The following is a 64,139-nucleotide window of genomic DNA, read 5'->3' as shown; positions in this document are numbered from 1 at the left end:
GTTCCTTCCACGGTATCTTTTTCCTCCCCATGCTTGGCATCCAGGGAACACATTTTACTCGTCTGAAAGTGATGTATAGCACTTTCTTCGTAACCTGGCTCTGGTCTGTGCCAGAGCGCATCCCCCTGCGGGACCAGCAGAGCAATCCCATGGCCAGGGCAGACCATGACCTGCCTGCAGCATTAAATAATTGCTGTCCATTAGCCCAGTGGTACCAGCGGCACCAGGCCCAGGCATACCTAGCCTCTCAAAATAAACAGTTATCACACAATCAAGGGTCAGCATCAGTTAAACAGGCTTCTACTAACAGATTCTGCCTTTCCTATGGCAATCCTTTCGCAGTTCTGCTTTCAGCTCTGTTTCGCCTCATTCGCTTTTGCTCTTAGTGAAGTCTTATGACCCCAGACTGTAACCAGGTAGGGCCATTCCCCATACCTAATGGCACCCACTGCTCAGTCTCATTTAAAAGATGCTTTGACAGACTCCAGTTTGTCAGCTAGCTTCCTTCCCCCTTCCATTCTCTCCGGTTTTGCTCATTCCTCCAGTGAGACTTAGTGAAAAGTTGTAGATCATCCTCTCCTGACACAGTCACCTTGAGCAGCAGTACAGTTAACAACATACACTCTTAAATATTGACATTTCTCAGTGAAACGCACAGTACTCATCCTCACAGTATCATAGCAGGGTCTGTACAAATGCAATCTGCCGTATTTGCATCAGCAAGATATTGTGAAGGATTCTTCCTTTACAGTGAGCAACATTGGTTTATGTTTCTGATATCTTTAAAACTCTGGACAATTTGACACTGTCCTTGAAATACTGCTCATTACAGTGTCATGCTTTGGGAGACAAACCATCTCTGGAGGCTTCAAGCAGTCAGCTACTTTTACAGTTTCTATATAGGAAGGAAGCAGAAGAACAATATGAGAAAGAAAATTTTTTACACCCATTTGTTCATCTTGTATCAAAGAGAAGGATGGAAGGATTTCTCTCTGAAGGATCAAACGACAAAGGAATAGAAGGTGGAGGTTGGTTTGTGCCCTGCACCTCAGAGCACTATCAACTGGCCTGGTTGGAGCATTAAGTAAAAGAGCAGTGGAACTGGTAGGACATTGTCTGCTGAGGCCTGGAGCGTGGGATGCTGGATACAGTGGAAGGCAAAGGCAAGCTATGAATATGGACTGGCTTCTTTTCCTTCATGACACACACGTGCTGCTGGGTAGCCCGAGAAGCCATCTCAAACTGATGCTTCCCCCCTGCACAATACCTTCTCTCTTCAAGAAATGTTAAGCTTCACCCCTTTCTGTTCACCTTACGCACCCTTTTGGAAGCGTACTGAGCTCTTAGGACTTGCAGATGAACTGGAAAAAAGCATGACAGTCACACTGCAGGGTCTCAGCATTACAGAGCTGGGATAATGAAGGGGAAGCCACTAAGTAGCACATCTGCTTCTACTGTTCTTCACATTCAAGAATGCATGCTACAAGGTTGCGAGGTGTCAAACATGGCAAACTAAGTAGGTTCTTCTCTTCAAGTCCATCATAATAGATCAAAGCATCCAACTTTTTGAATAATTTCAGTTCAGTATCTTCCCGATCACCAGGGGGAAAGGAGGAAACTGTTGCTGTTGAGTTACCTCCCAGTTCCCTTGCATCTTTGCAGTCCTCCACCAGAGCAAATAAAATTCATATTGACTAATTTTATAATCCCACTGCAACCCATTGCAACACACTTGTCTGATGATAATAGCTGGAGTTTGTCACAGCAGGGCTGGGTCAAGCCGGGCCTCCCTCAGAAAGTCTGCTAGTTTGCAGTCTCTGAACCATGGCTGCTAACAACTGTATTGCTTATCAAAAAATCTTACTTGTTTTTTATGTGGGTGGATGTCTATTCAAAGCAAATAGCTTGATTTGTTGACTCATTTTCTCCAGATAATCATGTATTTTCATATTTATCACACAATCACCAACTTCCTTACTGTACATGAACATAAACTTATTTGAATTTCAAGCATTGGGGAACTGTCAAATTACAAAACTAATAATTTATTTTTTTGTCCAACATTACCAAACAAATAATGGCAACATTCATATTGTCTTTACTTCCTTAAACGTCTACCTGTAGCTGCCAGCACAAGGTAAATGAACTAGGATAAATCTTGTTTCCCCGTTCTAGAGAGCCCTGCCTTCTTTTGCCCTCCTTTCATAGGCTTTAAAGACCGTCCAACCAGCACCAGTGAAAATAATTCTAAGGTTTCAGGAATCAATACCTCCATTCCAAACCATACTGGTGTTTTAGAAGAACAACGTTAAATTAAGGTTATTACATGTTCACTTACACAAGCAGTACCCATCGCACACACAGTTTTAAGGCACATTCAAGGTACATAAGGACGATACTTTGAAGTGAGGTATACCCTAGAACAGCAAGTAACAGCATATTTGCCCCATGTGAAGTAGGAGGCAATTGGTCCCTTGAGATACAAGCTATCTCATGGTGTAGTGCAAGATCTCACAACCAGGCAGCTACCCTAGAACTCACACACTGAAATTTCCTCTCGCTGCTTATCCCACAGCACTAAGTGCGTGTGCCATCATCACCTTGTTCTCAGGGCTTTTTCCTTGCAACCCCAAAGACATACGTTTAATTGGGGGGTGTTAACTACAGGTGTTTAATAAGCAGTGATTACTTGAGCTTTAATCTGTTCTGCAGGTTCTTCTAAAAGGAACTCACACCTTCAGGGAGAAAATCAACCCTCATGACACTTTTCTAAGTTATAACCAGAAGAATTTTTTTCCCTCCTAAAGAGCAACAAGCCCTGTCACAGTGTGACATAGGTAACAAACTATGAATCTAATTAAGTGTGTAATTATACAGCAGATTGCAGCACCGTATGCTATTACTTAAATCAGCTGACTTGCATGCCAGAAGCATGGCAGTCCCAGAAACATGGCACTCGATGCAGACTGAGCTGAACACATAAGAGACCATTTCCAGTGGGGGTGAAGAATAAGCCAGGCTCAGTTCATCCAGGCTGATGGCACCTGCACGCATCCAACAACAAAGACGGCAGACGCACAGAAATTCAAAGTCTAAAGGAGATACAGAAGCGAAGTTGGGCAACCCTGCAGTGTGACAGCTATCGTGCGGAGTTTTCTTGCATCATAGGCTTGTACATATTTGTCTCAGTCTTTTTTGGATGTGGCTGTCAGTGTAGAGCTCTAACGTTACATCTCTTTTTCTTGAAATATGGTGAATTGACAATACCTTTTCAAAGTTGTCTGTGTAAGACAAGTATTTCCCCTTTACCAAACTCCTCTTCCCCAAAAAAGTAGTAGTTTTGGGATGTGTGCCTTTACACCATGCAGTTCCTAGATTTGAATACTGACACTCACATAAATAACATTTACAGTAAGAATCTCTGTTAAACAATCCACACAAAACTGAGGTACATTTACAAATCTCCCTTGAACCACTGTAACAGAAATACACATGGCGTTAAAAGCAAACAGCTATCATGATACTGAACTCGGAGCTCTGTGCAGCCACCACAGTAGGGCTCAAATAAGTGTGGGTTTGCTTCAAAGCTGCTGCCATCATCATTGTTGCTTTGGGCACTCAGCAACAGACAGAACATTTCTGGGGAATTTTGCAGGCAAACACACACACACTGTAGGGTACCTTTTTGCCTTGCCTGGGAGGGGAGTTTGGGAGGACTAGGGACTGCAAGTAAATTCACGGTGAAAAGCTGGAAAAACATGCTCTGAAGTAACAGCGAGTCTCGCGAAAATCAGAAAAAAACCCAGCTTGAAATCTAATCTGAGAATACAAACACGACTGATAACTACCACATCTCTGTAGACAGAATTTACCAATGTTGGGGAAGTACAAAACCATTGCTGAGATCTCATTTGCTACAAGGAGTTGAGCTGAATGCTGAAGTGCCGTGCATGGTTTCAAACACAAAGCTTTATGCAAAGCCCCAGTGCCATACTTTCGAGGCAAAAGGGACAGGACATGACCCTGATCTACCCTGTGTGATTGATGGACCCTCTATCTCATCGGCAGTCTTCAGGCTCGCATGGTTTACTGAGGGTTTCTGGGTGGCTGGCTCTGAGCAGCTCTACCCTTTAGTCCTCTCGGTGCTGGTAATTAATTGTCGAACTGGCGCATGTCCTCACCTCACCTGGATCTCTCAGCAGAAGGGAAAAAGACTCCCAAGCCTGCAGAAGGTTTCAAAAAACCATGTATTCATAGGTTCTGTAGCAGAAAAAAAAATTAAAACCACACTGTGCTGGAAGATGTGTGCTGGAAAACAGGTATATAGCAGCTTAAATAGGGTAAATAAAGCCCAGGAATATCAAATCAAACCAGAGAATAAAGTGAACTACTTGTGTCTTGTAGGGAAATGGAAAATTGTGCTGTGACAGGAACAGGCATAGTGCCAAACAGATGAAACCACTAGTAAATGATCTAACTTTCTGAAAATTGTAATTTTTCTGCCAAACTTTCCTCTGCTTAATAAGCTACTCTTGCTTTTGACACAAGACAGATAAAATTTAAATAATCATTTGGTTAAAGGTTGCCCACTGATCCTGATGGGATTGCTCTCAATGCAAGCAGAGTACTATACCCCACTGTTAACCCATATGCTTAACGCTTCAAAAGGGCTAGTTTCACAGAGAGGGAGGAAAAGGAGTTAAGTCTAAATTTACCTCCTGACTTTGGAAAAGTCAGGCAAAAAAATGTGAATGAAAGCAGTGGGGGTTTTTATTATCTTATTATTGATTATCACAGTTCCACCACACATGGTTTGGTCAGAACTAAACAAATCTCCCTGTGACAGATTAAATGATTCTGTCCTCTGATTTAGTTTCCCCTTAAAGAGACTGACAATTAATAGTCCCTTAAATAGCTCCTGTCTCTAGACTGACTCTTCTCCCCATTCTACTAGACACTAAAGAAAATAAAAAACCTTTTTTCCCTCTTCTAATTCTTCCTCCCAAGGTGGATTCCTGTTGCACAGGCAGTAAAGCCAAGCTTGCTTGAGCACAAAACCAAGAAGGAAAGCTTTACTGTTCTGCAGAGGCCACAAGATCTTACCTGCACAGTAGTATGTACCTCGGTCCTTTTGTTTATATTTGCTCTGAATTAAGCTGTCCCATTCCTTTGCAGGCACACACCCATTAAAACTCCTGCCTATTATCTTATTATTTACTATCCGTCTTCAGCGTATGGTACTGCAGTATGCTCACATTACTTTGCAGGAGCTGAGCTGATTTTCTGCATTTCTGAAAGTTTGGCTAATGACTGGTTTTCAGAAGAGATCCAACTTTATGCTGTGCCACAATCATAGCTGCCTTCTTGTGATACACCACGCAAGTAGAGTCCTACCTCTGCTGCTGGCTTGCTGAGGAATCACACATCAGTTGCTTCATCAGGCAGTGAATTTCCAAGTTCAAGAGTATTACTAGTGAGAGCAATGTATTACTACTGTAGCACCATAAACATTGAGTTGTTATTTATGTCTCATCAAGCATCACCAGAAAGCGCTAGTCTGAAAACTGAGTTCTTCTCTTATGGCTACTCTCTTTCCTTATTACAAAATTAACCAAAAAGTCACTTTTGAGGGGTTTCAGGAAATTAAAAAAACTCATACTTGAAATAAATCAAAATATTTGAAACATTTTGTTTCAGTGTTGACCCCTGTGTATAACTAGAGGTCATACGTTTAGAACCAGAAAATCTAGACGTTCTGGAACATTTTGATGTTTTCCAACACCTAAGTTCAAAATAAAATTGTTCAAATGTCCATTACATTCTATTGAAGTGGCATATGAAGATGGAAAAATGATTACGTAAATACTTTTTATTCTTTGTCACCAGTAGGCCAGATTTTCATTTCAGTTGTACTGGCAAAATTCCCAATGTCTTCATTGTGCTTGCCAAAATGCCAGTCCTTTGACTTTGGTAAGACACACTGCTGAAGATGCAGAAAACAACCAGAGCATGTATTCCTCTTTCTTCGGTGTTTTTGGCTTTGATCCAGGACATGGGAATAAAAGCTGATTTTAGAAATTTAAATCCAATCTGGTTAAAACATGACATTTTTAAGAATTGTTTTCAAGAACAGAAAAATACAGACACTAAGGACGAAAGACCATCTTTTAAGAAGAGCTTGTCCAATTCCAATCCTAAATATCAGGGCTGGGTTGTTCACATCAAGTTTACAGAGAATAGAAACGAAAAAACAAATCATATTGGATTATATTCAAACAAAGATTCAAACGTACCCTGAATACACTTTCTATTCAGATAAAATGCTTAGCACCCTTTTGATAACAAAATAACTTCTGGCTGAAACTCCATATAGTTTCAATGAATTTATTTTACAGCAGTTCCCTTTAACAAATAAGCATAGGTCCTAGAAGCAGTTACTCCAAGAAGTAGGACAGCCAGTTCCACCTAAACCTATTTCTACAAGAACTTGTATCCTGTCTACCTGGAAGTTGCCTCCCAGTAGCAACTCATGCTGTATTTTACTTAGTTTCTTTGACAGACATACACTACTGCATTGGCCTTATATTGGTTTGTGGAAACTATTGAGTTGAATCCCCTTGTTTCCAAAGGCTTGAGTGGATTTTATCCATGCTGCCAGCTGGTTGGCACAAACCAACTTCACATAGGTAAACATAATACAGCCTTAGTGCGGCATACTGCTGAATCTAATAAACTTTACTGAGAAACTGAATCATGTCCAGGCAAATTATAGGGACAGAAGAACAATGATGTACTTCATTTCACCCACCAGCACAAACACATCTTGACAAGAAGTTTTGCATTATCTACATGACACAAGACAAGAAAAATGGTCCAATTCAGCCTGAGAGAAACTCCATGTACAAGAGGAAGTCAGACTCACTTCCATCTCTTCTGAATTTTCATATCTAACTGAAATGCCAAAGTTAGAAAGTTAGAGACCTTGAACCAGTCTTTCATTAATGAGCAGAGACAGGCACTTCCAAAGGACAACATAAGGAACTCAGGTGGGTTGAAACACTCGTAGACATAACTGCTTCTCTCCGGTGATAATAGAAGAGAGCAAAGACAATCCCTCTCCTAATTGAGGAAACTCAGGGGGGTGATGCCCCAAGAATGCGAGGAGATGAACTTGCACCTTTGCACAAGTAGCTCATAGCTCCTGCAATAGCTACTACACTGTAAAATCCTGTGTAAACAAACTCTTTAAATCATTGCTTTCAGAGCAATTTTCAAGGAAAAAGCTCCTCTAGTCAATGCTTTGAGTGCTGTGTCTTCTGTTCAAGGTCTTTTGTCTTTCCCCAGTCCTTAACTGTGTGTTGGATATTCCACTTTCGTCCTGTGCAGGTCTGCATTACAAGTCTCTATGAAACCGAATTGTTTGCTGTGATTTCGAGGCATCTTTTAGTTCTGTTGATTATGGCTGATGCCTACAAAAGGAAAGAAAATATGAAAGAAGCTGAGGGTTCATAAATTTAGTGCTCAGTCAGGAAGCAATTCTCTTGGCCTTTACAAATGTGTCTGAGAAACACTGGTAGGCCACAGACCTGAAAGAAAAATGTTGCATTTTCCTCAGCCTAATGACACATGACAGCTTATGGAACTCTACGAGGCATATTAAAATATATTTAGCGGTTTATTTTGTGTCTGCTTTTTGGAGTTTGGGGTGGGGTGGGGGGTTTGCAGATTTGGGGTTTTTACAGTTTAAAAATTCATTTTAGTAAATTTTAATACTATATCCTGTTTTGAAAGAAGAGAGCTAATAACAGGTAAGAATATTCATTTCTTATCTCTAAGTCAATATTTCAGTACCAACTATTGTGAATGGTGTGGGGTGTGATTAAGTCAACTCATCATGCCAGAAATGAGGATTTTCCTAAGGGGTTGGGCTCCAGAGCAAACAGGATCTTACCTGGCTCCTTCAGGCAGCCAGTTGTTTCACTATGATAATGCTTGATGCACACAAGAAACCAAAGGTTTACTTTTAAGGTGGGTCTAAACCTTCCAGAAACATACCTGCACCTTTTTCTAAGTTTTGTGGTTACAGACCAGACTTAAGATGAAAGAAAGCCCATGTCAGCGGAATGTCTGGAGACCACGTAGGTCTATATTATTTGGTGCACATCACTGAAACCTTAGTCTTTCATCAATTCAACTCCTCTGTTCTCTACCACTCTCTCACAAGATTTGTCTCCTGCTTAGTTTTGCACTGAGGGATACAGTAAACAGGTCCATATGTTACATGTAAAAATAATTAATTATTAATTACATAAAGCTAATAAGGTTTGAACTGCCTGAGAGGGGAGAAGGTGCATGGCTTCCTTTCCCACCTCTCCCTCCATCATTATCGCTGCTGCCCGTTTATCCTGCCGCAGCAGCATGGCAGTACCTGTCTTAGACTACCTGACTAAGCTAGTATTATCATGTTCTGTGTTCAGAGGCACTGAATACAGAATACGAAGGTATCACTTGGGATCTTAAGCATGTCGGCATCGGCTGGCCTAAATCCTGCCGAGATGGAGATAAGTGAAGATGGCGTGAAGGCTCTGACCACCAGCCGTAACCTGAGCTCTGAAAGGATGAGCCTAGCCTGATCTCCAACAAGGATTTCCAGGCTCAGACGCTGTTAAAGAAGATGGTACCAGAGAGCGAGCAGGACGAGGCGTCAGCCTGCTTTTTCCCTAAGACCAACAGGTCCCATGGGAAGGCTGGGAAGACAAACAGTGGACAGTGGAGAGAGTTCACAATGCATAGTCAGACCATCAAAAGCGACAGAGGCACCTGGGCTTGCACATTCCCTGCCCCTTAGCTGAACTGTGGTAACTGAGCAAGTGTTTTTAGTCAGCCCAGCTAAAAATTAAAAGACTTACAGTAAAAGGCTTAAACCACCTGATTCCACCTAGACAGACAGACAGAAAGTTGGACAAATAAGTGGCTATGGTTCAGATAACAAGTAAGAACTGGTTAAATTCTGGTAACACAGCTTCAGTTGTGTGACCATCCCCTTGTTTTTAACATCACACACCCCTGACGACTCAGTCACCTTCACCATAGCTCTCGCAGTGGCACCTGCAAGTCTTGAAATTGAGGCAACGTTATTCAGAAGCAAACTGCTTTGCAAGGGAAGCCTCTAAGGGTTCATTACAACGGGGAAGCTTATTGAAATGTGGGGATATAGAAATCCACTTACCTGCTTAAAATCCCAGTGCAAGTTCAGGCCTTTATTCGCAGCTGTCTCACATTGCTCTAAAACTGGCAGGTCCCCACTCCCAGGGTCTGTTAGGTATCTATCAGCTGTATTCCAACGGGCACATAAACCTCCTACATACATTTCTCCAGCGCTGTGATAAAAGACGTGCTGAAAGGGAAGGTGACACTACTGTCAGTGAATTAAGATACCAGGGAAATCTCATCAGCAGATGATAGCAGACAGTTCCAAACCTGATACTGAGAGGTATCAGCTGTACAGCACCAGCATTCACCGATCTCTAGTAATTAAAGCAGGATGAATTTGACCCTCTATACAATGTTTTTCTGCTTTCCAATGAAAAAAAAAGCAAGATACTTACAACTGAATGGTAACCCTTAGCTTCCCTCCTACTGAGAGGACAGGCAGTGAGGTGTGAGGAAGAGCTCCACCTCTCTCCCATTCATCCCACTCAACTTCTGTTAATCAACAAGATCAATCAGTATCAACATGAGGTCTCACAATTTTTTCACAAGGCTAAACCAAAAGCCTTCTTTTAATGCACTTAGATCTCCACGGCAACCTGCTCTGCTGCCAGTTGCACTGGGGAGCAGAATTTAATGAAATAAAGGTTAATATTCCCCTTCAGTATGTTGCGGTTTAACCCCAGCCGGCAATTAAGCACCAACCAGCTGCTCACTCATTCCCACCCCTCCACTCAGTGGGATGGGGGAGAGAATCGGCGGAAAAAAACCAACAGCCCCCTGCCCAAAACCTCGTGGATTGAGATAAAGACAGTTTAATAGGAAAGAAAAGGAAGGGAAATAATAACAATAATAATAAAGGAATATACAAAACAAGTGACGCACAATACAATTGCTCACCACCTGCTGACCGATGCCCAGCAAATCCCTGAGCCATGGTGCCCCCCAGCCAACTCCCCCCCAGTTTATATACTGGGCATGATGTAATATGGTATGGAATACCACTTTGGCTCTTTCGGCTCAGCTTTCCTGGCTGTGTCCGCTCCCAGTTCTTGTGCACCCCCAGCTTTCGCTGGCAGGGCAGTATGAGAAGCTGAAAAGTCCTTGACTTAGTATAAACGCTGCTTACCAACAACTGAAACATCAGCACGTTATCAACATGATTCTCATCCTAAATCCAAAACACAGCACTATACCAGCTACTAAGAAGAAAATTAATTTCATTCCAGCTGAAACCAGGACACAATAGCATAGAGATAATAGCTTTGAAGTGCCTATTTCATGGCCCTGTGGAGGCTTGAAAGGAACAGTTAGCAACAGCTCATATGAGAAGATCTGACCAGTTGCTTGCCTTACCTGTGGCGAGCGTGCATGATTGGGATAAATAATTGGCGTGTTTCCAGGGAGAGGGCCTTGATCAATACAGATGTCTTCTTTCAATGTGTTTTTCATCTGCAGAATAAAACAGGAAATTTACCGTGAGGAACGGCAATCTTGTTTTCAACTCCTCAGAGCTAATTTTAGAAACTGTCCTGAGAGCAAGGCTACTATATTCAGAGCTCTGCATTGAATCCCAAAGTGGAAGATCCAGTGTGGGTTTAGAAAATAAATCTCAGATTACCTTTGTAGAAATAATTCATCACAGCCAAAATCAAAAGCAAGTCTAAGGTCCTCCAAAGACTCATTGACATCGTGCCACGTAGCACCATGTCAGAAGTCACCAGGCAGCTCCAAACAGGTGAGTACCGCTGCCCAGCTCAGCAAGGTATGCAAGCTTGGGTCTACAAAATGCCTACCAATATAAAGAACCCACTGCAGCCTGGATGATTCATTCTCTTTTGCAAATAAGGGCCTGACTTTCAATGCACTACATGCTATCTTGAGTCATGTCTGCATGCTTTCCAAATTATTCTGCTAATCTCTGCAGAAAAAAAATCCATACTAGTCCACTGAAGAATTCAGGCCCTTACAAGAAGATATTGATCCATTCTTGTTGGTCAGTAGATGAGTTTTGCATGCAGTAACAAAATGCATGTTAAGCACTTTCCCAAACTACTCCTGTGCTCCCATCAGTACATACACAATAAATGCAGCTTAGAAATTCTAGACTGACAACTGATATGAAAAAGACTTCAGAAAACTTTAGTGTCTAGAAAGACCTGTAAAAGTCTTTTTAAAGTTTCTAGGAAAATATATTGTAATCAGAAAAACAGTGTTCACAACAATTCTTCATAACAGTAGAGCTAATGAGTTGTTCCATATTTTCAGATAAATAGACTCGATACTTACTGCTCCATAGCCAACAATGTTGGGAAGAAATATTAAATTAGGGTAAATATTTTTTATGTACCAGCCAAAGCCTTTACAGTTCAGTTTTTTCTTTAGCTCTTTTCTGGAAGAAACATTTCCAAAGTCTATTCCAGGATTCTGCAAGAACACCATATTTAATTTCAGAACATTAAGGCAGCCTGAGAAACTAGGGAAAATACAGATTTATTTCTCCATATTGTCTATTCATAACATAAAAAATATATTTAAAAGTCATTTTAAAAAAAACCCTGTACATTTTTTAAGCTTCAGAATTTCAGAATATGTTTTGCCTAGAAGTGCCAATAAATAACTGAAAAACTGACATGTTATGACTTCATAAATATAAAGAAAATCAAAGTTAGATATGGCTAGGAAGTAGTTTTCCTATTTCATACTGAAAAAAAAAAATCTAGCTCGAAGTGAAAAATAAGACAGAGCTTGTTAACAACCTTTGTTTGGTCAATAAAATCTGACTGTGACGCTCATCTCATATGGGAACAATCAAGATCCAAACTATTGTTTTCAAGACTATGTAACTTCTTATACAAAGTGGAACAGTTCCAGCAGGAAAGTTTGACAGAGATCAGTCCAACAGGAGCTTACACCCTGTCTTTAAGCAGTTCTCTAAAATGCAGTCTGTGGCCTGAATAAGTTGGTTAGGAATTTCAAGTAGACTTAAACCAGTTTTTGACGACCAGTATTTTCAGATGAAAAATTCCAAATATTTACAGTAAAAGTTAATTAATGGGGAAGTGGATTGCTCTGAATTTTTAATTTATGCTATATCACTATATATTTTAATTTTTTTCTTTAATATCTGTTCAAGAAAACACAAGGAGGTGGGAGGCTATTCTTCCTTTATTAAAGATTCATAAATCCACTGAAGTGCAGACTGGGAAAATTCATACAGTTTTTTTTTTTAATCAACTAAAGTTATCAATACTCAGAAGACCTGGTCTTGACACTTCCAGTATCTTCAACAGTTTGTTCAGGAGAAAAGTTAAAACCCTATTCAGAAGTACTGAAGTTAATTAAAAGGAGAAAAAACCTTGTAATTTAAGAGACTTAGATTATTATTATTAAAGGAAAGTTCTTCATTTCCTGGTATTACCATTTTTCAACCTTCCAAGGATGCTATAAGTCTTTCCCCTTTTTCTTCCAAGAAAACAAAAGCAGAACTTTGGGCTGAAGAGAGGAGAGCTCACTTAATAAAAGTCATTGTGTATGCGAAGAGTAATTGAATGCTCTATTTAAAGTTCAATTTTGCTTATTTAAAAGATATTCAGGGACACCCAGATCACTAAAGACATGCTCTTTCATGCAAAATGATGAATATTCCAGGTAAAATATTCCCCACTTTCCCTAAAAAGGTTAAAATACATGTTAAACAATTTAATTTTATATTCTTTAAGCTAGGCATCAGCTCTTGGTCTGAGCCTAAGAGGAACATGTCTACGATCATGGCTCTCGGATGCCATCCATATCAATAATTATTAACATATCAATATTAATTTTTTTTTTTTTTTTCACAGCGACTCTTACAACCACACTATGCCTCTTTTTGTGCGACCACATACTCTTATTTGACCACTTTTAGACTTTGGATTCCGATTTCAAACACAGAGAGAGACTGCCACCTCAATTGGAAGATTCCATGCAAAGTAGAGGATGTACTTGTAGTCATCCATCCGCACTTCGGCTACCCGCAAGGGGTTGCGTTTCGCCGCAATGCTCGAGTCCAGCAAGTAAGGCTTGTGAGCTCTTTCTAAAATAAGAGATTCTTGAACAGGGCAGAGTTTCCACTTTACCTTCACACTGCCAGGCCTAGGTCAAGAAGAGAGAATTTAAGGTAAAGTTGCCTATTTATTCAAATTCTTGCACTTTTTGTTAAGCACTCCCATTCCTGCTCCCCCCACTCCTTTACTGGATGAACTGGCATGCCCTCAACATTCGAAGCTGTATTTCCTGGCTTGAGTGACTGAAAGGAATTTTTCAATACCTTTCATTTCTACTGTGTGTAGCCCTGTCGTGGTTGAAGAACACATTATTTCTAGGGTATGCAGACCTCTTTCTCTCTCAATTCAGTGTTTCCTCACTGAACTAGGTTTTTGTGTCAGGAGTCAAAATCCTTAAGAAGTAACAACAAAAGCCTGCTGATGAGCCTTAAACACTTTTGGAAATCTATCACTTCCCTTTGGTACCCAAAATAAAACAGAATTGTTCTGAAATATTAACCCTGCTTTGGACAATAACCAGCAGCAGGAGTGCTTTCAAAAAAATCACATACTAATTTTTGCTGTCTTTCAGAAAAAGACGAAAAAAAATAGACTTACCCTTAGGCCAAGTTCCACATTTTCTCCTCCATATATGAGCATTCCACCGTCCAGTACACCAATCTCACCAGAAATTTCCTATCTGCAGCAAGAATCCCCATTATAGACAGCTTCCTCAAGAAGCAAACAAGTAAAATTAGAAAGAAGCAACAAAGATGGAAATAAAGTCAATTAGCCATCAATCACAACTTGAACTTCCAGAAGGATTCCAGTTGTGTCCAAGAGACGGTAACAGATTTGATTCAGAACAACATGTGGATCAACATTAAAGAATCCAGAAGACAGCAAATAAACTTGATCAACAGTCTAAAATCCATGATCTAGTATTTTTTAAAGAATTAGATCTATTTTGAGAGGAGATGTAACAACAATTTTCACATATTTAAAAAAAGGAGAAAGAAATCAGATCAAACTGTAGCAAGGAAGAATTAGATTGGATATAACGAAATTTTACCTAACATTAAGGAAACTTAAACACTAAAGCCCATTGCCAAGGGGGATTGTGGAATCACCGTCAATTGAGGTTTTGAAAGAGAGATGAGACAATTGTCTGGCAGGACCAATTCCACCATAGATGAATCCATCCTAGAGGTGGAGGAAAGGGGACTGAAAGGGGATTTGGTACGCTTTTGATATCCCCACTGTCTATGACCAAACCCACTTCTATTTTCTCTGGTCTAAGAACTGCAGACACCCCTCCATGAAACACTTTTTAACCTACATTTGTCTTGCTTTCATTCCATTCTCTTGCCCGAAAAATTAATGCTCACTACATAATGTTTTTAACACATACAGCTGCCAATTTCAGCCATAGTTCTTTATCTAGGTATCTGTGCAGCCTTATCTCCAATGCTTGGCTACCAGGTGTAGTAGTATACAAATGAAGAAATCTGCCATCTTAGCTGACACACACACAGTACATTATTTTCAAATATTTTCATGGTGCCTTTCCTCCTCAGGATCTACACAGTAAATTTTAAAGCCCTTTATATAAATAAGTATGGTGGGTTAACCTTGGCTGGCTGCCACCAGGTGCCCACAAAGCCACTCTCTCATTCCGCCTTCTCAGCAAGATTGGGGAAGACAAGAAGATGAAAAACCTCATTGGTTGAGATAAGGATAGGGGCATCGTTTACCAGTTACCATCAACAGCAAAATAAACTCAACTTGGGGAATACTAATTTAATTCATTGTCAATTAAAAATAAAGAAGGATAGTGAGAGAGACAAAACCAAAACTAAACCACCTTCCCTCCATCCCCCCTTCTTTCCAAGTTCAACTTCACTCCTGACTCTTCTACCCCCTCCCCCTGCCCTGAGCAAGGCATATCCCCCTGCGCTGGTGTGGGGTTCTCCATGGGCTGCAGTGTGGATATCTGCTCCACCGTGGGGTCCTCCATGGGTTGCCGTGTGGGTATCTGCTCTGGCATGGTATCATAGTACCAGCAACCATCTTCTGTTGAATACATATACTAATTTGAGCAGTTGTCCTAGTTTCAGCTGGGATAGAGTTAACTGTCTTCCTAGTAGCTGGTAGGGTGCTATGTTTTGAGTTCAGTATGTGAAGAATGTTGATAACACTGAAGTTTTCAGTTGTTGCTCAGTAGTGTTTAGACTAATGTCAAGGATTTTTCAGCTTCTCATGCCCAGCCAGCGAGAAAGCTGGAGGGGCACAAGAAGTTGGCACAGGACACAGCCAGGGCACCTGACCCAAACTGGACAACAGGGTATTCCATACCATGGGACGTCCCATCAAGTATAGGAACTGGGAAGGGGGGGCAGGGAATCACCGCTCAGGGACTAGCTGGGTGCTGGTCGGCGGGTGGTGAGCAATTGCATTGCGCATCATTTGTACATTCCAATCCTTTCATTATTGCTGTTGTCATTTTATTAGTGTTATCATTATCATTATTAGTTTCTTCTTTTCTGTTCTATTAAACTGTTCTTATCTCAACCCGTGGGTTTTGCTTCTTTTTTCCCCAATTTTCTCCCCCATCCCACTGGGTGGGGGGGGAGTGAGTGAGCGGCTGCGTGGTGCTTAGTTGCTGGCTGGGGTTAAACCACGACAGCAGTTAAGGAAGGTATTGGGAACAGAAGCAAACATATTGGATCCTAAGCCTAGCAGTAAGGGGTCACTTCAGGTATAACAGCTGCATGTGTTGTGTTCATGTCTTTTTCTTGCTTTTGTGTGATACGCAAGTGATAAGGGTTGAAAAAGGCTGCCCAAGATCACTGTAATCACATGTCACTCTAACATCTCCAAAGAAAGAACTGCACAACTTGAATCTGTGTGAGTCCTCACAGCTCAGACACGCAATTGTCCAGCAAAGTTGTGAGATTCGCTCCATACTGTTGGGCAAGCATGGAGAAGGGCCACAGTTCAGTGGCCCTTGTACAATCAATAAATATTGCTAACACACTCCTAACTAAGGAACATAAGACAGAAAAATCAATAACTCGAGAATTGCCTGAGAATTTGACAGCAGGATCAGCACAGGGCAGATTCTGTAATACAGCCCTGCAACCGGTGTACTGACATTTTCAGGGCTGCTAAAGAACCCACACTTCCAAACCAACTATCTAGACATAATGTGCTTCGTAGCACGTCTATCCCACCACCTATAAAACATCTTCTCCCTGCTGCTAGCTCTGCACTGGACATCATATACCTCATCTCACTCTCAAATGCTATTCATACTTACCAGACTGGAGCTGTTTCATCTTTCAGAGCATACCACTCAGCTGGTAAACGTTCATAAAGGCACCAGAGTGCCCAGTCAAATCCATCTGCAGCCACTGAATACTGAAGAAGCTCAGTGTCATGAAAATTAATATTGTCAAATACCGGATCTTCTTTTAGTCGAGACAGAATAGGTGCAGCTCTACCAAAATTAACAGTCTATTCAGCTTGAAAAAGTTGAAATCTAGTGAACAGTACTAAACTTCACCACCTGTTTCTAAAACTGGGTTAACTAAGTCATTGACTTCAGCCTCTAGAAAAAGTTATATGCCAGTCTTGGAGTGCTAGTAACCCAAATTGCTCATGCCATGGCTCAATTGTCCCTTCCATTAGGCTGCTTCTGTATTTTGACTGTCATTAGTCAAACTAACTGTAAGTTCCATGCTTAACTTGCTGGGTTTATTGCTACCTGGGTCTTCTTCCTACAGGCTCCAGAGTCTTCACTATCTGCAAGAAGGGAAAAGGAAAGGAAGGAGAGACCCTGAGGGGTTCTGTAAGCCCTGAGGTTGATCATTCACCGTCTTTCCCCTGTGCGTTGATGGCACAGCTGCTGTATGAGGGAAAGGGTGTGACTGATCAATGAACCCTTATGACAGAAGGCTCAGAGAAGACAGGCAAGGATGATGTGCTCATAAAGCTCAGAGAAGAATGTAGGGAGTGACCACAGCTATTGTAAAGGAAGCTGAACTTATCCCAACACCAAGGGGACCAGAGAGAGGCCTTTGTTGCAGATAAATGTCATTATCAGTTGAGTGGGTCAACTGGTCATGTACATATCTTTCTGAAAATAATCAATAGAAAGTATTATCTTCCTGAACCAGCCAGACCAACATGGGGGAAGTGTATATGTGGCTCAGCTCAACATAGAGTATAAAAACTGAACACCCAGAAAAATGAACTTTGAAGAGAGCAATGCGCTTGAGTTGGCTTCAACCCATGCGTTCCTTCCCAGCAACTAGCGATGTCCAGCATCTTGACAGTGAGCATATAGAGAGCAGTAATGCGAGTCCCATTTGTGTTGTGATTCAACTGTATATTGCAATTTCTATATTGTGCTTGTGTTGTGATTTCCGTATATTGCTGTGTCACTTTTCTAAATCAAAATCCCATGTATCTTCAAATAAGTAAAATTAATATTAAAACACTAAACCCTCCTCATGTGGAATATCTAAAAGAACTTGGTCAGACAGTACTGGACTCTGACAGAAGGAGTTTTTTTGCTGGACCCCAATTGTTGCTAGGCCTAAAAGAACTGACTTTATCTCTCCCTACATACTCTTGGCAGCCCAACCTATCCAAGGAATTCCTGAAAGCCATGACTGAAGGACTTCAGCATTACCTTTAAGACTGTAACAGCTAGGGAGTGTCAGCTGGTATGTTATTGAGAGAGAAAAAGAGATCTGGACCACACAGAGCCATTTTGGCCCAACAAGGGCTGAGAGAAGAGCCTTTCTCCCAGAAAGTGAGACAACATGGACAATAGTCAGCCAGTGAATTCAACAACCCAGAGGCGAGAGATGTAAAGAGATTTCACATAAAACAGTACCATAGACATCACTAGCTAACAGAATGTAAATATCTATTATCACCCACTTGTTTTGTCTCTCTTTGCAAAAAGAGTGCTATAGAACTACGATGCACTATTAAACTAGTGGGCAACAGCAAATAAACCTCAGCCAAAGCTGGAATAAGTATCAAACCAATTCACAGTCATTGGGTATTAAGGCTCTCTAATAATTTGGCCTTATAAAGGGCCAAAACTGCTGGCAGTGGAACTAAATAACCTGCCTCATTCTTATGTTATTTCACTGCATGAAGTCTTTTTTTCCTAGAAATGTAGTAAATACACAGAGAAGGTAAGCATTTCTCTCTTCCTCTTCACTAAACAGCTTACTCCATTACTTGTCTGCTTTGTTATTTATTTCAAACAATTGTATCCCTTTTCTTCTCAGAAATAAATGACTTGGTGGCTGTTAATTAACATGTGGCAGGCCAGAAAAGAGAACCATATATGGGATGACTGTGCCAGCTACACAGTTATAGTCCTTGTCCATCTCCCTCTCCCCACTTCAGAAATCCCCCAGTCTTCATAGTCTTACCATGCCATGTTCACTTCAATATGGGCATCCAAAATTGCCATAACATCTGCAGTTGATGCCTCCCAGCCAGAAATCCGGGCTTGTGTTAGGTCTTGTCTTTTCTAATGTCTGATGATCTTCAGCAGTCCAGGATGCTTTCATTGTAATTTGTGATATGTGTTTCCAAAGGTCCTTTCAGATAATCTAAAACCAGCCCCCATGTTTTAATGTTTGGGTTTTTTTAAAAAAAAAAAAAAAAAGTTAATCAATATTAAGAAATGGAAAAGATTATGTAGGTAATGGCTTTCTAGCTTCTCCCAGTTCCAGACCAAAACCTGATTTGTTCTTTGCAATAGATCAGGTAGAATTATTCAGGTACTCATGAATTCAAGAGGCTTATTTTTAAAACCAGCTTCCATTCCGGGACTTCAGTTAAGTACCTAAATTTCATTTACATATAGTGCTATTGTCTGGCTTCTAAATTGTACACAAACATCAGTATGTAGAAACTTTAGACATGTGCCATAAGAGCAACCAATTAGCTGTTTTAGTGCAGTAATTTCTGTGTGTATCTCCCACGATATGGAAAGGAAAAGAGAAAATAAACAAGCCCTGAAAACATGAAATGCTCCTATAAGAGCTGTAGGCATGCCAACACCAAAGAAAAAAATAGCCTCAGGAAAGGAATAGAAAGTTGGGACCCCTTAGCATCGTTTTGGAAATTCACTTAAACTCTTGCTCCACCCAAACTGACATGTTATTCTAGCAGCTACAATGCCTTAGAAAAATGAGAAATCAAACACATCTCATCAGGCAAGGAAAAAAAAAAAAAAAAGAAAAGAACACCCTGAAGATTAGGGGCATGACTGTTTCTTACAGATGATTTTACAATGCTTTGTTCAGCTCAATTTTAAGAGCAACAATGCACCCACTGCTTCCCCTAGCAGCATTTTCAACAACCCAAGACAGCACTCTTCAAGGAGTTATTTCAGATACCTACAGAGATAGTTTTCTTAGCATACTCTTACTTTGGTACTGTGCCTGATGAGCCAGTGTTGATAAATACTCTCCCACTTCAACGTTTAACCTTTCCAAATACTTGCAGAGCATCATCCTGTTCCTTATTAGCTGCCTGTTTTCAGGCTATTAAGGTTTTGGGGGTTTTTTCCTGTACTCAATTTACTTTTTAATTTAACGAGCGGTCTACTCTGTGTGTACCCAAAAGGCCACCAACATTCATTTAACACAATAGTGGCATAAATTAGCAAGACTCCTGCCTTCACTGGGTCACTTACCATTTGAACTGCAATCATCTAACAGGATGATTTCTTTCAATAAATGAGAAGGTGTTCAGTTAATTATACTAGTAATTGCACATAAGATGATTGACAATGCTTCATTCATAAATAGAAGTACAATACTGAATGTTGGAAGGTCTTTCGGATATGTTTTCGTTTTACAGCTGTAATAAAGACCAACAACTTTAGCACAGTTTCTAAAGAAAGTCAGAGAGCAAGGCAGCCGCAAGAAGGCAGAATTAAGATGACAGGCTTAAAACATATAGTGAAAAATCAGCATAAGAGTGGGAAAAAAAGGAATTCCCAAATCCAAGTTTCATTATTCATTTGAGTTGTGTTAGATATGTATATAAATCATTGGGGTAAAGTTAAAATTTCTGTTAAAATAATAAAAGCAAATACTGTTTCTTAATCCAAAATGGTTATAAAATATTGAAGCTAAAGAATACAGTTAACTCAGCCACTGATGATTAGCTTACGAGACAGTGGACATGTGAGTGAAATTTGGCTTTTTGCATTTACAGAAGGAGATGACAATGGCCAAACTTGACAGCAGACAAAAGCAAATTAGATAATAATCCCTTTGTATGCGCACTGAAGAACAAGGTAGGCCTAGCCATACTTATAAACTGACATGAGAGAAGGATTCCCTTGAACAAGGGATCTCTTTAGAAATTCTTGAAAGGCCTTCAAAAATCCTTCTTGCAGAGTAAACCAGGCCTTGTGCAACCCCATGCTACCCCAGAATAAATTGTTCCCAGTACTGAAACAAACTTGTTTTGTGCTATTTGAACACCTCTGGACTTCCTGCTTACTGTCAAAAGATTTTATTTATTTTTATTTTTTTTTAAGTATATATTTGGGATATTTGTCAGCTCTGCTAATTAACATCCTGGCCACCAGGCAGACAGTGAGGACTGGAACTTCTTCAGAGTGCTAATCACTAACTCTCTCTAGAGCAGACAACAGGGCGTAGTTGGATTCTCAGGCTGATCACTCCCTCGCCTTAGAAGCACGCTCATGAAAGCGATACTCAGACTGCATGAGTTGTATAGCTACACAATGCAGCTCTCTGAGACAAGCTCATGCTCCAGGTAGACCTCTACAGTGGCAACTGTGCACAAATGGAATGCATTTTTGTTGGAATTTCTCCATTAGCTTTATTACCCATTAGCACAAGAGCCTGAGCGAGTATCTGCAAAAGGCGGTCTTGGCAAATACATCGTTATGATGTATTTGTATTTCTTCATGATGCCAAGCCGAAGAGCGCCAGGCACCACCGCACCCATTCTTTGGGACCACGCAGACTCATCCCACGGTTCCTCCAAAACGACCCGCCAGCAGAGTGGGGATCGTTCAGCCCAGGGCTGCCTCAGGAGGATCTGTGGCCAGCTCACCGCTGCACAAGACCCGTCTCCCTTGACCTTCTCCTCCTCTGCAACACTGCCCCACGGACACCCACAGTCAAGGGCAACTTATTACTGTCTGTCCTGGATGGAACCAGCTCCATCCAAGCGGTACAATGAAGATCCAGTTGCATAACCTGCTTTTTACATCTTCCAGAGGGCTGCCAGTAAGACAACTCCCCTTTTCCCAAGTGCGACATTGTTAAATCACGCGCAGTTTGCAACCCTCTCTGCCCCCCATATCCTTTTCTGAAACGTTCCATCAGATTTAGTACAAGCAAACCATAGGTGTAGGCTTGCAGTGTATGCGTGACATTCTTCCACATTTACACCAGACAGTTCCTGTAAAGCTTACCATTATTTTTTGCAATAAATTGTATACCTTATCATACTGTACAGAAAAAAATGTGCTTGCTTTTTTAACAGATACTTGTTCCCAATAAGGTTTTTAATGTTTACTTATGCCAGCTCCCATAGTATCACTGGTCTGCTTAAAAAATATTATCTATTGGCTTCAAGAACCAATGAATCCCTGGAAAAATCCCTAAGCTTCCTCTTACGAAGTGGACTGCTTACCTACATCTTAATGCTTTAGATGTTTAGCCCACTATATTTTCCATGTAATTAATCTTCAGACTCTTTGATAACTTGAGAGGGAAACAGAGAGAGAAAACAAGGCTATAAGGAAACTCCCAGTCACCGGTCCAGTATGGCTGTACTTGCAGTACTAAAGGTAAGAGTGCCAGGGATTCAGCTCAAGTGCTGAATCTTCCCTCACCCTTCATGGCACTCACTGGCCAATAACTATTTCCAGCTACCTCTCCTGTTTAATTTCTAATAATCTTTTAGTACACAGTATAGGTATTCCCCACTTACGCTCTACAACATAGCTAAGAAAAACAAGCATTGTGTTAAAAAGGACAGAATTTTATAATGTAGGGTTTTGCTTCTTGGGGGGTGGTGTGGTGTTAAAAAACACCACTTTGGATATCTCAGCTTGTAAGAGGCTTACATAAGACAACGTAAGAGACAAGAGAAACCATGCTTCAGATGTCCTGCATTTGGGGCTTAAATAGAATTTAAAGAGACCAGAAGGTCTCATATCTTCTGAATACTATGGTCTGTTTTTCCCCTTTTTACTGACAGTTAGAAGTCCTATATCAATTATAATGTTAACATTATATTCTTTTTCCTAGTGTCTTCTCTACACTGTGACTTCTTTTCACAGTCTTTGGAGTACTACAAGTCTAAGCAAGATTTGGAAGAAAATGATAGAAAAACAAACCCTAAACAAACAGAGGACAAATTGAGATCTGTTAGTGGATTATTTTAACTTAGTCCAAAGCAATGTGGATCCCTTTCCCTTTAATTTCATGGCTCCTTGTAATTGTAGAGAGGGCTTATACTGTACCTGGGAGATCTGGTGTCTTTGATAGGTCGATCCAGAGGTAGATGATCCCCGAGATGAACATTATACCCATAACTTAAGAACAGATTCTGTGCAACAGTTTGCTCCTCTTCCCTTAAATCTGCACCCCAGCGTTTGAACAAAACTGAGTCTGGGTACAGCAAATGGTGTACAATCTTTTCCTCCTTTGCATTATCAGCTTTGCGTACTTCAGTCTTGGAGTTATCTTGAAGCTTCAGATCATGTGCTATTTGTTTTATATTTTCACGGAATGCTTCCACTGATTTTGCTGATTGAAAATATGAGGAATGATTATAACAGCAATTGAGAACACTCTCCATCATCGTAACTGAGCCAAATTCTCCTTATAACACTGCAGGTCAAGAGATCTGTGAAATTACAGCTAAATTGATATTCATATGACAGTAGCATCAGACCCTCCCTCCCACACGAGAACAGTTTTTAAACATCACATTTCACAACGTCCTTCATCAGATTCTGCTCTCAATTGCACAAGCGCAGAGCAAGGGACACTGCACCGGCATCAGTGGAGAAATCTGGGAGTAGAGGCAACACACAAATTGTTAAATTGGGCCCAAATCATTTCCATAATGTTACGCTTGAGTTACATTAATGTATTAATGATCTGTAATGGGATTCCCACGTAAGTCAGGTTGCTGATACCATATTTATCTTGAAAGTAAATACAGTAAACGTGCCCTTTGCCATCTCCTTTAATAAGCTTACTGGAATCTTCTGACATCTGCTCAGAAACATTTGAACAGGGTGAACCCCCAATCTCTCAAGGTTTTGTTAGGTTCACAATATTGTGCCATAAAGAAAAGTCCCAGCTAGCCTGTGTGAGGTTGTTTAGGACATATTGTTCTTGAAGGTAAATACAATAAACAAGTCCTTTGCAGTGTCTTTTGAAAAGCTTATTGTCAGTTTTGACTTCTGTTCTATCAGAAATCTTTGAACAGGGTGAATCCTAATCTTTCAAGGTCTTGTTACATTTACAATACTGGACTGTGCCATATAAAAAAGGCACAGAAAACCTGTGCGAGTTAAAGCTTTCTACAATTAAATTAGTGTCTTGGTGAATGAGGGGAGAAGAGTGGATGTTGTTTAAACTCAAGTAAGGCTTCTGACACTGCCTCTCACAACATCCTCATGCACAAGACGAGGACGTATGCACTAGATAAGTGGATATCATGGGTGACTGAACTGCCACGATCAGAAGGTTGCGATCAGTGGCACAAAATCCAGATGGAGCCCAGTCACTACTGGTGTACCCCAGGGGTCAATACTGGTTCCAATACTGTTTTAATATGGTCATTAATGAGCTTGAAAATGGGGCAGAGTACACCCTCATTGTGTCTGTGTATGATACCAAACTGTGAGCAGTGGCTGATACACCAGAGAGTCCTGCTGCCGTTCAGAGGGACCTGAAGAGGCTGGAGAAATAGGCCAACAGGAACCTCATGAAGTTCAGCATGGGTGGGTGCAAAGTCCTGCACCTGAGGAGGAACAACCCCATGGACCAGCACCAGCTGAAAAGCAGAAAAGAACCTGGGAGTCCTGGCGGACACCAAGTTGAACACGAGCCAACAGTGTGTCCTTGTGGCAAAGGTGACCAAGAGTATGCCGGGCTGCATTACACAAAGTATTGCCAGCAGGTCGAGGGAGGTGATCCTTCCCCTCTACTCAGCACTGGGGAGGCCACACCTGGAGTGCTGGGTCCAGTTCTGGGCTCCTCAGTACGAGAGAGACATGGACATGCTGGAGCAAATCCTACAAAGAGCCACTAAGGTGATTATGGGACTGTTACACAAGGAGAAGCTGAGAGCCCGAGAAGGCTTGGGGATGAGGGGGACTTACTGATGCATATAAATATCTTATGAGACGGACTAACAAAGACGGAGAAAGAGTTTCGTCCTGGTGTCCACTGAAAGGGCAAGTGGCAGTGGGCACAAACTGAAATACAGAGAATTCCATCTAAACATAAGATTTTATTTTTTATTATTATTATTATTTTTATACTGCTGGAGTGACGAAAAACTGAAACAGGTAAACCAGGTAGGTTGTTAAGTCTCCATCCCTGGAGATATTCAAACTCCAACTGGACAATGCCCTGGACAACCTGCTCTAGCTGATCATGCTTCATGCAGGGGAATTAGCAGAAAAGACCATCTCCAGAGGTGCTTCCAACCTCAACTATTAGGTGATTCTGTAAGCAAGTATTGAAGTGAAGACTTCAGCTTTCTTTCAAATGGCTCTAAAATAACCTACAAAAATATGCCCCACTATTGATGTCCATGCGAACAGGTGCCAGTGAAGACACTGTCAGCAATAACAGTGACATTATGGGATATTGGTGCCTGGGACAGGGGATATTAAACCTGACCAACTGTACAGCAAAGATTTCTCACCAAGTTCAAGGGTGTCCCAAGTGGCATTTCAAACAGCTAGTTTCAGGCTTGGATGATCGACACATCCTAAATTTCTTCTTCTGTTCTACATAGGATGCATCTAGCTCTATATGAGGAGATGTGGACACCATTGACAGTCAAACCAATGCCAGCCAGCAGGGTTCTGGCTGCTTTAGCCCTCCTACCACTGCCATGAGGTAATAAGATTCAAACGACCTGAAAAAAGTGGGAAATCAAGGGGTCCAAAAGAAATAGAGAGGTGGATTCTTCAGCCCTTATTCAGATGGCTCTATTGTGCCTACTTCCCAACAGTCCAACCTACAACAGATACCTGAAAACAAGGTCAAAATTCAGTAACCCCACTGTGAAAAAGAAAAGGCCCTTTCTAAATTAATATTGCTCATATACAAGCACATCTGCTGGGATGCTGTTGGTCTTCCACTGTCATGGGATGAGGGAGAAACAGTCCTGCCAGCAGACTTGAGCTAATGCTACTTGGGAACACAGTCTAATTGAGCAAGTAATGCAGAGTTCATCAACGTCTTTTCCCCACAGCAACTCCGTTGTGTCTGTGCTCAAGGTACACAAAGGAAAAGGGCAGAGCGAGTCACAGTTCCACTTGTTGCTCACCCACATGGTAGAGGTTGAGGAAATGGGGCATTTCCAGATTCTCTCAAAAATAGTTTTTTATGGCACACAAAATAATGACAGCAAAAATAGCTGCCTGAGATTAGCATGCTGGTACAAATCACCTTAAAATTGCTTAACACTTCTAAAAGAGTTCAGGGTCAGGAGCTGTCTAATATGCAAAAAACCCACCATGATGACTGTGAAAGACTTCGTTGTTTTGTGTGTAAGTAGAGAAGCTATCAAATGCTTTTCAAGATTACAAGAAAAAAAAAATAAAGAAAATCAAACAAAAGTTTCCAGGGAAACCCAAACAAACATTATCACTCTTATCTATTATTCTATCCTTCAGGAAATCTAAATACCTAATCCTCAAAAAGTTAAGCAGTATGGCATTTTACTTACAGAGGTTATGAGTGTTCCAGTCCAAATGGCCCAGTCTCTGAAGGATGTTATCTTCTTGGTTCAGAAATCGACAATTAACTTCCAAGGAAGCAAGTCTTCCCTTTCTTTGCTCTTGCAGTAAGTGTGCAAGACAACACACAAAACCTGCGTTCATGATTAACATTGCAACTTTACGTGGTCTCTTCCAGGGAGCCATTGTAAGCTTAAAGAAACTCAGTGTTCTGCTGCTGGTTGGAGTTTGCCTGTGGTTCTGGGTCTGCACCGAGTCGCAAGACCTGGGTATTGTAAATGCTCCTAGGCAGTGCGACTATTCATCTGGCAAGCCCACCTGCACAGAACCACAGACAGGCTGAGGTTGGCAGGCACCTCTGGAGGTCATCTTGTCCAGCCCCCCCATGTCCAAGCAGGGCCACCTACAGCTGGTTGCCCAGGCCCATGTCCAGGTGGCGTTTGAATATCTCCAAGGATGGAGACGTCACAACCTCCCTGGGCAACCTGTGCCAGTGCTCGGTCACCCTGACAGTAGGTGTTCCCTGAAGTCCAGATGCTGCCCAATTAGCGGTGGGTTACTACCTAGGGGTACGGGACATATAATATTATGTGATACTAGGAGAGCATTTGGGGATTGTACAAGACTTATTATGGGATGCTTAGGAAAGGAACTAAAGGCAGGAAAAAGAAGGGAACAAGGTGGTTTGGGGAAGAACAAACATGGAAGAATGAGTGGCTGGCCAGTATGCTTGTCTGGCCATGCCCTGCTCCTGATCTGTCCTGTCTTCTTATTAAACTCCATTTCTAAGCATATTCCTGGGTGAGGGACTCTCTTTTCCATGTGCATTTGCGTGCTTGAAGGTCTAAGTGCCAGCAGCTGGAGATCATAGGTCCGAGGGACCACTTGCCTGTGGTGCCAGCAACTGGAGCGACCAGAGTCAAATCAAGTCTTGGCAACAGAACTGGTGACCTGGAGTTTATCACAAACTGACAGTTAAATCTCTCTTTCCTATCCAAAACCAATTGAAGGCTATAAAGCATAGCAGCGTACATATGAGAAACAGGTAAGGATCATGCCAACAAAGTTGGAAACAGGCAAACACCTTTTGTTTTCATTTTCACTCAGTTCTGTCACTATGCCAAGTTACTGCTTTGTTGAACACTCTTCTGGAACACAACCCTGTACTTTGCCCAGGATGGCCTCAGCCTTCAGAACCTCACCAAATGCAGTGGCAGCCTCAGCTTTATTTTAAGTGACAGCAATATCTGTTTGAGGTGGAGTTCCTAAGAAAATTCTATCTCTGGAATGTGTATGTGTTCCTGTTTATCCACCCTTTCTCCACTAAGTCCCAATCCTGTTGGCTAAAGACAGTAGGCAACTTCACAGAGAAGAGACTCCGCCATTTACCCACTTGCAGAAAGACTATAGAATAAGTTTAAGCCTTACACTCCAGCTAATTTAATGGCAGAGAGACATCGCAAACACCGTAACAGGGACAAAACGAAGTGTTGATGCCCTGTTAGGCACCTGAGAAATCAAACACAAGACACAAATCCAGAAGAAACTAGATTTCTTTAGGTGAGAATCTTTCAGCTGCTCACTGAAGCTCCTGTTTACAAAACACTCCAGGCCAAGGAAGCTTGGACAACCTTCCTGATTCTGTAACACCCATGGCAAATTTTTTACATAGCAAAGAGTCAGAAGACTGACTTACCATGCGCATAGCTTGCTGAAGGGGTGCAGGAACTCCGGGAAGAGCTTGCAAACACAAGGTGACAGTAGCTTCACAGAGCTCCCAACACTGTATTGCCAGAGAGCCAAGCTGACCCCTGTCCGCACACCTGACTCCCTCACCACCAGGTAGGGCTTCTCCAAGTAGCTTGTAGTCACTTTTGCTCTCCACCTTCCTGGCAGCCACACCTGAAAGGCTCCTGAGCTGCAGGCACTTGGACAAATCGAGGCAATTACTGGGTTTCTGTTCTGACAGGTCTGCGTTCTCTATTTGACAGGACAGACTGCTTTGATCAGGGACCAGAAGCTGAGTGGCATTTCCTCCAAGCAGAGTCAGTTTGCAATAGCCAGGCTCAGGGATAATCTTGAGACAAGCAAACTCCATAGTTTTAAAGCAAGGAACGTGCACCCTCTATTGCCAAAATTGACAAGTTGCTGTTGTCAAAGTTTGCTGTTGGCCAAGACCAGTAAGTCCGTGGTAGAGAAAAATCATGGTGTACAACCACACCAGTAAATAAAACTTCATCAAGGCACAGGGTCATTCATTTCCCAATCACTGCCAATGCTGTAATTGTTCACATGCTCCTGCCTGCACCATCTAGGACTTTCTCAAGGAATACCTGCCACAATTCGCAGAGTAAGACTTACCAGAGACGTCTCCCCACAGGAATAACTCGAGGTCAGTGAGTGCGTTCTGGTCAGCATGCAGGAGAGGAGCTAGGTGTGGTGGGTTGACCCTGGCTGGACTCCAGGTGCCCACCAAAGCCCCTCTATCACTCCCCTCCTCAGCTGGACAGGGGAGAGAAAATACAACGAAAGGCTCATGGGTCGAGTTAAGGAGAGGGAGAGATCACTCACCAACTACCATCATGGGCAAAACAGACTCGACTTAGGGAAATTAGTTTAATTCATTACCAATCAAAATCAAGAGTAGGATAATGAGAAATAAAACCAAATCTTACAACACCTTCCCCTCACCCCTCCCTTCCTCCCAGGTTTAACTTTACCACCCATTTTCTCCACCTCCTCCCCCCAGCAGTGCAGGGGATGGGGAATGGGAGTTGGGGTCAGTTCATCACACGTTGTCTCTGCCGCTCCTTCCTCCTCAGGGGGAGGACTCCTCACTCTTCCCCTGCTCCAGCATGGGGTCCCTTCACCAGGCTGCAGTCCTTCACGCACAGACTGCTCCAGCGTGGGTCCCCCACGGGGTCACAAGTCCTGCCAGAAAACCTGCTCCATGGGCTCCTCTCTGCACAGATCCGCAGGTCCTGCCAGGAGCCTGCTCCAGCGCGGGCTTCCCACAGGGTCACAGCCTCCTTCAGGCATCCCCCTGCTCCGGCGCGGGGTCCTCCACGGGCTGCAGGTGGAGATCTGCTCCACCGTGGACCTCCCTGGGCTGCAGGGGGACAGCCTGCCTCACCATGGTCTTCATCACCACGGGCTGCAGGGGAATCTCTGCTCCGGCGCCTGGAGCACCTCCTCCCCTCCTTCTGCACTGACTTGGGGGTCTGCAGGGCTGTTTCTTTTACATGTTCTCACTCCTCTCTCCTGGCTGCAGAATGGGTAGTGGTTTTTTTCCCCCCTTCTTAAATAAGTTATCCCAGAGGTGCTACCACCATCGCTGATGGGCTCAGCCTTGGAGCCAGCTGGTATTGGCTCTGTCAGACATGGGGGAAGCTTCTAGCAGCTTTTCACAGGAGCCACCCCTGTAGCACCCTCCTGCGACCAAAACCTCACCATGCAAACCCAACACAGTGTGCCACCAACAGCTTTGTCCTCTCACTTACTTCCAAGGCCCAAGAACAATCCCTCAGCTGGTCTTTCACGATAACATAGAGGTAACTCCGTATGCAAAACACTGCACCTCCTTCTCAATGATGCTGGCCAAGCCAGAAAATTAGATACCCTATATTTCATTAACGATACAAAAGAATCATGAAAAAAATAAGCAATGGAATAGTTTGTTTTGGTTAGGTTTTTGACAGCTCCAAGAATATCCAACTTAGACATGCCAATAGGCTGTTTGATTCATACAAGCTAAAAAGCTGACCTTCCGATGCAAAGGAATAATGGTAATTTGCCAGATATTTTTTTTCCTGATGCATAAAAGAAAGTGTGCTTACCTGTGCTAAGATACTCCTGCTTCTTTTAGAATTTCAGAACCTTTTTTGGGTTTTTTTTTTTTTGGGGGGGGGGGGGGGAGGCGCAGAGCTGGGAAGCAGAAATAAAAAGATGAATCCCAGCACCATATTAGGCTGGTTGTTTTGGAAAAAAAAAAAAAAAAAAAATTCAATTTTACTTTTTCCACGAAGACTTACAAAGAGAAGAGAAACGCGTTTTCATGAAACATACAGATTATGCTTTTGTTGAAATTTTATGGAAATCCAGGAAAGGGAAAAATAAAGGACCTCTGGACAGAAATAGGGCTAGAAAAAGTGACAGAATGAGATTCATCTTGGGAAAAAAAACCTAAGCTAGCAAGAACATAGCAGATTGTATTGTGAAATTCAGTACACTGTGACAGTAAATGAACAACTGCCATCAGATTAACTACAGTGTGAAAAGCTACAAAGAAAAGTTAGGGCAGTTCAGGGTTCGCATGCCACCACACACAGCAAGGTAAGTCTCTTGGCTGTAAACTCTGCTCAGACCACAGCTGAAATGTTATGCTGATATTACTGCACAGCCCATTTTAGAGCCATTAAAAAAGAGAGAGAGAATCAGAGGGAGCAAAGAGCACCTTGTACTGTACATGTCACGGTTAAACCACAAGTACTGTACTATCCACTGTAAATACATAGGAATACCTTAATAGTACAAGTGTAGTACAAAAGTATTTAAATACAGTGTATTTTAAAATATTTATTTTTAAAACACTCAATGTTTGGTTAAAAGTACCAACAAAATACCTCTTTGGTAATAGGAACATTTTCTGCATGGCTTGGGTATACTGGGGTGAACAGGAGAGGAGATAAGCACACCTACAACAGCTGTACCATTCCACTCACTTTCAGGATCAAAGAATGATCCTTCACTGGTCCTGTCTCACAGCACAGATACCACTGTGATACACTGAAGAAAGGACAGAGGGGAAACAGTTTCTAAGACGCAGAAATTCTGGGGTTGCTGGTAAGTGCACTCAGCATCCTTCACAGCTAACACTGAGCAGAAGTCCCATACTAGCTGAAGTCGGTGGCATTTTTGCCAAACTCGAGAATTCTTACCCTTCATGGTAGAAACTAAGCACTGCCCAGAGCAGGCTCCTAGGGACACTGGTCGCCTTCCAGTACAAGGAAGGACAACGCATTGGAACTGGAGTAGAAAGAGATGCTCCAAGGAAAAATCCTGCACTAGCCAAGAAGGGATGTTGTGAATCAGTCTTTACATTCCTATGGGTTCTGAAATGGTTTGAACCCACAGGTTTCAGGAGCAGTTACTCTAGAGGAAAGATCATGAACTGACATAAACGGTCATTGCCATGAACAGAGGTACGCCCTTCATCACTATCCCAAGACATGCTTCCAACTTTTCCTCTGTGAAGCAGTCCTGTGTGCACCACACACTACAACCTTCAGAGCTGTTCAGCATATTTCTTTCCAAGAAGCTCTCTCTCACTTGATGTCTGATGATTTTCCTCTCAAAAATGCACTGGGCTGTATTTTTTCCTGACTGACATATTTTTATTCTTTCCTGCCCACATTTATAACATCTTCAGTGCCCATTCACTTGCCTTTATCCTCACAGGTCTTTGCCAAACTTTCCAACTTAGAAACAACTACAAGTGTCCTTAATGCACTTCCCGACTCCTCTTGCAAATCTTAGGGAAAAACTGCATTAAGACAAAACTCTGCCAGGGATTTCTTCTTTTTAAATCACCACACTATGGATGTGCACACTGTTGCCATTGCTGCGTTTGGTTTGTAGTCCTTAAGGTTCTGCAGCTGCATTTAAACCCACATTAGCATTTAACCCCCATCAATCTGAATCACTTTTTCCTGTTGGAAGGAATACATATGGATGTTCTGGAGACAAAGAGCTGGAACACTGCCAGGATCCATTCACTTTGTAATTAAATTTGAGGATATTGACATATGTATTCCCCAAATGTTCTGCATTCATTGAGGTTCCTTCATCTTGCTTTTCATAATTATCTGTATTTATCCACCCAGGTTTTAAAGTAACACAAGCTGAAAATTGCTCAAAATTAATGGGCATGGTCTCCATAGCTAAAGATTGAACAATGTGGTTTCCAGCTTATTCCCAACCATACAGGTTTCACCAGAACTGATTCAAAAATTTTATTTAACTGTTTTTATGAAAGAAAACTTTTAAACTGGAAAAGAAATAGTTGGGTGCCCATGATTTTGTTAACCTCCCTATTTTGTATCCTGTGCTGCATAAAAAGCCCTATCGTATAAAGAGTCCTACCATATCCTGGGCTGCATAAAAAGTGCGCCCCTTTACTCTCATGAGACCCCATCTGCACTACTGGATCCAGCTTTAGGGGGGCTCCAGTACAAAAATGACATGGACCTGTTACAGCACATCCAGAGGAGGGCCGTGAAAATGATCAGAGGGCTAGAACAGCTCTCCTGTGAAGAACACTGAGAGCTGTTCAGTGTGGAGAAGGCTCCAGGGAGACCTTATTGCAGCCTTTCAATACTTAAAGGGGGCTTATAAGAAAGACAGAAACTTTTTACCAGGGCCTGTAATGATAGGACAAGGGGTAATGGTTTTAAACGGAAAGAGGGTAGATTTAGATTAGATATTAGGAAAAAATTCTTTACTGTGAGGGTGGTGAGAGACTGAAACAGGTTGCCCAGAGAAGCTGTGGATGCCCAATCCCTGGCAGTGTTCAAGGCCAGGTTGGATGGGGCTTTGAGCAACCTGGTCTAGTGGAAGGTGTCCCTGCCCATGGCAGGGGGGTTGGAACTAGATGATCTTTAAGGTCCCTTCCAACCCAAACCATTCTGTGATTCCTCATGTTTTTGGTTTGGTTTTTTTTTCCCCTCTCCACATAGAGGAAAAAGTAGTGGCACAGGAAGATGAACAACAGAGTAGAAATACTGCCATGATAAACCTTATCCCAAAAAATTACTTTCTTATCTTTCTAACTGTTCTGCAGAAGCCATCTCCTTCCTTCTTCTTTGTTGAGTTATACTTTCTTGTACTGCACCAGGAAAGCTTTTAAGTATTAAAAAATCCTATCATATATACATAGAAAGCAGAAAGCTTTGAAGGAAAGTATTTAATGACTTTTTAATGAGTTTTATCAGCCCAGAAGATAAATGTTGGCCAAGAAAGTTACAGAAGAGGTAGAAAACCTAGAAAAGCATTTGCTAAGCAGAAGCTCTGACTACTGGCCCATTTAATTCTAATCAAGACTGTGGCAATACAGAGGTTAAACTAATGGACATACATTGCTATACATGTTTCTCAAACTGGACACTCTATGCCCTGCTCCAAATCAGAATCCCAACAACAAAATCCCTGAGATCTGGACGAGATTCCCTAGTGACAATGAGAAAGGTGATTTCCATTTTCTAGATGTTACACCCCCCCCCCCCCCAAAAAAAAAAACCCACAAACAAGCTTTGCCCATTAACATTAAACCGCTCTCCAAAATCTTGGAAGTAGATCAGCTGTGATTAATTGTTGCTGATTTATATACACAAGCCAAAATGGAAATGTGTGTCAAAACAGGCCTGAGAAAGCACAAAGGAAAGCAAAAGTAGAGATTCACAGGAATCCAGAAATAGCTTCATTCAGAATTTTCTCCAAAAGGTCTCATTTGTTTATTACTAAAGTTTTGATCCTACCACCTTTGTAAGCTTTCTCAAGAAAGAATGGTGTTTTAGAGTGAGTGAGTCCCAGGCTGTAACTAGTCATTAAAAGGATAGAAAGAAACCATAGGAGCACACTGTCACTATTCTCAGCTCTACCACCAGCTTTCCTCTGCTTTTTCGTCAGTGTCCTTCACCTTCTGCCTCCATATCTCAGAGGCTGCAGTAATACTATCATGAATTACTCACGAGTTCTTACAAGACTTTGAATTACTTTAAATATAGCAGTCCTCTGATCTCCTCATTTCATATAACGTGTATCCAGGCGTATCACTTAGGGCAGGGTGAAAGGAAGAAGAGAACAGCAGGGAGAGGGAGGTAACTACAGAATAATTACTGCCAGTGTGAATGCTCTTCTCAGTCATTACCCACCTGCCCTTTAAGCAACTGAAGAACGTTTTAAGGCTTTCCAAGTAAGTCAAGAAAGAAAAATTGAGAAGTAAGAATAAAGCAGCAGACAGACAGGAGGGCTTAATTCTATGCAAGTCACCTGTTCCTGTTGGAGTGATACACTATGAACAGCATAATTTAAGTGTTACATTTTCAGCTTAAATATGCACATAATTAGCAGTAAGTCCAAACCAGAGTCCTAACTGCTTAGGATACATAGAGTCTTTGAAGAAACATAAGGTCCAAATCCTTCTCACCACTCTTAGATGCAGATACTATTCCCACCCACACAAGCTGTTCCTAAAATGCAAGTATACTCCAGTCCTACTTGCAGGGGGATCTCAAAAAGCAAAGTGGGTTAAGTTTTCTGCTTTTGCCATCTCATTCTCCTTCCTCCATAATGACCTCCTTTCATACTAAAAAATTACACTAGCTACCTTCCCAATAAAAGATAAAGGCTATCAATACTTCCCACACAACTCGAACTATAGAGATGCTCTAATGTATATGAAGACCATTACCATTAGAACAATCTCTCATGATATTCTCCTACGCCTTACAATTTCTCTTCACATCAGCCAAGATATACTGGTGCCCCAAGGCGGCATACAAACCAAGTTAACTACATTGAACAGAAGTGTCACTTTTTCCCTTGAGGGTAGCTGAGTCCCAAAAGTGAGAAGTGATGTTTTAGTGACACCTATGCACTGTTTCCTTCTCAGTCCCAGAGAAACGCACATACTTTCCATCACTGTCCAAGGTTGGGTGGGGCTTGTATACATACATATCTATGTACATGCACACACCCATGGATATATACACATATATCTAACATGACTGCTGGTACGATTGCCTTCACCAACTCTTCAGCCCTTACAGGTCCTTAACCATCCATCTCCTAAGCACACACGCACACTTACACAGCCATACAAATAATTCATCTGGTCTGTAAAAAGATGTTGCTAAGAGTATACTTTCTCACAACACCCTCTAGAGCAGGCTGAAGGTGGGCTATAGATTAGATTATTAGACTATGTGCTGGGAAAGCACCAAAGCAGGTTCCCTTTCAGCCACAGATGGTACTAGTGCCATGTATTATTATACCACTCTACCTAAATTTGTCGATGCACAGTCTTGGGTCTGACCTGAAAACCTGGCTGCGTGCAGGCAAGGAACAGAGACGCTAAATGGCAAAGCCTGAGCAGGAGCCAGGCTGCAAAAAGTAGAGGCACCCAGCGCACTTAAAGACCGTTGCCACTTTCTGCTCTACCAGTGACCTCTTGTGGGGAGGGTGGAAAACAACAGCCCCCTCTTTCCCTCTCCACACCGCATTGAGCAACACCCGGGACAAAGGTGTTAAGCAGGAGCCTCGAGTTTACCCGTTTAAGGGACCTTCAGTACTTTTGCAAATTGCAGACTGGCTGAAAAAATACTGCAAGCTAAGAAACTAGGGATAGGATGAGAAGGAAGATCCTGTCATTGATAAACGGGTAGGCATAAAAATCACTGATGAAACCGAATTACAGTAATTTTGTACTCTGGACTGTATTGCAAAACAAGTGACTTTTTGTTTGTTTGTTTGTTTGTTACATTCAAGACCCCTAAGGAAATTGCTTTGGAAGGATAAATAGTGAGAAATCACACTGTAGTTTCTACAAGTTAGGAAGAACAAGTGCTATGTAAGGCAAAGTATTGTGGAAAACAAAACTTGCAGCAGCAGCAGCTGAGCACTAATGTGATACTCCACTTTACCAGTATTCCCATCTGATGTGGTGCAGGCTGCTTAAAGCTACCTTTTCATGGGTATTCATCACCTGCACATTCTCTGTCTAATGATTGTTTGAATTAAGATCCTGTAGGAGTGATCTGTGGTGCAACTGAAGCCCCTGGAAAAGCTGTGCTTTGAATGGGGCTGGGGGGGGGGGGGGGGGGAAAATCACTGCATTATGGTAAGCTATCCCAGAATTGGCACCTAACGTTACAGCATTACCTTTAACAGTTTTTTCTGCCTCAGTTTGCCATTTGAGAATGGAAACTGCTTGTTAGCCATGCAGGAATATCATGATAATTGCATATCTCTGTACTCTATGTGCACTTGTGAAACAGTTCAGAAATACTACTGTTTTTGCAGCAGGATGTAAACAACATGCAATAAATCAAGATTAGGGCCACACATATTAAATAAGCACTAATAAGGCTACTTAATTACAGTTAGGGTCTTATGGATAAAAGCTTGTAGTCAGAAAAATAATAAAAGTTAAGGATCAAATTATTAACAATATCCACTTCACTTCCAGTTTGTCCTAGCTTTTGAATGTTCGAATTGGCAGATTTATTTTAAAACAACTGAACTTATGTTATCAAAAGAAAAATAAGCAACCCATGAGAGCCAAATTGAATACACAGTAGGCAGGATCAAAAAAAACATATTATCACAAGAGCCTACCTCTTCCCAACACAGTAAACATTAGCAGCAGTAGGTTTTATATTGAAGCGCAAAATGTGGAAGCTGTTGAAATTTAAGAAACACTTTGCCCAGGAGTTTGGCAACGATACAGAAATAGTGAGATTCTGATCTTTGGCTCCAACAATCAGTGTGATTTCATCAAGAAACTTCTGTGCTTTCCCTAACCTTGACCTTTGTTATTTTCAATCTATTCTCTCTTTCCTACTCTCCTTTTTCATCCCATTTCATCCCATTCCCCACTTCAGATTTGCCCTCCACTAGGCTTCTACCTTTGATACCCTTCGTCCAACTTGTCCCAGTTCCTTCCATCCGATTTCACATTCAAAGACAAGTAGTAGGAAGCTTGGAGATGAAAACACAAAATGTTCCGTCACTCATTTTATCCCCTCTCAGGCCCAATTTAAAACCAGTTTGCCCACCAATCTCAACTCACCCTAGCTAATGTGATTTGTCCTACTCCCAGAACCAGCAGCTCACTCCTCAATTCAAGAAATGTCTTCTTTCACATTTTGAAGCCATCAGAACACTGTACCACATATAGAAGATCTAGATCTCTGCTCTCAGTTCTGTGCAGAGACTTTGCTGCACCCTAGCAAACAATGTCCCTGCCAAAATTTAACCAAAATCTTCCAGCAACTCTTTGGATATGGAAACAGAAAGCACAGTTCTTGATCAAATTCAGGCAGGGATCTTTCTTTGATCTTAAAATGACTGAAAATATTTAATCCTGAAGCAAAGCTTATCCTTCTTACCAAAAGAACGACAAGGTCCCAGCACATGAAAGCTTTGAGCATCTAAAAATAATTAGACTTTCTCATTTAAAAATGGAAGAAATGACACATTTCCTCACGTCTATGAGCCACAGCACACACAATTACCACAAGAGATCAGATGACACGTAATAACTTGTTTACATGTCTGATTGATGCTCCTTGACCTTAGAAACAGCTTGTGCCGTTTTAGTTGGCATTTTCTGTCATAGGTCTGCTCAGGGCAAAAAACAAAGCTCAGAACAGTCAAGAACTTAAAAATGGGGTTTTATCTGAGACCTCATAATCTGAATAGGTGGCAGTACCAGCTCTCCCTATTGGAAAGGACATGTTCTAGGCCACGTAGTCCTGAACTACAATGTACTTCAAATCGCTTGAGCACTTACTAATGCTCACGAGCTCAGCAACAATATGTGAATTTGCTTTCACGACCTTTTAAAGAGTAAAATTGTATTTCAATGACAGTCTTCCATAATTAAAAAAGACAACACTGGTGAAATACAGTTTACACGATTAATATATTTTACTCAGTATGTACACAGTTCTCCAAACAAATTGGGTCATACAAAGGCAGTTTAAGAAGCGTAAAGTAACCACCTTATCAACTGTTACATGGGATACGTCTTAGCTGGTTTTGCTTCCTCCAGCTCAGCATCCAACCAGCGGTATCTGCGGTGACGGCGCAGAGCTTCAATTGCTTTTTGTTCTAGAGGTGTTGGTTGAATACCCAGGTCTTCCAAACCAGGAAGGTCAGGAAATGTCATGTCTGTTGTGTGAAACTTTAAAAAGACGGGGGAGGGGGGAGAAGAGGGAATTCACTTGATAGAATGAACAGCATTACACCCAATGCAATTATTCACATACTAAAAAAAAGTATTGTGTACTTGTACCTGCAGTCACCTTTTTTCTTTTACAGAAACAAAGCAGCATAAATCCATAGTACTAGAAACATTTAACACGTCTCAAAACAATTTTCTACAAATGGCTGCTCGTGGGAGATTCTACTATAATTTCAAGGCTGCTGACATAAAACTGTTTCCCCCAAGAAAGAACCCCGCAATACAACACACTGCTGCATCCTGTAGTAGATCTGAAGACCTATTCAAACAGAAATGTGGACTCAGACAACTGTGTGTCAGTCCTAGTTCCTTGACTGATTTTGGCTCAGTGTTTTTCCTTGGGAGAAAGAAAAAGATTCAATGTGGCCCTACAGAACTATGGCATAATTATACAAGGTATTGAGTACCCAGTGTACTTCAACAGGAGATACAGACGTTCTGCATCTGGCAGAAAGTCCTTCAGGCTTCAGATTTAGATTCAGGAATAAATAGCAGTGAGACATGCAGAAAGTGTCTTCATTTTTCTCTCCATCAAGTCTGTATTATCAGGAAGATTACTGCACTGCAACCACAAATTCAGGCCAAACTTGTAAGGACATATTTGAACTGCAATTATATACATTCTGCTTTGTCAAGAAAACGTATGTTAAATTATCACCTTTGGTAGGTTGTTTTTCTCTGTTCATGGTTTACAGTAGGGTCCTGTATAGGACAAATATTTAATTTTATTACCATATTTGCCACACATATGACATATCTTAGAAAATGGAGATTTCTCTTATGCTATTATTCCTTGAAAGGTCTTAACTCAACGACATCTAATTTCATGTAGATTACTTAAGGATGAAAAGCTGGGAAAGGGGAACAATCAGACACAGAAATGACATGGAGAAACTCCCGTCTTACACTACCCATGCTACAGCTGAATTGCAGTAGTTTTAGTGATTGGGTGAAGGCATATTTTATGAAATGTAACTCTATAAACTACAAAGGCAGCTAGAAGTAAGGTTTTCAGGAGATGTTACATCTACATCCTGGGTCAACACAGCCAATAGAATTACAATGCCAACTCTCTCTAGCATGGGAGATGAGTCAGTGGTTTGGGGGAAAAAAAGTTTTGCACTAGACCATGAATAAGCTTACCTCCTTTATTACACATACTGTCCACAGTTTTTCACAATTATTTCTGAACAGGATAGGTAACCAGTTTATTTCACAGATGGAGAAATGCAAACATAGAAATTAATTGCTTACAGCTATTCAGTAAGCAGCTCTAAGTATAGGACCCAGTTCTCCCAGATTCATGGTAGTACCCTATCTCAAATTAATTTGGAACCATCAGGTCAAAATAGGCTATTGATACTGCACCATAACAAAAGGCATTAAAACTCCAACTCTGAAAAATAGTTGGGAGAGTACCTGAAACCTTCAGAGAGCAGCAAGCTTAGAGACTGTCAGAGTACACGACTATCTTTGCTAACCTACACATATGCCAACAGTTTTGACATTAATATTTGCTAAATCCTACTTTCTCCTCACTTGCAGTTGGTTTTTTGCAAGTTATTTCTCCACCCCCACTTAGGCACTCTGAGAAGTTAGGAATAAACATGAAGTTGCAATGTGTTCGGGAGAAATGCACTCTAACGTTAAGCGAGAATTTGGGCTGTATCCAGCCCTGTCAGTTCAACTTGAGTTGTTAAAAACACCATTATCTGGATGCTATAAGTGATTTTAGTGCATCTAGAGGTACATAAACTCACTACTTACCTAGAAGTAGGGAGCACCCACCACCCCCCCCATCACTTAGCTGCACATTGCACATCCAATCTCTACTTTGTGCTATTTTCAATAGCATGTATTTTGGGGTAGGGGGGCAGAGGCACAGCAGAGCATGTAGCCTTGACCACTTTTAACACTTAAGAAGGTTGGGCCCTTTCCGCACCCCCATCATGTTACTTCTTGCTACATAACCCTCTCACCAATTGTTTCAACAAATTTCTTGGAATGTATTTAGAGAAATATGTTAACTATTCTTCCTTCACCAATGCTACTGGAAAGACTACACCATAATGATACCTTCTAAAAAAACAATTCTGTTAGTCCATCTCTCTTACTAAGTCTTTGTAAGACTACACCAGAGGAATCGCCAGACTGCTTTGACAGTGTATCCCCTTGGCACTGTAACAGGTCTGGACAAATAAGTTAAGAGCAAGATTGCAGAACAGTTGCTGCAGGAATTGGATGGCAGGAACCATAATCATTTGTGAAGAAGGTTATATATACACACACCCCTTTAAAAATTTAAATTTTTGTAGTATCCAAACAGTCTGAAAGCAATTTTTTCTAATCAAATTCTAGCCATTGAACTGACTGAAATACTACACCACATGATGTACACAAATTTCAGCACTCCTTGAATGCAAAACTACAAGTGCAAGTTACAAATACAGAGTGAAACATCTCCCAAGAAGAATTTGTGGATCATCCCACACTTACCCGGTCCACTTTGTCTCGTGTTAACCATGGTTCAAATGGATTAATCTCAAAGAATCTTGCAACTAAACTGCAATCGGAAAGAGTATTGCAAAAGTATAGTCGTTATCCAGATGCACAGAAGAAAACGAGAACTGGTAAAAATATTTCACACTTAATAGACAGTGAGCAAGAGCTTGTTCTGTAGCTGTTCTTGCAAGCTATGAATTCATTAAAGCAGTGAATGTGCCAGCCAGCAAGTTCTTAGTTGTGTTTCTGGTAACTTTAACTGTTTGCTACTGAATTATTCAATCTCCTGTTCTTTTACTTTGGAAGGGAATGGAGGAGCAGATATCTAGAAGTAAAAATGAGCGTTAGTGGGTGGGGAAAATAAACCTCCACATCCAATTCCCCCCACACCAGAGACTTCAGTTTTGCCCCATTTTTCCTCCAAACTCTGTTCCCTAGCAGTGTAGGCAGTAATCCAATTAGTCACGAAGTTTGATTCAATGCCTCCATGAGAAAACATGCTTGCTGACAACTAAATGAGTTAACAGCCATACAAACAATATGATGGAAACTGGAGCAATCTGCATCTATAAAAAGGATGAGGATTAGTATATTTGCAGTTTCCAGAAATGAAGTTTCCCTTGAGAGAAAGAAAATCTGGCAGAGGAAGGAAAATAACACTACAGCTCTTGCTCAGTGTCCTGGGACCAACAGTATTCAAGGTAGAACCTCTTACTGAAGTGCTCACCTGGGAGACTAGGGTGTTACTAAGTTACTGCACATAAACAGAACTAAGCTTATCCGCCTTTTATATGCACTCTTTTCTCAAAAATATGGAATACCACTTAGTTTAGCCCATAAAGAGAAGAGCGTACCATGCACTGCAGCAAATGTGAGTAAGACTAATAAGCACCCACATAGTTACTTTTTAACAAGCTGCTCTGTGTCAGCTGAGCCATCTTAACCTGATGCCTGTACAGCCCATTCAGAAACAGCCACAACAGTTTAAAAGGTTGTTTTAGCATTATTCATCATCAGTTACATGAATCCAATGTTGAGCCCTATTAGCAGATTGGTAGGAGGGTTCTAACACTGGTGACTGTTTTAGCTTATTAGTTTGCATTGTACTAACACTGAGGAGGACCAGCACCCCAAACATTAACACATCTCAAGTGTGCTGAGGGCAACTTCTGAAATGGCATTTACTGTTTGAGGCAGCTCTTTAAAAGGATGTGATTATGCCTTAAGGACTAGGCCCAGGCTCATATTTGTATTGCACTTTTCCATACACTATTACTCTGTAGCTGCATTTCAGCAAGTCAGCTTCTATCCTCAGTGCCCCGAGGCCAACATGTACAGCTGCAGAAGCTCAGTGCGCACAGAGCCTTTGCAGTCCATCCACTGTAGTCAACTGAAATGATGGTACAACTTTCCCTTCTTATCTCCCAATTCATTACCATCTTCTAAAGATGTTACTGCCCCCATATCACAGACAAAGAAATGCTTGCTCAGAACTGCACTGCTCAAATCCCCACGCCAAGATCTCAGTACAAACTTACCTGCAACACTGGCTCAAATCAATACAAAGGACTGAATTAGAAAGTTAATCAATACCGTCAATCAATACCCATACCCACCCTTACCCCAACTCTGCTTCCAGGGTAGCAGTGCTCACCAGACTGGAAGGACAGCTGAGAGTAGCAATACCTTAAGCTGCTGCAGAAGAATCTGTCAGAGCCTATGGTCAGCAACGTGTACACAGATTTTCCCTGTGGTACTATCCGAAGTTCATTTAGTTTGCTACTGATTTGTCTCTACTTAGGACCTTTTGCTGCTTCTTGAGTCTGCAAAGCCATTCAATGACTCTGGAATAAGCAGTTATGCTAAGTTGATTACAAGTACACCTTCTATTCACTAGCTCATCAAATGCAGGCCTCTGCCTGAGCAGAAGACTCAAAGCTAGCTAACGAGTACCTAAGGTAAGCCAGTTTCTGCAATCCTACCATGTTAAATAACAACTGGCAATATTAAATAACCAATGCAACAGTTATTTATGCTTCTGTGCCACCTGGTAGATCCCAAGTTCTTAGTGAAGGAAGGGTCCCGCTTACCGGTAGAGAGGACGTGGAAGCGGATAGGGAAGAAAGGTTCGAAAGCAAACCGCGTAGATGTATTCTACCATGTCATACAGGAGGTATCGGTTAGGTCTGAAAGAAAAAGTAACAAACATTATAGGTAATTAGATATACTTAAATATTTGCAGCAAGAGACAAAAACTTTAAAGCCCTCCACCCCAAGCCTACCAAGGGCCTGTTTTCTTCAATCTAAATGATTTGCCAGATTTGTCATTTTCCTCAGAAGAGGGGAACAAATTTTGGCTCTCCAGATTCTGTACTGTTTGAAATAAAGAAGGATGAAGTTAGCAAAACCTATCACCTGACATCAGCGATGGTAATGGTGTAAGTCACAAACTGAAAAACTGTTTCGCCACTGCATTGGGTGCTGGTGCCCAGGCACTGGGAGCGGTGGCTGCAGGGACAGCCTCTGTGGAGAGGCTGGGGCTGCCCCGTGCCTGGCATGGCCGGCTCTGGCGGATCCACCGCAGGGCACAGCTGAGCCCCTCAGACAAGATGGAGGCACCTCTGGGAAAACATATTGAAGGAAGGGGAAAAATGCCACACGGGTAGAGACAAGTGAGGAAAAAAGTGTTGAGAAACAGCCCTGCAGACACCAAGGTGAGAGCAGGAGGAGGTGTTCCAGGCACCCGAGTAGAGATACTCCTGCAGCTCATGGAGCACCCACGGTGGAGCAAGTTTATCCTGAAGGACTGCAGCCCGTGGAAGGGCCCCCGCTGGAGCAGGGGAACAGTGTGAAGAGGAAGGAGCGGCAGAGCGGAGCTGTTATAGACTGATCCCATAACACGCTGTTCCCCCATCTCCCTGCGCTGCTCGGGGAGAGAGGGTAGAAGAGTCATGAGTGAGGGAGTGAAGTTGAGCCTGGAAAAAGGGTAGAGGGGAGAAGGTGTTGTTTTATTCTTTTTGTCTTTATTTCACACTATTCAAATCTATTTTAATTGACAGTAAATTAAATTAATTTTTCCCAAATCGAGCCTGTTTGGCCCATGACAGTAACCGGTAAGCAATCTCCCTGTCTTTATCTCAACCCATAAGCTTTTCATACTATTTCTTCCCGCTGTCCTGTTGAGGAGAAGTGAGCAGCTGGGTGGGCATCTGGCTGTTGGCCAAGGCTAACCCACCGCAATCATACTGAATTAAGTGTATTCTGTGTACTTTTAAAGCACACCTTTAACGTGCCTCCTCCATGCCGACTCAAATTCTGAACACAAGATTTTCAGCGCTGGGACAGGACTGAATTTGTACAAGCCCATTTGGCACTTTGTAATAGAAGGAAGCCAGAAAGCAAATAGTAAAATTAAGAAAGGTTTGTTAACAAGACATCCCATCTTTGGTAGCAAATGGCTGCAAGGAAATTGATTCACGTGCCTTTGCTCAACAAAGAACATACTGTTCTCTTCTAAAGCAAAAGGAAGAAACTAAGACAAATTCCCCCAAAAGAATGCATTCCCCATCTCAAGACAGAAGGAAGGAAGCAGTCAGTCCCCTGCACACCTGCAGTCGTTTAAGAGAAACATATACTATTGAGAGTTCCCATGCCTTTCTTGTTCAGACTTTGCCTTAGCGTTTTAATATGCTATCTTTATAGGTGGCTCAGACTGAAACAGATACCTTTCAAGACAATTTACTGGTATTCCAAAACATTCTGAAAATCTTCACAACAACACATAAGAGCACACTGCTGAGCACCGGTGTGTCACTTGGTGTTTCAACCTTCAAAATTACATCCTGCTGATCATGATCAAAGGAGCAATGAACACACCAAAAGCGTGTGTCTCCTAACGATTTGCTATACTTTTCAGCTAATGCAGAGACCCCAGTGACATGACAATCATCGTGAGACTGATTACTTCCCAGGTAGGGGCCTTCTAAAAATAAGACTCTGTAGGCTTTCTTCATCTTCAGTCTCCCCGTTTTTTTGGGGTTTTTTTAGGAGACACTGAATTACTGTTGCAATCTAAACCCCCACAAAATGAAAACATGCTAGAGTAAGACTGTCTAAGAATACAAAACTTCACACAGTCCAAAAATCCAAGACTGTGATACAAAGAACATGAATTTCAGTTTGATAAACCCAAGGTCTCAAAGATATCAGGGTCTGAGGTTGCATGCACAAAAACTGAGCCTTCAATTGACATGGTCTTCAGAAAGAACAGCAATGCTAATAACCACAAACAAAATTTGTTGGTAAATACTGGAAAAAAGACAGAACCCCAAATTACTACTACTTTAGTTTGTGAAAGAAAATAAGGGCAAAACGTTCTAATGGATATACTTAAAGGTAGGTCAGCATATTTGGGAGAATTCAGAAGAATTCAACACTCAAAACTCCTTACCAACTTCATACAGGTGGCTGGATTATAGAACTTGAGAGCAATCTGCATGTATGAAGTTACAGTAAAGAACTACCATCAAAAACAAGATAGTAAGTTTTCTTCTGTTAATAGAACTTACAAGAGAAACACAGCAAAAAGTGGTAATGTCAAATTTACTTACTCAGCTGAGAAAAAACAAAAAAACGTTGTTTTCATTAGTTATTAGCTTTTTTTTTTACCAAATTTTTTGCCCTTACACTCTAACATCCTCATGCCTATCCAAAAGTAGCAGAAGCCAATTTCACTTTTATCCTCATATGTAAGAACCATGTAACAACGTATACTATAGCCAAACTTAAAAATGTGAAAATAAATACTGTTTGTTCCTTTACAAATTACCAAATATTAAAAATACAACTTCACCAAGAATAGAATTACATTGAAGTATCACTACATTAACCACAGTACCAGCAGACAGTAAGCTCTACAGAATATTAGCAATAAAGACAGAAGATTTAACGCGTGGATGAAGCAAAACCAATGCCATGGGGAACAGGTAAAAAAACCATAACAAATCTTCAGTCATTCAGAAATAGCAATGACACCACTAGCTGTCATAGTTAAAACTCTATTCCACCATATAGTAGGAAGGAAAAAAAAAACAAAACAAAAACACCACAAAACCAAAACCACAGAAATAGAATGCGCTTTTACAAAATTAGTATTTTAAACTCAAACTGGTAACTCCTTTTAAAAAAAATAAAAAAGCATCTCATACAGCTTTAGTCAAGGGTTATGCTGCAGAGTTCCTTTGGTTTTGCAACACTGATTTGGATCTTCGGTTTAGATCAGCATTTATTCAAAGTCTTTTCAGTCATTGTTATGTGCCTGAAACTGTATTCCCTGCAGTGAGAGCCTGGCATCCTTGCTTGAATTCCTGCCTCTGAAACCTGGGCACTGAACTCCTGGCCTTCTGTAAACTGCCAAAAAATGAGACTTTGAAACTGTAAGAATACATTCAAAGTTGAGCCAATTGCCCTTCCATTTGGCTGCAAACAGTGTTCTATTTAGTGTGCAGTTCTCAATTTCTCCTGCAGTTGGAGCAGTTGCTTCTGCTGCGACAGTGATGAAACTAAAAACAGGCACCTCTCCATCCTTTTGTGGCAGGCGGTTTTGGATACATATTGACCCACCTTCAAGTTTGCCCACAAGAGATAAAATAGTCACTCAAAATGTTAATTTTGTCACATTTTGTGGTTTTGCATTAGTTGTGTCCATCTGACACCTACACATCTATTCTCTTTGATAAAAAAAAGTGGTTTTGAATAGCTGTCTAGCATTTGTTTCCACTTGTTCTTTAGTGTGATGCTTCGTATCATTGCGGTGATCTGAAAGCAACTTCAAGTTACTTAGTAACCTTATTGTTGCTGTTAGTAGTCCTTTCAGACTTTTGGTAGCTTCTTTCTCTTATTTTGCTAGTTTTTGAGCAAAAGTTCCTCAGCATGATCCGGAAGAAGTTGAAGACCTGCTTGCTGCCTTTTCCAGAACACCAGCGCACAGCGCAGCTAGCCTAGCTGTCAGGATAACATCTTCCTCAACAGCTCAGTTACAGCATTGAAGAAAGTGACATCACACGAGTAAAAGACACACCAGCAATGATCTCTGCACTACAGGAATAAAGAGCTGTCACTGCAACAGCGTCACAAAATGAACATGGAAAAAACAATGTAATCTCAAATAAGCCTTTGCAAAATCCAGACACTATGCACATTTTCAGTGTATAAAGGGGGGAAGACAGAGATGTGCAAGCAACAGAAAAAAAGAGAGCTGTTCAGCATCATTTGCATCTTGACTAATTAGCAACTGTTTTCTTTATCAATGAATCTAATGTTCCTTTTACCACCCATATTGGATGAAGACCAGTTCCAGTGCTATGTTACAGTATCAAAACATGGATCCACTACCTTGGCATTTGGCACGTTGCTTATTCTTAATGCTAATGACCTATTTGACTTGGAGATTTTGTACACAAAATATTCCAAGAGATGCACTGTCTCTATCCATTCTCATTCCAGGTGGTTTTCACACAGCTTTAGCAGAATTTTCTCCAAATCTATGCTGTCTAGCACGTTTCCCAAGATTGCCTATTTCTTTGTGTGCACATACATAACATTAAATGCAATGGGGCCCAAACTAGGATTTTCAGAGTACTCACAATAACAGCTTGAGTCATTTTTCCTCCCAAAAAGGAGGTGGAATTTATTGCAGCTCAAACTGTGTGCATGGATGGAGAAATTAAATGTACTGTGCAGCATGCCAAAAAATGACACCAAAAAGAAGTACTTCAGTTAATTAGAATCAGAAAAGTAACCTACCCAGCCAAGGCGTATGTTTTTCCTTTAGCATCAGGATCCTTAATTGCATTAATAATTGCCTTTGCTACATCAACCACCTGTGAGAAACAAATTCAGACAATTACCAATAGAAAATAGGAATGCATGCACACACTCCTATTTCAGAAGTGATTTACAGGGTGAAAAGAAAAAAAACGCACACACACAAACAGAGGATTTGGGATTATCTTGTTTTATTGAAAACTTACATATACTGGTTGCTTCACTGTTTTTTTGCCCAGAGAAATAAGAGGCACACCACCAAACCAGCGCATGTCTAACAAAGACACAGACATAACTTGAGAATAATATCTGTGAATCCTTTCAGTAAGCAAATAACCAATACATTTTGTGCTACACTGAGTGTGGATCTCTTCCGAAAACTGACTTAACTTTAAAAAAAAAAAAAGCATTGGGAAGAATTACTATCCAATTCCAGTAGCGCTGTTTTCAATGCACATTTAGTTTTCTTATTAACAACAATGGGAAGGCTGTATTTACTGTTTACTTAGAGTGATTCAGAGATATCTCAACTTTGCAAGACAGAAACAGATTCCACTCTTTCCTGCCTAGCAATTTTGTTGGCGATACATCAGAGTCATTACTGTTGCTTCTGAGCCCAAAACAACTCAGGTCGATTTTTACATTCGAGCATTACCAACTTGAAAAACTACCTTCAGGGTAAACTACTTTGAGGGTTAAGATGACCAGACCTTAGCTCAGAACAATCTAAATAAAAAAAACAATAGTATCCATCCCCCCCTCAAAAAAAAAAAAAAAAAATCAAACAGTAACTAGATTCAGAAAGAATTCAGTCATGAGATGAAAATTTATTATGTTTCCCATTACACTCCTCCAGCTAACAAAACACATTTCTGATAAACACATACCTCTCTGCTTTTCAAAAGCAAATCCCATTTTCCATCGTTCTCTACAGACAGGTATAGAAATCATACATGATTTTATTATTTCAAGAGTACATACTTGCGTAATGATTGAGAAATCGGTCCTCTCTCCCAAACATCTCAGAGGGCTTCAAAATTATAGCATCTGGAAATTCTTCCCTCACCACATTCTCTCCAACAGCCTATCATTCAATTAAAATGAACACACTTATTAGATCCATTCTGAAAGACCAGAAGAGGATGCCTCTTCAGAACTTAATGCATCCTGACTAAAGCACTGAAAGAAATGACACCATCAGTAGCACAAAAATTATTTATATCTGAGCCATTTGATCTTTGAGATGCTATGCTAAGATAAAGGTCTCACAGAACATCCCAAAAGTCCCATAAACACGTAGATCATTTCTTCTATTTGAGATACAATACAGTCTCAGTAGTGAAGCGACACAAATTTAAAGTGACAAAGTTCAAAAAGGAAGAAGCCTAACCTAAATACTTCTCTTGCTTACATCAGACCAGAGCTTGAAAGAAAACAGAAGGTTTACATAACCCCTACTACATTATCAGAACACTCCAAGAACTGCTTAAGTACAGTTAGAAATTTCAGTGGCAGCTATCCACTTTCCACATAGGACTGGCCAATACAGTAAGGCCTAACTATCCTACAGAGTTGTTACACATTGAGACCTACCAAATTTTAACCCTGGTTTTAAAAACTTTTTATACTAAAGACAAGGCAGAGTACAGTGAGCTCAAACAAAACAAAAATAGCTGAAACGGGGACAATAGCTATATTAAAAGAGAAAAATCAGTAACAGAAAAATTATACCTCCTAATAAGGAAAAAAATAATAGGATACCAAACACACACATTTATTTTTTTTTTGTACAAGAGCAGGTAACAATCCCAAACCAAGGGCCTGTAATCCTGATACTCATCTGTCTTTGCAGCATTCATTTTGGTATCAGCCACTTACTTTGCTAGGTCATTCCAGCCTTAGATGTTAGGCCTGATATTGGATCCCAAGCCATCAAACTAGTTCCTCTTTCTTAATGACAGCAATTTTAGATGCAAAGATATTCAGGGACAGAAGAAAGAAAGAGTTTTCAGCAATACAAGATCTACTTCCCTTCAAAGCACATGAAATACTAAGAGGGATTTCTAGGTCCAATAAGCACAGTAACCCAAAAATTCCTCAGCTGCAGAAAATGTTCCATAATAAATTCATACACTGATTTCCTTCAAACACACCCAATTGGCAGGGGGGTGGGGACAGGGGATGGGGGGGACCAACAACAACAACAACAAAGTAGGCTCTCAGAACATATATTCAAAAGGACTGCAGACTTACCTTACTCCTGAGGTATTTGGAAGGACTCTTCATGCTAGCATTCAGGTGAGAGATATGAATGAGTGTTTCCACACCAGCTTCCCTAGTTATCTGCGCAATACTTTTAGGAATATTTACAAATTCATCTTCAAAACTGAAGTTTCTAAAACAAGGCAAAAGACAAGTTTTACTTTAAGAGCCATCAACAGTGGCTGCCTACCAACCAAATAGCAATCATTACACATTACTTGAATATATTTCAAAAACTTATCTTGATGCTACTTGTTAGAAACAAAGTTTCCTTTCATGAGGAACTAGTTTTTATTTTATGAACAGAGGCAAGTGAAATGCAACAGCAAGCTTCAATTACAGCTTTAGTACTGCCTGCTTTTTCACCTGTTAAGATTAAATCAGTATGAAAAATCCTCTTGCCCACTTGTCTGTGACAAACAGAAAACTATTCCCAAGTGAAAACAGATTTTTTTTTTTTTTTCTTTAAAGTGCTGCATCTTGAAATCTGAGCAAAGCTGTCTTTTTACACCACCTGTTCAAAATTTTACTTGATTTGATGCACTCAATTACACTACAAAGGAGCTCAAAAATTCTGAGCAGCCTAAGTTCGGGCAGATGCTAGGCATTGGGGAAGTGGACAAAACAAGACCAAAGAACACACAGGTGCTTATGCAAATGGAAAATTTTACATTGACAGAACAGTTAGAACCATTTCATAGCAGCTGTGAGGGACTTCAAGGAGAAGCATGCAGAAAGAACAACTACTCCACTCACTTATGTGGCATTCAAGGGGCCTAAATTAGGGGGTTCAACTGTAATCTAGTTTGGCATCTGATCAAGAACAATTCAGAAGCTCTGTCTCCAAGCAGAACTGACACTATAGGCTGGCAACAATCCCAAAATTGTTTCCAACTATCCCAAGACTGCAAGAAAGAGAATTGGCTTCTCGGGTCTTTATATTGTCCCTGTAAGCACCCCGCTCCATCTTTTCCATTTGCTCTGGGTAACAAACATCTTGTCCAAATGCCTCTCTCTCTGTCCTTATCTACTCCCACAGCTCTTCAGATCCCACTGGAGTCTAAAGAAAGCCTTAAAAATAAAAAGTTATTTTTGACCCTTCAATAACTAATCTGATCCTGGGAACCATCACTCCTGTTCTACTCACAAAAATAGATTTTAGAAACACACAAGAACGAACAACATCCCTCCTGTAACTATGGAGTTTTTAAACAACATTATATACACAGATGAGACTGTACACTAATGTTAGGCAAGGAGGAAAGTACTTAATGGCAGGCTTTACTTTTTTTGACTGATCTCTACTTCTAATCTTACTTCTTTTTTTTCCTCCTTAAGTTTTTCATAGACTTCAGGATGATTACAATGGTTAGTCTGACCTCATGTTTAACAGACAATAGAATTTTATCTCAGGGTTCCAGCACCACCATTGATACCAACGTGTATAAAACGCATGACAAGAACATTTGTGCAATACAGTGGTAAGTTTTGGAACATCCCAAACTCTTTAACGTGTACCGAGACTCCTCTGCTGCTGAATCTGTTGAAACTGACCAGTGACAAGGTTTGGGGGGTTTTAACTAGAAACTCTTTGTTATCATCCTCACACTTCCTTTCAATAACAAAGAAACCCTCCCTTATATAAATCATACTTTTTACATGAGTCCAGAAATTTTAAAGGGGAAGTACATGAAATACATATCTGAAAGAAACAAAGACTACACTGTCCTTGGGCCAACCACACAGACTTTCTTTTCTTCCCACGCTCCCACATTACAAAGAAATTTCTTCTGTTTTGACAGCAATAAGCGTTTGAACTCTTACATTCATAATTTAGTAACAGCACAAAACAATCCTGACAGGTTGGTTTGTGTATTTTTACCTATATCCCAAAGTCTGAAGAAGATAAAAAAAGAACCAAAAACCTTGTCAGGTGCACAAGAGCTAAGTTAATTTACGTTTGGTGGGCTTCTTCCCCAATAAACTATGTTATAGACTCCAACAGTGGGACAAGGAGCTAAGTGACTATCAGAAAAAGAAAGTACCTCTACAAGCTTGAATGCAAAATCAAAGAGTCTCCCAGAAGTTATGTATGATATTTGACTAGACAAGAAACAGCTGAAATAGTATGTCTGTTGGCAAGCATCTATTTTGGGAAAAATAATTGTACAATTTGAGACTACTAATTCTATTCTATTAATACAATTTGACTACTAATTCTACAATTTGATCATCAAATGGCTCTTCACAAAAAAAAGAGCAACAAAGGCATTAGGCTTGTAAACATAGATGAAACTGATATCTACATTTGTTTCTGCCTACTATGATAGCAAAATTAGGTACTTTATAAAGGCAAATCACACAACTAATGAGTTTTTGTCTGGCAGCTCTGCACAAGGCTTTAAATAAAGTGGACATAATTGCACGCACACACACACAAAAATGAGGCTATTACAGGTATTTTTAACCTAAAATAAATAAGTTGGGGTTTTTTTTAATGGATTTCAAAAAGGAACTATTTTTAAAAATTATTACAAAAAATGCTTATGTAACTAATACTGTCTGTGCCAAAATTCTATCAAGGAATGATGTTATTAATCATAATCTTAGGGACTCTCCATTAGCTATTCCTGTTTATTAACATTTACCAGAGAATAGGAAAAGCTTGATCATAGCTTATTCTAGTAGGCTATAATTCATCACTATGCCGAAGTGGCAGGACAAAAACCCACTTCTGTAATAATGTAAATACGAGCTCACAGAAACTGGTGAGCCTCTGTCAGCTATAGGAAGGCACCCATGAAACACCTGTAAGGTGTATGAAAGCAGCACACTGAACCCTCTGACAGAAGAAAAGCTGTACACTAGAAAATTATAGAAAGAATGCACTTTTCAAGAGCAGATCATAACCAGGACTCTAGTTAACCATTTAAAGAAATGGAATAAATTTTATATACAAAATTTCAGTTTTGCCTTTTCATAGAAGCCAAGAATAATGCATACTGTACACATACTGTAAAACGTGGCTACAATATCCAATACCTGGTGCAAATCTATCTATATGGGGGGAGAAAAAAAAGGAAAATTACTTTGTTTCCCATTCCTTTCCAACAAGATTAATGACCACATTGCTGTGTTCCACGGCTCTTCGGATAGAGTCTTTGTCCTTACAGTCCCACTCCTGTAACCAGAGCATCAAATGGGGAAAAGATGAGATAATGTGTAAATAGGCATAATCAAAGAAAGCTCTTTCACACCATTTCCATTTAGAGGCTAAACAATAGCTGGAGTTCTGACTTTGAGAATGATTAACAGACTTCCTTGTATAGCAATGGTATTGTATTTGATCTAAAGCCAAAGCAAAAAAGACTTACTAAGAAGAGAAGTTGCCCCAGGTCGCCCATTGGCCGCAGATACATGAGGTCATACTGATCACAGCGATAGGGTATGATTACTTGAGATCCAATGCGACCTAAGCGTTAAAAAAAAAAAAAAAAAAGTTTCATTTATCTCAAACTACTACATAACTTTAAGTAGATGAACTTCTGAATATACAGAACTTCCTTTTTTCCCGGCATTAAAGCACAACAAATACACACAGATATCTTGAATAGTTATCTGCAAAGATAAAAGTAGAACAGAAGTAAGTTTTTGAACCTACATCATTGGAATTCTTAAGCAGGGACTTACTTGAGTATTTGGGCCTGTAAGACAAAACATAGAAGCTTGCAAGAAGCTTGTTAACAACAACAAAAAAAAAATTTTAAAAAAGTGTGTGCTATAAACATAGTACAATACCTAAAAATGTGTCATATCTATGGATATTTGCATTTTTTAAGTTGCATGGAAAGAAGGAAAATAAAAAAGCAAGAGTTATTTTCTAAAACTTAAATTCAAAAGGGCAATTCTAAAGAATTCCAATTAAATTCCTTTATTTAGGAATTTATTTTAGTAAAATGCACTAATAAGGCCAAAACCAGAAGAATCAAATACATGCTGTACCTCTCCTCAGATCTGCTTTTTACAGACTGAAAAACAGTACTTGAAGGAGAACGACTTATTTTAATGCTTTAACAATCTTCAAAAGCTTCTAAATTTCCTAGATTAAAGCAGTTTTTACTAATTGTCACATCTTGGCACTTTAGCAGACCAAACGCTATGAAAGTATCACAAAAAACACTTCTAAAATCCAAAGTGCCAGAGATTTGTAGATCCTGCAACCTGAAGAAAAACTAGAGTTTCGTTAAACACAATTATTTTTTTTAATTGGTACTCTTGGGGAACATTACCTAAACGGTTGACAACATATCGTCCTAGGAAACCTGTAGCCCCAAAGACAGTGGCCACGATGCCACTAACAGAGGATCGTCCACTTCTTCCATGAGGGATCACAGCATGATGAACTTGGTGGTGCTGCTGCAACACAGATGGTGCTACAGCTAACACAGAAATGCCAGGGCCTACAACACAAAACGGGAGAGAGCATGTGATACAAGCTAAAAGTTAGCAGTGACAACACATAGTTAATGTTATTTTTCTCACTACAGATACATTTTCTCTAATCTCCCTCAGCAAAATTTCCCATGTTAAGACTCCTGACAGGCTATTTCAGAGACATCTGGATAGGTCAGAGGACAGCAGGCTTGAGGGACCTATTGATCAAAGTCAAAGACCAAACTAAGATACAAAAGGAGCAGACTAAGGTTATTGGCTCCTAAACAGCAAGTAAAGCTTAACTGGCTAGCATTAGGACTTGATGTATAAGGTGAAGCACAGAGGTTAAGCAAATAAAGAATACTTGGTACAGGCAGGTCCCACCTGAGTACATCCACATTCTGCTTCCACATCTGGGAACTGTGGGACAAATGACCTCAGAATCACTCCATATGCAATTAACCAGACATTTTACCTCAGTCTAAATATAGCAGACCAAAATGTTGGAAGAGGCAGCAATCTTCCTATATCATAGCTCTGGAGTGAAGGGAAATGAAGAGATGCAAAGAGCCAGATCCATGATGCATAGAATATTGCCTCAAAGCTGTTGCTCTTCTCAAGGAGCTATGAAAACTTGAAAGCCACAGAAATAGGACATCACTAGGATATTGACATAAATTGACAAGGTAGCTCCAATAGGGAGTTTGAAAAGAAGAAACATATGTCCTCTCCAACCAAGTTAGCCAAAAGCAAGAAATAAACTGCTTGTAAGAGATTTTTGAAATTAGAAGTGTTTAGTGTTACTACATGTCCATGCTCATAAAAAGAGAGGAACAGATGAAGTATAGAGTGCATAAACACACTACAGACATCTGGCTGTTGACAAAAGCAGACCGTAAGAGCTGTCATTGGAAAACTAACTTGAGGATATAACAGAAATCCAGTAACTGACCTTCCAACTTTTAGTAAGTCATGGCCATAAGCATTTTCTGGATAAGAATAAGCAAGTTTAATCTTCCCCCTATAAATCTAAGTAGCAAGAATCATAATGAAAACAAGATTAGTATTAGATATCTGAATAACAGATGCATTAGGAAGCAACAAAAAAAATCCCACTTGTAGACTAAAGGAGTAAGTCTTATCCTGATATGGTTAGGTATTACCAGTTACACAGTGGCACTGATGCTGTAGCCATGATGTTAAGAAGATCAAAAGGACAAGGTATGGTTGGACATAAAATATATTTTGTTAGATCAGCTGACAGAATTCAAACCAGAAAATCCAGCAAGATTTCAGTGCCTGAAGGAGGCGCTTCTCTACCCAAAAGTTTGTCTATCCCTCCTCTCTCCATACCCCACAAATTGGAATAGTAAAAGATACCACATCTCCAATTTTGTCCTGAAAGGTAGCTTGACACCCACTTAACTAAATAAAGCAATCACACATATACACTTGTACTTAACAAATTAATACACTATGCCTAAAAACTGTACTCCAATTGGCTGATAGAAACAGGACAAAATAAGATATTACCTACACAAACTTCAAGTAGGTATATGACTTCCTAAAAAGCAACTCTCCTACAAAATAGGTCCAAGCTCGGGAACAGTTAAACTGGGCATGGTATCTGTCTTAAAGTGACAGATATGCAGGGCCTCTCCATTACTGAAGCACAGACCTTAAGACTAATAATGAGAAAGAAGGAAAATACACTCTATGATAAGGACCCATTAAAAAAAAAAACAGCGCAAAAAAAACCACCACCACAAAAAAAACCAAACAAAAACACCAAAAAAAACCCCCAATCACACCGTTTGTCAAAGAGCTGCTGGAGTTTAATAGAAGTACACACTCATGTAGCATCCAATTAATGTCTAAAAACTTGACATGCAGTTTTAAAAGTGACACAATATGTTCATATTGAACTTTATAATACCTCAAACTGAAATTTTAAGGAACATGCCAACTCATCACTGCCATATTCACCACTTATCTTGACTCTCTCCTTTTTCTATCATCCAGTTAATTTAACATTGCCCTCTAAAATCTTTGTGTATACTTCTGCGGAATTACAGTGAAGGTGAGGACAGTCATTTCAATGGATTTCCAATACAGCACATCTTAAAACACGTTACCACGCTATCCTTACGATGCTGACACAGACAACACAAACATACAGCCCATACCCTAGGTTTTTCCATGCAAAACTGTTGGAGCAGGGTGGTTGCTTTTTTTTTTCCTTTATTCTTTTAAAGGACAACAATAGAACAAACTTGCAAATGAAATCAGCAGTGTATGCTGAATACTTTGTACAATGTAATGGGTAGCTATGTAATGGGTACCTGGAGAGTGCAGATTAACCAAGCTCAGTACAAGTGCAAGCACAAAGGATAATACTGGGGGAGACAGTTGGATGATCTTGTTACCTTCATTCTTGTAGTGTTCTAATAACAAAGGGTTTGTTATTTATTTTTTAGGATAAGCAGACTCACAGAAAAATGCCTGGGTTCTTTATAACCAGCAGGATTCCTTCAAGTATGCAAAAAAGCTACATGGTATGATGAGATGGTGAAAGAGAAAGCTTGATGACCTATACTCCTCAGTACTTTGTTTACATACACTTCTTTTTCTAAGGGTTTGTAAAAAAAAATATTTACAGAATATTTACAGAATTAACACTATTTCTGTTACTTTCAGATAGGAACACGTTTCAGTCCTTACAATATAAAATCCAAAAGCAACAAGATTTCAGTCCACTGTGAGCACCTGTTGAAAAAAGTATTATTATACAGATCAACCCATGTAAGAATGACAAGAAAGTTAATCTGAAAAAAATTATACATGTCTTTTGTGGCTATTTTGTGGCTTTTTTGCTGTTATTTCTGCAAAAGTTATCGGTGACAGGCTCTTCATGATGCTAAGACTGTCACACTAACAAGTAACATCCAATTACTGTTTTGTATTCTCCCACCTTTGTGTATACACCTGTTGTTGCTTGCCTTACACTGTGAGGTCTTTAGTGGTGTACATCTTGTCTTGTTCCATAACTGTACAAGATCTGTCACAAATTATCACTATCTATGGCTACGGGCCCAGTTACTACTCTATTATAAAAAAAAGTTGAGATTTAAGGGTATCCATGAGGCTCAAAAGAAAGCAGGCTAGAGATCCTCACACTGATTCACAACCAGTAAAGGACCTTCCACGTGGTGTGGAGCCCTATCAAAATGCAACATTTAGTAAGTCTGAACAACATAACTTAATAGAGCCCTACAGTTTTCACAGCCCATGTTAACACCTATACTGAGCAGCACTGCTTAAAGCTCTGTGCTCCCATGTAACATAGACTTGCACAGGGATTCTTTCCCAGGGCAGTAGGATTTCATCTTCTTCGCTAACCGGAATCTATTTGTCACTGGAAGTTTATTTTTACAATCCATATTTGAAGCAGATTATGAATGCTGGTTTGCATTAAACCTCAGATACCCACAGTAAACCAGAACAATTTTTTGAAAAGACACATTGCTCCAATTAAAAGCATGTTAAATCCCTTCCTCACCTTTATCAACCAACAAAACCTGTTTGCCATCTCCCACTTTACTCAACAGAGGAGCAAGCACATCTTGAATCAATTTAACTAAAAATCGGTTCCGTTTTGGTGGCAAAGGCACAAATACAAGCTTTAAATGTAATTCTGGTACACGAGCGTGCTTATAGACCATGGCCAAAACGTCAAGGTCACCTAAGAAATGGTAAAAGGAATCCAAACGTTTAGCCTACCGGGTAGCATTTCATCTGCTGAGATTTTGACAGTCCCAGCGAGACAAACCAACCGCACGGCTACACCGCTAGCCTGAGCTAGTCCCATGCAGCCCCTTGGGCTACAAACCGCCGTTCCCTAAATAGAAGGCAGGCAGAAAGCCGACCGTTTCTGCCGCAAGCAGTTATTTTCGCCAGCCGCTTTTCAGACGCTGCCCTGCGAGCTCCCTCACCCATCCCTACTCCGAGGCCCCGCGCTGAGAGAAGGGAGGCCCGCGGGCTGGCGGCTGCCGCAACACCGCGCAGGCTCGGGCAGAGAGCTCAAGGGCAGCCTGGCTCCCCGCGGGGAGAAGCGGCGGCCCGGCACCAGCCCCTCGGCGGCGGTGACACTCACCTGCCCTTCGCAGAAAGAGGCCGCGGGGAGCCCGAGAGCAGCGAGCTACGGCCGCCATCTTGCTTTACCCACCAACCCCCGCGGCGGACGGCACGCGGACAGGGCCAAACCTCTGCCCCGCGGCGTGCGCAGGCGTCACCCACCGGGCGGGAGGGAGGAGTGCGCCTGCGCAAAGCCGCCTGCCGCAGCGCGCCTGCGTGTAGAGGGGACTCGCTCCGTGCCTCCTCCCCGGCGGGGGGGGGGGGGGGGGGCTGCGGCACGTGCGGCTCCCGCCTGAGGGGTGGGCCACGCCCACCCTCCGGCTGAGGGGAGGCGGCGCGCGGCCGGGGCTCCCCTCATGGCGGCTCCTCCGTCCCCGGCCCTCAGCGGGGCCGCCGGCGGCCGTAGCCCCTGGCTGCTCCCGGGCTGGGGGGCTGGAGGCAGGGCGGCCGGTGGGGGACGGGGAGGCCGGGCGGTGAGCTCCGTGGCAGGGTGTGGTGGGCAGGCTGGGGCCGACCGGGGAAGGACGCTCGAGGCCGTAGACGCGCAGCTCTGGAGGGCGGGACGGAAGTTTGGAAGCCCCCGAGAGAGGGATTTCAGAGGGAGGGTGAGCCCCCCGCGCTTGCAGGTGCGTTTGAAAACCCCGAGCTTGAAATACTTACTAGGGAACTGCTGTTTGACAGGTCCTTGCGCCTGCTTCCGAGCGCCTGACTAGCGGGAAACGAGCCAAGTCCAACAATTAAATGACAGTAACTTTGCCCATTACTGAGCTGGACTGATTGAAAACATTTTCAGTAACTCATTACTTACGGCTTGAGTTACCTGGCCTCGTTAAATTGGCCTTAGATGGGGATTAAACAATTTTATGATTTCAGGCACGCAACCATTCTAAAATGCCTAACTCCCTCTGTCATCTCAGACCTTCAACATTTCACCGAGACTTTTTCCCCTAAGCAAGTGCTGCTGTGAATGTTGCATCACAATCACACACAGGGCACTCTAAATCTGCCACTCGCACTATTATAGCCTCGTTTTTCCCATGGGTTCCCATTGCTTTTTGGTCTGCATTGAATACAAATGGCCATTCTTTTGTAACCTGGCTTACACCACTGTAGCTGGTGCTCATATTCACCAAAAAGTTTTTAAAACATCAGTGCAGTAAAAGGCAGAACAGTCAGGGAATATTTCCGGTGATTTGGACAGATTCCAAAACACTCGATTCTAACTCAACTTCTGTTCTGACGCAAATCCGAATGGCAGTTCTGCCACAGCCGTGGCATAGCAGGTGATTTGGGGTTTGGGGCAAAAATCTGGATGCTCTGTGAACTCTGGCCATCTCCAGTTCTCAGCCACAACACGCTTTTTTTCTTTGATGTGTAAGCCAGGTGCACACCGAACTAAACGGGCTCATCTCTTTTTCCTGGTAGCTGGGAACCACAGCAGCAGGTCCCCTCCACCTCCCACCTCCAAACTCCCTACCCATCACTGCTCTTTCCACCTTCGTCATGCTCGATGGTCTCACCACAGCTTTTCTGAGCGGCCCAGCCTGCCTCAACGCCTTCGGGAAATCCAGTTTGTACAGCTGTGCTTAGATACGGTACAAAAAAGCTGATGCTCACAATCTACAAATGTAATGGGTGCTCATGGAAAGGGGTGAGAACATACCAAGCAGAACTGGGTACTGAGCCTCATTTAAGAAATGGCACACAGCTACATGAAAGTGTCTACCCGATTCCTGCATCTCACGTGCGCATCTTGAATCCAAGTCAGAGCCTCTTGCTGTGGGGACTTGACCCTTAATTCTTCTGTACAGTGACATAAATGTCCATGGGAAGTGAATTTATAACAAATTCTAAGCTTGGATTAGAAGGAGAAGGATGAATTAAGGCTAAGGCAAAGGACTGTAAACCAGGAGATGTGTCTTCTGCTCCAGGCTTGCCGCCTCCTGATATTAGGAGAGATGAACCAGAACTCTGTGGTTTCCACTCTCCATTTTTAAAAGAATGTTTTCCTATTTCAGCAGTGCTATTGTAGGGATAGGATGTGCTAGTTGACCAGAGATGCTTATGTCTTACGGTGATGTAATCATAAAAAAAAGCACCAAGATAATGGACACATCCAACTTGTTACAGCTCCAATTACAAGCTAACTAGGTTAAATGTTCAATTTACAGGGAGCTGAATTTGATTTTAAAAACAATTTGGAACATCATATTGCCAACTAAGGACTATCTCACTGTATTTGAATCACCGGGAAGTTAGAGCCAAACATCTAAAAGCAGCCTCGGGGCTACTGATCACCTAAAACGTGTGAGGATTTATTAAGAGTCCCCTGCAGAGTGTTTCTGGCATCTCTCAGCTCTCCCACATTGGGGAATGGCAGGCTAGCTGCAAATGCTGACTTTAAGGGCTGGCAGGTATGAATGGCATGCCTCAGTTTCCACACAGCCCTGCACCCTCGGTCTCCTTGTGGCCTTACTGTTGTTGTGGAAATACTGATGTCACTCTGCTTTCTGGCTGGAGCAAGATAAGCAGGAGACCAAAGAGCCTGTCTGGTGAGAACGGCGAACAGCTTAGTTATAAAACCGTCCTTTGAAAGCTCCCTGGGCCCAACAAACACACCAGTGCTGCTGAGGTAGAAAAGTCCAATCGATTCTTCAGATTATTCAGTGCATATAAGGGATAAATAAGAACATGAGTTAATGCCTGGAGACCCCATTTGCTTTCTGATTTCACCATCCTTTGAATTCAACTGGGTGTTTCAGTGGTTTAAGAAACCTCTCTAGACTGCTCGCTTCTGAGACTTCCCCTCGCCATAGTCTCCCTTGTCCCTAACATGGCTTTTTCGAGAGGTGTGTGAAGAACAGCCGGCAGACATTCTCCTTCCTCTGAAAACTCCTTCTTCCTTTTCTGCTGGGTTTCTCTGTCGAGGTGTTTGGGTGGCTTAGGCCAACAGTGAGGAGGGGTACAGGGTGGAAGGCAGGAAGTACCTCTGCTCTGTACATGCTATGTTGCATCTACTTCGTGGTATCTTGCATCTGTTTCATTTGCTAACTCCCCGAGCCGTGTTTGATTTGTAAGATGCTATGTAATTTCACCTAGGTGTTAACTTCTCATGCTGCAATCGAAGCACCCCATGAATCAGAATGAAAGTAATTTCTGAGTGCAAGAAAACAGACATATGCTGCAGAGATCTTTGTGTGATAGGTTGTTTCCTGTGATGCTACTTACGAATTTGACTCAGACAAAGCTAGACTATATACTGTAGATGGCAGAAGGGGATCACAGCATTGCCAGTGGATCAAGCACAGGGTTAGCACTCAGGAGACCAAGGGTGTGTTCCCAGTTTTGCTGCTGGTCTGCTCCATGACATATAGAAGTCACGTCACACTGTCACATCTCAGCTTCCCCATCCATAACATGGAATAATGATGCCTACTTTGTGAAACACTTAGAAATATACTAACAAAAAGCACTGCATTAGAATAAAGTATTGATATTATTGTTATTGGTTAACTTTACTTCCTATAGGTAGCATATTTTTAGGTTAATATCCCAACCCTTCGGCTTCCTCTGTTTATGTAGAATTATAACTTTTATAACACCTGGGGTTATTTTAAATTATTTTTAGTAGTGTGATACTGTTATTGTTTCCTTTATCCTTGTAAGAGTGGTATCCTAAGTTATCCCAGCCTCCCCACAAATTGTTTTTCTTATAATGTACAACAATAAATAACTTCTTTGAAAAAAATAAATGTGATCATCTCACATGAAGACCTACATAAACAAAATATTTTAGTGCTGACAATAAAAGCTTGTTCTTAGATAAACTAAAAGCTACAGCGGGTTAAATTCAGCCTTGATTGAAATTGATGTTACACCTGCACGTGGGGCCTCTGAGGCAGAAGTCTCACAGGAAGAGAAAGGTGAGGGCACACAGCGACCACATCTCCTGGAACTCAGAGCAAGGTGCAGAGGGAACAGGGGGTGCCCACAGCGTTGTTATGCCACCAGTGTGAATTTCTGGCTACATTTTGCTCCAGTGGTAACCCCAGGGAAAACAGTAAACACCTACATGCTTTGTTCTTCCAGTAGATCTTGGATGTAAGCTAAGGGGTAGTTGATACTTGCGCTCCCCTGGATCCCACTCGGCACATCTGACCCAGTGTCAGAGTCCAATACTCTCTAATTAGGTGCTTTTAGGTATTCCACACTTGGGGGGGTGGGGGGTGTTAATGTTGGATACCAGATTTACTCACCTGAAATTATTTGACATTACATGGGATTTTGATTTAGCAGAACAATACGCCAATGTACGTAAATCACAATACAAATACAAATTACACTTGGCAGACTATAGCAATTGCAGTAGACAGCTGACTAACAATACAAATGTGTTTCTCATCATGGGTGTCTATAATACGCTTACCGTCATGATGGTGGGCATCTTCTGCTGCTGGGAAGTAATACATGTTTTGAAGCCAGCTCAGGTGCGGGACAAGGAAGACTATCATGAGAAGTCTCAGAAGTGAATAGTCTAGAACCATCTCAAAGAGGTTTCTCATGTATACACTCCTCATGCTGGTCTGGCTAATGCAAGAAGACATTTGCACTCTTTTGTTTAAGTCAGGGGTGAGCAGTTCTACAGCCAGTTGATTCACGCAGCTGATGTAGCCATTTATCCAGAACAAAGGCCACCCTCCAGTCCCCTTTGTGTCAAGGGAAGTTCAGGTTTCTGTGCAACAGCTGTGGTCAGTCACCCCGTGCGTTCTTTCCTGAGCTTCATGAGCACGCTGCCCTTGCCTGTCTCTTCCGAGGCTTTTGCCATTGTTGGGGTTCAGTGATTGGTAATACCCAGGATCTGTGCAAAACATTGCTTCAAACAGTTATCAGAATGCCTCTATTTAAGAGGTAAGAGATTCACTTTCTGGATGGGTTGGGGTGAATTAATCTTCCTTTACAGTTAGGTTCAATGGCAGCAAGATATCCCTGAGGCTTCCCATTCCCATTTATCCTCTTGCTGAATTGCATCGACAGAACTGTTTTTCTTGGTCCCCTTTGCTCTCCAGCAAGGTAGGCTTCATGCCACCATAAGCTGGTTGGAATTAATTGAGCTGCTGGGGTTTTTTTCTAATTTAAAAACACATAGTCAACTTGAAAATTAGTCATTTCCAAAGTAAAATTAATAAAAAGAATTACAGCTACCATAGCTGTTCTTCAGATTTCCTTATCAGGATTTTGTAATCCAAGTTGTAAGCATTTTGTCCCACCTCTACTAATATGGAACACTCAAATAAAGTAGGAAATTGGATGAGAAGATGACATGGTTGAAAAAGCAATCTAAATGTATGTCAGATGCACAAAATACTTAATAAAGAATTCAAATTTCTCTCTTGGCTACTGTTAGTAATATTAGGTGGTTTTTGTAACGTTAAATAAATGAAAAACATCCATGGAAGAGAGAACGACTCTGCAGTTGGCAACCTTCCTCTATTTCACTGTATCAATAACCAAGCCACTGCAGCAAAATTAATCCAAATTCTGCAGCAGTAGTGCTGCAGACTAGAATTTCTGTGGAATTTTGTGATATTTTTAAAAAATGAGATTTTGTAAGTGTGGTAGGATAAGACAGCATGAACATCTGCTGAAATACCCTTTGTGGACAGGCTCACTGAAATCAACAGAAAATCTTCCAAATTGTAAAATTAAC

At 41.3% G+C, this 64,139-nt stretch overlaps 2 protein-coding genes across 2 annotated transcripts; both read right to left on the bottom strand.

The window, feature by feature from the left end:
- Positions 1–4,679: 4,679 nt before the first annotated feature.
- On the bottom strand, positions 4,680–26,446 carry GALNT8 (polypeptide N-acetylgalactosaminyltransferase 8). The gene is given in 14 exon segments (XM_030040565.1): positions 4,680–7,469; positions 9,230–9,397; positions 10,567–10,662; positions 11,500–11,637; positions 13,158–13,289; positions 13,291–13,344; positions 13,854–13,924; positions 13,927–13,967; positions 16,555–16,734; positions 18,692–18,830; positions 18,833–18,874; positions 19,966–20,132; positions 22,786–23,071; positions 26,244–26,446. Coding segments are annotated over 14 exon segments (1,887 nt in total). The 5' UTR covers positions 26,440–26,446; the 3' UTR covers positions 4,680–7,292.
- An 11,489-nt stretch (positions 26,447–37,935) lies between these two features.
- On the bottom strand, positions 37,936–58,584 carry NDUFA9 (NADH:ubiquinone oxidoreductase subunit A9). The gene is made up of 11 exons (XM_030040511.2): positions 58,452–58,584; positions 54,154–54,324; positions 53,239–53,336; positions 52,954–53,045; positions 49,856–49,997; positions 48,584–48,686; positions 47,809–47,876; positions 47,582–47,658; positions 42,868–42,963; positions 40,772–40,838; positions 37,936–38,215 (listed from the first exon to the last, which is right to left on the bottom strand). The coding sequence occupies exons 1-11, from the start codon at positions 58,507–58,509 to the stop codon at positions 38,045–38,047; spliced, it is 1,143 nt and encodes a 380-aa protein (XP_029896371.1). The 5' UTR covers positions 58,510–58,584; the 3' UTR covers positions 37,936–38,044.
- Positions 58,585–64,139: the final 5,555 nt, after the last annotated feature.

This window comes from Aquila chrysaetos, chromosome 17, assembly GCF_900496995.4.
Source record: "Aquila chrysaetos chrysaetos chromosome 17, bAquChr1.4, whole genome shotgun sequence".
Classification (NCBI taxonomy): Eukaryota; Metazoa; Chordata; class Aves; order Accipitriformes; family Accipitridae; genus Aquila; species Aquila chrysaetos.
This window is presented reverse-complemented; position numbering and strand designations above follow the sequence as displayed.

Excerpts from the sequence above, each read along its gene's own strand:
- NDUFA9 (XM_030040511.2), bottom strand. The coding sequence starts at position 58,509 with ATGGCGGCCGTAGCTCGCTGCTCTCGGGCTCCCCGCGGCCTCTTTCTG. Across the intron at positions 54,325-58,451 it reads CCTCTTTCTGCGAAGGGCAG|GCCCTGGCATTTCTGTGTTA; the intron begins GTGAGTGTCACC and ends TTTGTGTTGTAG. Across the intron at positions 38,216-40,771 it reads CACGAGACAAAGTGGACCGG|TTTCACACAACAGACATGAC; the intron begins GTAAGTGTGGGA and ends GTCTTTTTAAAG.